Source organism: Spea bombifrons, chromosome 7 (genome assembly GCF_027358695.1).
Source record: "Spea bombifrons isolate aSpeBom1 chromosome 7, aSpeBom1.2.pri, whole genome shotgun sequence".
Lineage (NCBI taxonomy): Eukaryota > Metazoa > Chordata > Amphibia > Anura > Pelobatidae > Spea > Spea bombifrons.
The window spans coordinates 33640853-33702547 of record NC_071093.1 but is presented as its reverse complement, the minus strand read 5'-3'; the positions used below and the strand labels follow the sequence as shown (position 1 = coordinate 33702547).

The window sequence follows — 61695 nt, the reverse complement described above, 5'->3', positions numbered from 1 at the left end:
ACCTTTTTTTTTGGTTTGCCCCCAAAAGTATTACAGGATCATGTAACAAAGTAGATGAGGGACTGGTGGCCCAGCAGTGAGTAAAGGTGCTTTGTAGATCACACTCTCCCCTTTGACAATGATATTGGAAACTCGTACCTCTCACTTCTCTGCTATTAAGCCTCTGGTACTAAACTAACCCCTTAGTCCTCACATCTATACACCTGCGCCATAACTCACAACTCTCCCGTTCAAAATGACACAAGAGATCAGAAGGTTTGGGTAACAAATTGATACAATGAAAAATGGGCCTGAAAAAATAACTGATAGCTACAAGTATCTATCAATGTGTGCAGTAGAAATTCAAACCATTCCAGTAGTATGGGCCCATTTCAGGCCACTTCATGTTCTAGCAGCAGCAGACTTGCTCGACGAAGCCTGTCGACTCTACCTGAAATCTTCCTTACATGAAATCAGTTCTACCTGCAACGGGGATCATCACCGGCACCACCGCGGTGAGATCATGATAATCCCCGCCTGCCTCAGATTGGGTTATCAGCTTCCTAACAAGAGACTATGCTTTGCCTGAAATGATAATTGGAGGAAATGAATATACTGAGTTTGCGGCAGAAAGACTGAAATCAGAACCGAACGGCAGCAGGATTTGCGCGTGATATTGGATTTAGATTATCCACACTGTGACGTCATAGCTTTTCTAGTCGTGGGTGCGGGCTGGAAACGATGCAGTACCTTTCCTGAACTATTCTACCACCCTGATCCTTATTATTACTCAATAGAAATATCAAATGATTAGGAACAGCAATGCGGTTCAGCATGTGTTTGTCGAAAGACCATAGACTTCTGCAAGTAGAACAACCTTATCTGAACTGCCTGGCACGCAGTCTGTGCATACATATATGCACAACACATTTTTGGGGCATTTCTCAATAAATAATGCAACCAGATACTGTTGGAAGTGCTGGGGTTGGATAAGGAGAATTAGTAGTTTATATACCTAATAAAAAGCTCATTGAAGATTGCGTTTACACTAGGAGAAAAAAACATTATTCTTATAGTTTGCTTTGATTGATTTAATCTTTAAGTGAATATCTTCCAACCCCACAGGTCCCCCCCAATGATTTTTTGAATGTCATCATCATAAAAACGAGATGAGAGGGAGCCGTTCAAACAACCATAAATATATAGGTACACACAGTTGATTAAAATATTATAATTTTTGTTTAAATAAAATGCTCACTATACAAAGAAAAAGTATAGTTGGGTTAGGGGTAGTAGTCATCCATGGAACTCGAGGGGGGGATACCATGGTTTTAAAATATTTTTAAAAAAATGTTCATTTCTTTAGGGTCAAAATCAAGAAAGAGATGTGTGAGGACCAGCCATATCTGGGGATCGCCAGTGCTGTTTAATTCTGCAATAGAAAAACTAACCATAGCGCATCAACACCAACGTTAAGCGGTAATCTTAGCCCAGGATGAAAATCAAAATGTATGTCATCAGACGGAAGTTGTATTTCTGAATTTGGAGCAACTTCCAACCAATTTCCACCACAAAGTTTAACATCTGTATGCCAGGTGCAAAACCCTAGGAATAATGGTTTGTCTATGACTTTGGGTGATGTGTGAATAGCCATACTTCCAGTGTGATATTACAAGCCTAGCAATACATGTAAACATCAAATTGGCTTCTTCTAAGAGTGGGAGATATATATATATATTTATATATATTTAGGGGTTTGACGCAAACCCCCGAATAAATAAGGGCATTTGAATACTTGTCAAAAATATATATCTATATAGATATATATATCATCAATAGTATGGACACAATATCTATTGGAACTCATTCCCATCTCATCACATGCACACATAACCCAGTCAATAATTGGCAAATTTTGTTGGTTATTTAAAAATGGATACTAATAAAAATGTCAGCAATTTACTGGAAAGGTAGCAGATTCAGCTGCCGTATTTGTATTAATTGATGTATGTCAATGCAATTATAGATATCATTCAAGGAATTAGGATTTCTAATTCACAAACAAATTATTATTACATGATAGGTCATAATTGTTGTGTCCTTTGATCCCTCATGTTGTATGGTTGTTACCTGGCGTTACCTTATTTAGCAGAAATGACAAAAAAAATCTATTATCGTCTCAGAAACCACTCGCAGTGCACTAGTTCTGTGCTACCGTTTTCATGGAAAATAGAAATTTGCAGCCACGCAAATAGGAAATAAATGTCTTTAAAGGTTTTCCATTTTTTTTCAGCATTTATCGGAGGCTGAACAGTTTCTTGCAGATGCGTCAAAAAATTGGGTACATATGTAAATTTTAAAAAATGCATCTTAATGATCTCTTTTTGGAGTACCTAATGTCTGAGAGAAAGTGGGTGAGTAAGTGCAGTATTTCTTCATGTAAAGTCAGCTTTAAAAGAGCTTTCTCCAGTCCTAGGCTATTGGAAGGGGTGCTCACCCCGGACAATGTGCGAAGAAAATTCATATCGGTCCTGGCTCCGGTGGCCACAAATGTTGCATTCCAGTGGGTCGCGGTACCCGTGACAGCCCATGTGTATGGTATACATGACATGGTCTAGGAACAGCACTCGACAGTGCTCACATTTGAAGGCCCTAACCTGCTCCCCTTCACTGTTGAAGACTCTGTAGACCCCCTTGGAAGAGCCTAAGTTGGCCTTTGTGGCATCGAGTGCTTTGCCATCCTCCTTTGGATACACTGGACTCGGCTTTCTCTTGGAGTTTAAGGCATTGTTCCCTTGATAGGACTGACGATCCTCGTGACTGCTCTCCGAGTCGGTGGTGTCCAGGCAGCTGTTGCTGGGAGATGCCTCTCTTTCCTGGGTGTGACTCTTTGGTCTGATTAGGGAGATGGGGCCATCCATGTTGTTATCATTGCTGTCTGAGGTTTCCCTGCTGGTGGGTCTCTCCACCCTGTTTGGATGGTAGACCTGAGAATAAACTGAACTGATGACAGGGGGGACTTCCGACAGCGCAGAAGCGGAGTGATGTATCAGTGGGCGCAATGCATCCGCTCCCAGGTAGGTGATGGCGTTGCTGATAGCCTGGTCCATCATCTGAGACTGTACTAACTCAGCTTCTTTTTCGTACGCCAGACTCATATCAAAGTGCATATCAGGATAGCCAAATCGCATGAGCTTTTCACCTGGAGGCAGTAAAAGGTATTGAAATGTATAAGTCAATGTACTGTCAAAAGACAATCTCAAACACATTCCACTACGCAGGTCTAGCTAACGGCAGGCATCAGATCAGACAATTCCGGGCTATCACCACTGCACAGGCTCATGATTAACCTACGGACATTACCCTCTGATCGATGCCCAGGGGGGCAGTTGGATTTGTAGCTCAGCTGCAGGGAGAGGCAGCATTGCCCTTTTACATAAAATGTATTTTCAAGTTGTACCGATGGGGCGATTTTCAGGAGAGTTACACCAGGTTACCAACAGAGTGATAACCCAGAATGGCTGTCTTTTTAACAATTGCTTCATATTATACTTTTATCCCATATATATCTTTCTGTTGTTCTGCATAGCTCATGGCTTCCTGCTTAATCTCTTCCTATTGCTCCATGCAACCCCACCCTGCAAGTGCCACTTAAACACAGACTCATCTTCCTCCGAAGACATCGTTCCTGTCGCCTGACATATATATTACAGCGTGTTTTATTGGCAGACCTGGAATTAGTGTTGGCTGTCACAGTAACAATCTATATATTCAATTGTGCAGAGTCCTAGCAGCCGTTCTGGAGAATTGTTGTTTCATTGAATGGTAGTATCTGTTTAAGTGAGATTTCTCCTGTGCGAGGCACTGAGACGAATATTTCAAAGAATATATATATATCAAATGTTAAACAATACTTCATGGTGGTCTTATTAAGCGTACCTCTCAATTTCTAGCTCTGATCACAACCTGAAAACCGGTGTAAATAGAGGGACTTTTTGGAAATGTCTGTTTGCCTTTTATAACATGTAAAGGAACTTGAAGTGAAAACTTTGCTTAGACAAACAATATTAACCTGGCATCACCACACAGCAGCCGTTACTGCACATCACCAGTGCCATTTGGGAATGTTGATTTGTTTGTGGAATACGCTAAGATTATATACATCAGTTTAATTAACCTCTTCCATTCTGCTGTAGTACTAGTATTGGGGGGGTCACTTATGTTTTAAGATGAATTTTTACTGGATTTTTCTTACTATAATACAAGCATTTTCTATGATTAGTCTTCCCAATAATATGGGAGAAGGTTATTCTGCTAAACTAATCATCTGTATAGGTTTCATGCCAAGTAAGCCTTCTAGTTTCTATCTTTCCGTCAAAACTCAATTTCAGTTTGCGCTAACGGAGGGATCATGCCAGGCCTTTGATTTTTAGGATGCCTGTGAGCTCCCAACGTGTTCTGGTTTCTTTTGCACATAATGTAGTCTGCACTGCTTTTATGGTAGGATCAGAATGATATGACGATGGGGTGAAAACGTAGGGTTCACATAACCCAAGTCTTCATTATGTTGCGTTTTTTTAAATCTCCCTACCAAAATACTGGCATATGGGAAGTTGTTAGCTAAAGCAAAATATCTAAGCATATTTAGAATAATCTGGCTTGCTATCCTATATATATATAGTGTGTTTGTGAATGCCTATTAACATATCAGCCTTCACATCTACACACTAGTCTTTCTACAAACACTAATTCATATCACCACTTCTGCCAGGGACTTCCCCTTCCCACTGAAATTAAAATCTACATAAAGTTAACCTTTTTGGAACGTGTATACAATGGATGCCATTTCCTTTCATAGGAAACAGTGGTTTCAGCTGCAAAGCCTATATTTATGTATTATATGATTTCTGAAAGAAATGCCAAGGTAAAAGCAAAAAAGTGTGTTTCTGTAGTAAATTAATACATGGAGAGGGTTATTCATTCTATGGTGGGGGGGGGTCGCTTGTTAAATTTGGATGTACGCTATGGTCTTTTTAGATCTATGCCCCCTAATAGGCGACTATGGCACCCTGCACAGAGATATCAGTACTGCACACTGTAGGAAAAGAAAGCCAATGCTTACCCACAAACTTCTGTGGGGTAGAGCTCTTACGCTTCCCCATGGCGTTGGTAAATCTCTCTATGGCAGCCGGTCTCTCAAAGGGCATCAGAGACATGTTGTTTTCCATCAGGGTCTCTGGATTCTTACACTCGTCCATAGGAGATGCTACACAGAACCACAAGGTCATGTCAGAAAGTGTGTCCACTAGCAGGATCCTACGACACACTACTATCATTCTATGTAAAGGCTGTCCATGGCTTCTGTGCCCTCCCAATAGAATGTGTGACATTCCCCAATTCTCCAAAATTTACAGGCTACCAGAACTCTGCAGCGCCTGCAACACCACCAGCAACGCACGTAATGTACGTTTATTAGTATTAGTATCATTCACACCGTAAGCAGGATGTGGCTAATAATGCCTCTCCTGTGCGGATCACGTTGCAACACAGACTTCCTATTCTGGAAGGGAGTGGAGTAGTCTGTGGTTATCTGGAAGGTTGTGCCAATTAATATGTAACCATATGAGTGTTTACATACATAAACAATTGCACGGCCTTGAGAAACACAGACTTTAATATGCATAGTAAATACAGCAAAGTGTCTTATTCAGATAGGTTGCCTCTGAATCAGATGTCGTAAAACATCACATGGCATTTTCTGTTGCTAGGAAATACAATTTATAATATAGGAAGCATAATTGGCTGGCCCATCCATAATAAAGTTCCCCTTGTTCTAAAATGTGTTAGAGGAATGCCGTGGATATAGCAGGCCTTGCCTTGGAGACAACATACTCAACATTAGAATTCAGAGCCCCTGGGGCGTTTTCTCTTTTCTGGGAGGGGAATGTGATCTTCATCCACCACCGTCATTTTCCCATCCATCGTCAACAGCATTTTGGAACATATCTAAATGACTGGACGCAGGTTTCTGGCCCAAGATATGGAATGATCTTCACAGTAGAGGAAAGGGTTTGAGCTAATATCACCAATACTCCACTGTTGCCATACGTGAATATGATTTTATCTCTGTCGTACTGAAAGGTATATTTAAACTAACGGCTGGGTACTCACCATGATGACCTCCGCCTTGTCCGCCCTCCATTCCAACGTTCTGCAAATAATTGTGACATCTTTCCTTATGCTCTTCTAGGGAGCTCCGCTGCTTATAGCTGCGACCACAGTAGTTGCACTTGTGAGGTTTCCCCACTAAAGAAAAAGACAGAACTTCAAGTTACAGCAAGGATATTAACCCTTGTCTTACTGCAAATGCTGCCGAGCTCATTGACATTACTAAATACTTATTAGATTCTGTTTTGTAGTGATTAATGCAGACTGTACTTATATTGTCCATCCTAGAGAAAAGGTTAAAAATAGATAGGACCAAGATTTCCATTGTGTAAATGCACTCTTTTTCACTCTTTGCTGCTCTATACATAAAGTTTTTAGGATTTGAACTGGATAACGTTGGCACTAAAATGGGACATTGTTGCAGTAGAAAGGCAAAGAGGTGCTTCAACTGGATTGCCAACAATTACTGGGCTTAGGTGTATCCATGGCAGGTGGCAGTAGACTTAATCACATTCAGTGTATCTCTGATGGGTATTGTCACCTTGTTAAAAGCCATGGATAGTATAATGTAGCGATACAGACATTTCTCATGACATGAACATGTGTCTACGTCACAAGCACTGGATCTAAGACCTTGGACAATATACTGCAGGACTGAAAATGAGCAGAAAGTCAAAGAAAAATGCATGACAAAAAAGTGAAGTGTCATATAACTTTGCCGTTCAATGTAAGGAAACATGCTACCTGCAAATATTTTGTTAAAAAAAAAAAGATGATTGTTTGCACTGAGCTTATACATTCTGACAGCCTATGAAGGTGGGCAGACATGTCTGGTTTGGGACTGAATATCTTTCACGCCTCATACTCTGCAAGAGCATATATGATGTAGATTCAGTTACCCTATTCAGTTTTATTCAATACCTCCCAGGTAAAATACTGTACTCACTTCCAAGTAGAAGATGCTGGAATTATTAATTTATGAATAATCATAAAGGTTTTATTGGGATGTAAGGGATTTCTATGTAAAGGGGTAATTTATTTTCAACTATTATTGGCTAAAGTTTCTAGTTGAAATCTACCAAACACCAGCCCAATCACTGAACAGTGTCAGTGCCTTCATCTCCTGGCCCTCGCAAAGCTGCATCTCATCTCATCCAAAGGTCCTCTGCTGGAACCCTATCTGGCACACGCTGGATTTGCTAGTCTGTGAGAGAGTACCATGAATGCAACTAGTACAAATAATATATCACTTTGGATTTATAATACAGCTCCAAGCACCCATTCATAGCCGTGTTAGAGTTAAGCTGGCATAAAGAAGTTCAGACATCCTTTGGCATCACAAATGATATCAATGGCGCTTAGTTAGCTAGCATGTATAAAACTTATAAACCACAGTGGCTGGAGTGCCTGATACTGAATTGAGTGTCTTCGGTAATGGATAAAATGTCTAACTGGTTTGTGACATGGTAAATTAATCCACCTATTAACTGGGAGAGTCACCAATTTTATAAAATACTTGAAAATGGATATTTCATTGCAGTGTAATAGCTGAACAGACTGAAACATGACATTGCAGGGGTTCTAGAAGAACTTGGATTGTATTAAGGTTCCTTGTTCCCCGTATACTGTACACGGTGCTAGTCTTGACCAGGTGAACCCACTGGCCGCCCAGCAGCAGGTCACAGGAGTTCTCTGGTGTAGCCCAGCCGGCTGATCGCAGGGTGTGGAATTCTCGCTCACATCAGGAATGCTGCTGAACAAACACTCCCTCACAGGCGCATTTTTTTTCCTCTCTGTTGAGTTTTCATCCCTCAGGGATATTGCTCAAACAAATTTTTTTTCTTTTTTCGTTGGGTGAAAGAACTAAAGAAAAACTACATCCGATACGGTAAATCAATACGCCCTCTAAACTCTCCCTCTAATAGAAGAAGGTGCCAGGGAGCTGCATACGTAAGGGGGGGGGTTGGGGTGCCAGCCATGAGATGTGACCTCCAGTCCTGCCACTGTGTCGCAGACTTGCAGGTCTGTGTGCGTCCGCTGCGGAGCGCTGGGCTCTGTCTGTGTGCGTCCGCTGCGGAGCGGAGTGTGCTGAGCACCCTGGGTATGCAATTGTGTGTCCCCTCGTGAAAACACCCCACTAGATCACCAGGGAACAAGTAAGCAAGTCCAGGGGATGCAGAAAGGGAGGAGAAATGCTGGGATAAAGCAAGGAAATCTGGCCAAAGGAAGAGCTAGGATACAAAATGCATAGATAACAGGAGGGATTCAAAGTCAGCACGGGTCAAAAATCTGGGGTAAAAGGAGAGGAAAAGCTGGGATAAAGCAGGGACAGGCTGGGATAAAGGAAGGAAGATAACAAAAATTAAAAAAATGGGAAATCAGTGCTAACAATATATGTTAAAGGGCCACAAACATTGTAACGGTAAACATACTGAATAAAAAGAAAAAAATGATCTATACATTGTGCAAGTAAAATTACAAGGAAATTACTGATTGGCTACTTCGGACATGTGTTTTTGGTTTTGGTATTACAGAAAACTCTGTTGTCTGTTCAGTACATGTTATTTATTTCAATGTATTTATTTATTAGTTAATTTATTTTTTGTATTTCTTGTTCTTTCCAGTTTACACATTTGTGCAATAAATATTCTTGCAAACGTTACATTTTTGTGGGTGTTTTTACATTTTAAAGTGTGTGTGCGTGGGGGGGGCACACAAATATGGATCCACCTGGGTGCCAAATACTCTAGGTGAGGTCCTGGTGCCAGGTGCATGCTGGTACATACTATGTACCAAATGCAAGAGACGCGCATGCATGTAAAGCATTGCCCATTCTATGCTCTACTCCAGTAACCAAATCATATATATTATCAAACGCCTTTTCAACAGAAAGTGAATGGAAAGAGCAGATGAAGACCCAACAAGGGGAATTATGATGAGATTATGAAATTTAAAGCTACGTGGTTACATAAATGTGATTGTTTTTGACATTACTTTATAATAATAATTCCTCAATACAAACACATCAGACAAATGAGATAACACGGAATATTTGTATACGTTATTATGCTTACTGATATATGTCCTAGAAGAATCTAAATAACGTATGCATATTTACAGAAATACCCAGAGAAAGATGTGAATTTGAGATGTGAAATACCCTGGTGAATTTCCTCAGTACTGTAACACAATTGGCAAGTGGCCAAAGTGGTAGTATTTGGGAAAATCCAGTGAAAAGGCTTGTTTGCTTCCAGTCAGCAGCCACCCCCAATACCACACCTTACATGTCACATAACACGCAGAGGATCCAGCATGGAGGAGGAGCGGCTGGAGGCGAGGAATATGACTTTGCAAAGTTCTCAAGCAGGAACTTAGTAAAACCGTACTCACTCAAAAGTACACTGCTGACTGGGGGAAGTCTGAGTGGGCTGATGTCACCCAAAAAGATGAGAACTAGCTGTATCTTCATCTAATGATACTCCTATCACATTGAAATTTAGAGGTATACTTTTTTATTAAAATAAAACTTCAAAGCCAGTATCTTCCCATGTTAAAGTGTTAAATACTAAAATGCCTAGTATTGACTAAAATTGCTGAAATAATTATATACAACCGGCAAATACTGGCCCTGGGCATTAACAACATAGGTTGGAGCCCATTATAACTGGAATGTGTTGTGGGCGTTGGACTGACACTCTCAGCCAGAGTGCTCTGCCTGGATCTAGACGGGGATAGATTCCTAGAGACACGTTTGGCCAACCGCACTCCAACCTACAACTAACTAGGACTCAGCAGACTGTGAAACAGAGCAACTTATGTAATTTTGTTCTTCAGGAATGCAAACGTTTCTCCTTTACACAACATAACATGAGGGTCTCACCAGAGTGTGTTCGGAGGTGGCCTGTGAGTGCATCTCTCCTCCGACAGGCGTAGCTACAGAACGGACATTTGAAGGGTTTCTCCCCGGAGTGTAGCTTTATGTGCCGTAGAAGGTTCCCCTTCTGGGTGAACGATGCTCCACACTGATTACAGTGAAACGGGCGCTCGCCTGGACAAAGACAAAATCAGAGCCTTTACTCATTAGAGAAGCTGGAACGTGGACTTCGTGCAATCCAAATAACAGTGCAATCCCACCGCCTCATAATCAAAGGTGCTTGCTATCCAGAGATTAGGCCCTGGGTCGCAAAATACGGTCCTTGATTTGGAAATGAGTTTTTTGGGGTCACTTCACTGCATTAACTATTTCACCTCCAGAGGTTGAAGCCTTCGCATAATGTGAACTATGAAGAGACTGCTTAATGTTTCATGACCCCGGTGGGAGTACACTGTCATTGTTTGCTTCCAAAGCGTACATTCACAAAAGCCACTGCAGAATTAATACAAGCATATTAAAAAGAGTGTTATTTCAAATATATAAGAAACATAACGAAATCTGTCACTAAAGGTTCACTGGGTGATACAACAACATCAGCCAGGTCGTAAGTGAAGGGGTTAATTATATCAAGGCCCCATAGTCTTCATAATAGAAGTCATCATATGCTGTCATATAAGGGGCAGAAATTCCACATTAACCCCCTGAATCCCAAAAAGGTGAGCAGTCATTAGTCAAAAGTTACCAGGCAGGTGCTCGTTTAGGAATTTGATGTACCATTTACTGCAGGCTTCGGAATTTGGGCAACGCTGGTGTATATTAACTTTTTTGGTGAGTTGAAAGCATCAATTTCATTGAAAATTATATATTTAAAATTAGTTTATTGATTCTGCGAAACAGCCCAACATGTAAGGGGTCACTGAGAATGAATGGAAAGAAAGTGAGGTTACAGAAGTAATGTTTGCTCTCATTGCTAGAGATTTAGTAAATTTGCAGTCCTTTAACACTGTTGTCCTTGATGTGCCCCAGAGAAGAAGAAGAAAACCTTGTAAAAATCATAAAATGGTCCAATAAAAGGTATCATACTGCTTCAGTCACCCAGCATTTATATTAAAGAATATTCCATGGTCGTTTCGCGTTCCCACTGGTAGAGCGGAAGCGTGAAAGGCCGTGGTCATCTTTCTATGTGAGAGAGATGTCCTTTTTATTAGATGACTGCCCCATTGAAGAATGCCTGAAGGATCCAAATGTAATATTACCTGAGCTATTGCAAACATACCCAATGAATTCACATGGAATACAGGTCACAGTCCAATATCACCACAATTTAAATTGGCTTCTTAAAGATTTAAGCATTTTTCCCATTCACAATATCAACTTCTACTACTCAATGGCGTTTTCATGAATAGGAAGTGGTGTACATCTACGAATAGCGGCAGGGAGGATTTTTGGAATTTACACATTTTACAGTTTTCTTGTGAACGTTGCAAATTCACTTTGCCTGGTCATAGTGTCATAACTTTTTCTCACTTTTTCATAAATTCGGATACTTCAATCCTTATCATATGATATGGATATATGGCTAAAGGATAGCACTTCCAAGGCCTTCTGTACAATTATATAGCAGCCTTGTCTTGTTCATATATTATTTTCTAACCGTAACGTTTCAGTCGAGCAGAAAATCATTGTGGTGATATGTGCCGATTTATTGCCACATGCATCATCCTTCTTCCAAAAGCTTACAACTATCTCATTTGCATGCACAACAGAACCAAGCAACCATCTTATACGTGGAATCTCCCATCTAAAGGCAAACTTGCTACTCTACCGAGCTTTAACGGCAGCCATAAAGTGGAATAGGACTGTCACAAAACAAAGTAGCCTCCATTACAGAGGTTTAGTGGAAAGAAGAAGGGCTGGTTTCAACAAGAAAAATGGCCTGATAGATGGGAGTTGGTCTAAGAAATTTTCTAAATTTTATTAGGAAATCTATGTGTGGTTAAAGAGGAAGTCCCACTGAAAAAATATTTTCTCCTTGAGCTTTAAATACAATAATGCACAAAGTAATGTAGCTTAGCATTCAAGAAAGTTCTTTTTTTGTTTTTGTTTCAATCAACTTCTTTATCTACAGACGTGGACATTCAGTCATGATATTTTAGGTGAGTCTCCCTGCTCAAACACCACATGGAGCTGATCAATTTTAATAAAGTCCATTCTACACATAGACTTTCATTAGTGTCTGGCTAGGTGATTAACACTGAGCCATTCTATTGCTTACTACAGGAAGTATGATAAGGAGTGGGGGGTAATCGTCTAGTAGACTGGACTAAGATAACATAACTAGAACACAACATAAATGGCATATAAAGAAGTTTGACAATTATTTTAGTTGTCATGGGCAGTAGTAACATGGGGTTCTCTAAATTCATATACTTTGTAAGAAGTACATTGTCAGCAGTGTACTAGCTGCAGAATGCTTCACAATTAGTGCACACACTAATGTCTGTGAAGCCACATCTTTCTTCACCACACTGAAGTATGTGCATTTTCACAAAGAGTTGAAATCTGGGGTTTAATTGCGACTCAAGGAAATCTCTTACTAACATAAATCATATGGCAGATTCCTGTACCCAAAAGTATGCGTTTTGAACCATATGGTACTCGGGACACAATCTGCCTTTAAAGGGAGTGAAAACAGGCAATAGTATCAGGTAATATTAACATCAGATGCTACAGGCAGTTCGGCTTCTGGCTGCTTACCCGTGTGACTCCTCTTATGGACCATTAGCACATTGGGGCCAATGCAAACCATGCCACAGACGTCACATTTCAGTTTACCATTCGGAAGCCGTATGCCTCCATCAAGGGACAGCTCCTGGTTGATACGTGTGTCGGAGATCCCATTGGTTTCGGCCAGGGACTCGTCTAAGCCACTCTCGTCCTCTTGCACCCTTATTGGGGTGTCTCTTCGAAGGGGCTTCCTATCACTCTCCTCGTCACTCTGCATCTCCATCTTCACTGAGTTTGCTGAAAGATCAAAAGACAATCCCACATTAACAATAATTCATTGTAACGCCTTCTGTAATAATATATATATATTATAAGGACCCAGTGGGAAATTGTATGCTACACTTAAGCACTCTACACAATGCCTACCCCATACTACCCAGAAAATGTCTTATTGGCTTCACTTTTCAGCATTTCATACTTTGTTTAGTCTGGTTTAGGTATTCGATACAACAAGTAGACAAAAAGACTATTCAGATTTCACATGCAGCATTAAGAAGTCAAGTACTGTAGACACATGAAGATGTTACAATGAAGTTGTACCAATACAGTTAAGTAAATCATACTGATTTTATAAGTCCATAAAATTGTATATGAATATAGTGATGTGTGTGTGTGGCACAATGGCCGAGTCGAGCAAATTATAACAATACAATACACAATACTACAGCCTTGTAAGTAGGTGCAACAGCACAGAAAGAAACTATTTCATGAGAAGAGTAACTAAGGATACCATTGTAAGAGAATTTTAAAAGGAACACTATCTAATAATCATAATAAGTAATAAAACATGGCCAGTCGTGACTATATACATGTTCCTGTTGTTGGAACTTCAACTCCAATGACCACCCAGCAAGAGATTCTCAGTATCAGCTGCAGTACAAGATCAGAATTACTTTACATATTAAACACACAACATTATATATATTCTATTCTAGAAGAATGGTGTTTTAGAACAGCCACTTTCTTGTGTTTTAGGAGGTTCTTCAAGGCATCATCCTTCCCACAGACAAGGAAGCCAACATGTGGGTCTTAGAAGAAAATAAGCATGTTATTTCAGCTGAAAGTGGCAGAATTGCCAAAGTTTGTCTGTATTAAAAATAGGGAATTAGGAAGTTGATGATGGAAATATAAGTCAAATACGGTGTGGGGATTTCAGTAACTACTGGGAGGAAAACCCCTACAACTATAAGCATTTCATGCATTCTAACCAAAACACAGAAATCAGGTGACAAGCGTGGGAAGCCGTAATTCTAGATTTATATAAAAGCTCTAGAAAAGATCAAGATTTAAAAGTGGAGTTGACGGCAGAGTGTGTTAGCAGCAAAGGCTGGCAGAATCTACCTTTTAACTTGTCACCCCACGGTTTCATTGTTCTGGATTTCCTCCTGGAAGAGATAGCAGCTGAACACAAACGGGTTACCCTGTTCTTTGAGGGTACGTCTGCCAAAGCCCACGAATAAAGCAGTAGAGTCTCGGCAAGCCCAGCAAGAGTGTGACCTCACACAGCCCTGATCTCCCGATGAGCACATCTCCATCCTTCCACTTTTAGATCCTGCTGTCAGTGCTTGTTGTGCGCCTGTATCCTCTCCCGCAGGGATTGGACGGCGAACAGCACGTCTCCATTGAGGATACCTGGTGCAAGAGGGATCTCCTCTCTCATATACATAATCCGCTTGTATTCGGTATTCACTCCAGGCAGCTACGCTGGATGTCCTAACCAAACACACTCAAGGAAGGGGATTTGAGGTGCTACTGGGAATGGGTGACTCTTAAAAGCTTTTAGCAGTTTGGCTACTTTATAAACAGTTATAGCTTTTAATGGATTAATGGATTAATGGATTAAAAGTAAATAAGCAGTACTAATAAGTAATAATAAGTACTGTAGCAGTCTAGAATGAGTATACACTATATTACTGTTACTTTCCCTAACCTTTATTTATGAAGCATTAACATATCCTGTAGCGATGTATTATTCAAATACGTGTGGCTAAGGAGTACACATACGAGTCAACATTTAACGTACAAATACCCTGTGCAAGAATTTACAATCCAGCTTTATGATATTTTTATACAAACGTCCTAGCAAGGATGATGTGCTTTTGAGAACTTGCTTGCAGGCTTTGAAGGGCCACCTGGGACCACTTTACAAATGCGTTGGACGACAGGTGTCATATTCCTTCTCTAGCTTTATGCAAACGTAAAAACCAAACAAAACAATATAAGGACAAAGTGATTTAGTTCACACCTGTCAGTAACCCGGGGGTTGTATGGTATAAATAATGGTGTTGTGAAACCATAACAGCCATACCTGACCAAATCATGATTCCAGACTAATCACAATTCCCAGATGGTAAAACACTGGAGTGCTTCCCAGGTGCAAAACATCTAGTGTGCGTGAAACATCTCATTTCATTTGGATATTGATAAGATATGATCTATGTTTATTAGGTGGAGTATCCTTCTTAGACCACAGAAACAGAACGCATTAAAGTTAAACTAAAAGGACTACATGGTTGGGCCCACTGCCTTTTAGCATATTCTTGTAGGTGTTTTTCCAGGCTTTCTTCTACTAAGTAGATATAGCCATCACGGTTGCTATTGTGTTTGCTCTTGATTGGTATCAGAGAGGGAAGCAACATTTCTGCTACTTCTAAGACCACTTCTACATTTTTTTGTTTCACAACATCTTGCACTCATCTGCTGATAAGAAACATCAGAGCCATCTCATTACTATCTGCCTCTCCTGCTGCTCTTTGAGCAATGTCTTAGCAAATGTCTCTTCCTGCGTCCATGAGACTTATTGCCACCTTTAAAGGAACAGCTTAACATTCTTTAACAGCTTAAAAAGTAATTCTGGTGCAAGGTCTGGAAAGTGGTCTTTGGTCATAACCAAATGTCTGATATCTAAAGTCACGTTTGACTGTGTTTTCCCAACTGTTGTTAAACTTCCCCAGTCTATTCTGGATACAAGCAACTACTCTACCATGTTTTAACAAGCAAATGATATATAGCTATTCGGCTGCATCTGAGGTAGGCAATGTATGGATTTGTGCGAGCTATTTCTCTTCCAAAAAAGCATGCCATGGTAATACAGTATTTAAATGTAGGTAAGGTATGTTTATATTAAGGTGAAATGGACAGAACCGAAGACCACAGTGAAGAGCAGAGCACTGAGGCCAGATCTAGCAATGCTTGAGCTCTAAAGGTTTAAATAAATAAACACTTAGGAACCGGGCTGCCAAGACTGTAAGCTGGGAGTCGGATTCCAATTAGCATGCGTTACTGTATAGACACGAACATAGATTTAATCAAATGGGTTCCAAGCAGAGGGGTTAGAGGCTAATAGTCAGAAAAATACAATCTTCTTGAGAATAAAAATATTGACAGGCAAGGATTAAGCAGTGACAGAGTTTTATCGGCAGAAGGTGTGGATCTGGAGGAAACTGTTCAGGAGCACCAGAGGTTTTCCCTGCTATGGAATCCTAGGTAGGGCTATATCCATTCAAACTCCTTTGCTAAATAAAGTTTGCTCCAGTTTTTGTTTCCCCTGCATCTGTGTCAGTAGCACTTCCAAGCCTGTCATCATTGGTGTGGACGGTCATTGAGAAGATAATATGTATCTACATTGTCAATGTATATGTTCCCACTGGAATCATAATGCTAGCAAATGTACATTTGGGGAAAAAAAACACAGTAGGCTTTAATGAGAATCTGTCATAGACATAGATTATAAGACTGTAGCTGTTTTTTTTTTACATATTTTGTTTAAAGGTGAATTCAGTTCAGGGGCTGCTAGGACATCTATGAGCTCTCTGGGAATCACAGCTGATTAAAGTCCTATAGGGCAGCTTATCCATCCGAGGGTGGCGGTATGGTGCTTGGGTCCATCGACTACCCGCCTCTTTCTTTTTATTAGCACCAACCCTTCCTCTCCCATCTGGCGCCTAACACCTTCATAAGATGAAAAGTCTTCTTCTCTGCCCTGAACTTGCCTCCATTCTCCTCATTGCCTCTAAGACTGCCAGAACCATATCTTCAAAACAGTAAGTTAAGGTAATTACTTCTATACACATTTGCAGGCCATCTTACGCATATGTACTGTTTTCTTCAATCTGTATACACATATACAGGTTTATTAAGTGATATTAACTAATTCACAGTTCATTCAAAGGTACGGTTAGGATTATGATGGCACAGGGGAGGTGACTTTAAACATAATATTATTCTGGGAGTCACTATTCTCATTGCATCACAGTATGCTTGTTCTTGTAGAGCATTGTACCGCTTACACATGAGAAGCCTATGATTAACAATTAAGGCACTGGTGGATTGACAAGTTAAGCTGATCCATGGTGCTAATTGTGCAGATATAATTGCTGCTATAAAAATGAACACTGAAGTCTGTCTGGGATCAACCTTAGAATATGAAGAGCCTATATCACCATCACAATATGTTTGTACTATTGCGTATGAGTTTGTGTAAGTGTGTAGTGATGCATGTGTACACATGGGAGAATATGGATAAAAATCAATTTTCCTACACCTTTCACTACCCTCCAGGTGTAACAAGAATAAAATAAATATTTGAGCCTTCTAAAGAAGCTATTGAGTATTGTAGGTAACTACTCATGAAAGAAGACAAATAGAAAGCAAAGCAAATACACATTTTTCTAGCAACATCAAATTCCTATGTAGGACAGGCTATAAATTAAACTTGTGAAAACAACTTGTAGGTAGGAGAGCGCCCAAGGTGACATAAGCAGGAACAACACCAGCATGGTATCCCAACTTATCCCAATAGTAATGTCAAGGGGGTCCCTGGGGTCTCATTAGTAATTATTATCCCAGAGGGAACAAAAAACTTGATTTAAAGAGAGGTGACAGCAGATACATATATAAGGATCAGAAGTATTTATGATAGTTTAGAGCTAGGAATTGTGTGAGAGTAAAACATGGACATTAAGATAATTATGATGCTACACAACCATACTCCATGGAAGTCTAACCTAATGGACTTAGTGTGCAAGAGGGACACTAGGGGACAACCCCAAGATATTCCCAAGGGAAAACATGCATGCACAAAAAGGTGAGACTGGCTGGACTGGTGAGTCCAGATGTGGACCTCCTTGCTCATTGTACATACTACTTACATTGGTTTATGACTCTGTAAATACCATTTTTTTTAGAAGGGATTTTAACTCATATTCCATCAACATCAAAGATCACACAGGTTAACTCACAAAGCTATCACTAACTTTAGATCACTGGTTATTGCTGGTTAAAATCCATTCAACAAATAAATATTTCTTTAAACTAACTTTGCATTTCTGCGTATCAGTGTAAAACCGCTGCACACTTTTCTCTAACTAAATTGGCGTGATGTTCATGAAATCTAAGTCTGACAGAGCCACTGTCAAAAAGAAATCTCTCACAAGAACTATATGATTGGAAAGATGAGTTATTAGCAGTACATGATGGTGGTGATACCCAACATTCTCCTTTACTTTCAGGTGTCCAATAGGGATACCTGTGTCTAGGTGTATAACTAACAGGTGGTTGGGGTGGGGTCAAAGGCACCAGATAGGGCAAAATATGTGGCCACCTGTCCTCTTCTACACCTTACTGAACAGCACAGATCTCTCCAACTGGATCATGACCGGTACTGCCCACAGCTACCCAGGACAAAGTGATGGAAACTGGGGCTGTCCTGAAAAAGCCTTGACACTTGGGTATGCATGGTTATACAAACGGTCAGATGCTGGTGGATCGTGAAAGCTGTGCTATTAAATCTCAACATATTCCAATAACATAAAGGGAAAGTGAGAAATATATTATTCTAAAAAGGAGCTTTTAGTAGCAGAGTCAACCCACATGACTTTAAATTTGAAATGGACTTATTTTACCCACCTTACTACCTCGTCTGATTTTTACATCAGTTATGAAATAAGTTACGAGCAATTAGAAATAAGAGTTGATATACAAACTTGTGAATCAGGTCTGCATATGCTAATGTCAGAAGTCCTTCTAGGGAAAGGAAACTGGAACACTGTGGAATACTGTGGAATACTGCCCTTTTCCTTTGTGATTCAACAATTCTTGCCACTAATTGACTGTGTGAAGTAAAGGGATAGGGGCAAATACACATGGGGGGGTTCTCGAGAATCCCTTCATGCACCATGTAAATGGCATGCCATGTAAGTTTAAAGGGACCACACACAGCTATCATACACATTAAGCTGCATGTGATGGCTGGAGTGTGCCTTTAATGCCAATAAAAAGGTCTAAATCAGACACAGCTGGCAAATTCAAAATAAGGTAACTAAACAAAAAGCAACCTGGCACTAGAGATAAGTCCAATGTTGACTGTGACATGGCTCTTTCATATTGCCTGATTTTGTCACGTGTTTTCATACTGTAACAGCAGCGCAAGCATAAATATTACATAAATCAAGTAATGTGACCACCCCCATTTTTGCTTACGAGGACAATGTTCTTCTAGGAAATAATTATATGGAGATGATTATAGGCCATCTAATATAGGATCCCCCAAACTGACACACCCAGCCATGCTCTGGCAGCACCAGGAGTAGCTCAGAGGCACGAAACCGGTTCTGTGTCGGCTTCCTTAGAAAGTAGGTGCGTTTAATGAATTCACCCCTTGGCTGACCCACCTGTACCTTGCTCAACACAGGAATCACCTTCACTGTAAAGCTAAGGATAGGGTTTCTCGGCAGCAGAAGTAACCCACTACCCCACCTCCTTTACCTGATCCATCACAAATGTGCAAACCTAAACAATTTGACAACCCCTCGATGGAACGCTTTGTTGGGCAGCACGAGTTACAAATATTTGAAAATGATGATAAATTATAAAATACCTGTTAATTTGTGAAGTGGGGTGCCCTCAGCTGAGTGTCAAAAAAAAGAAAAGTACACATTCCAGGACAGACATTATAAACAAGAGCTTTCAGCTTAAAGAGGATCTATTACTTTTTCCAGATCCTACATTTTATGGTTCCATACACTAAATAAATTGTAATGTCTAAAAAACCCTACATATTTATTAGAAATCTCAGGATCAGTATATTCAACCCTCCCCATTATCTATAACTATTCTTTCAGCGGATTATTGTTGTTCGTTTAATGCAGCCTGTGTAGGGCAGGAGAGAGAACTTGGGACAGAAGATAAAGCTGACTCGTGTATATCGTGTATGCTCCCTAACAATTTTACAAACCATCTCCAAAACAAATCAAATTGCGCTAACATAGGCAGGTAGGTTGATCAAAAATGTCCTTTAAAATCTCCTGGGGGTTATACAAATGCTTTGGATAAGCCTACACGGCTCAATGAAAATAGGAGTAGTAAATGAGCTCCTTGGAATGATCTCGAAAGCTATAGTTTATCCATTAATGGATGTAATCATAAACTCTACAACAATATGGGATACTGTTTTCAAGCACCCGATTGCTGTGAGTACAGGTACTATCTGAGGAATGGTGCTGGGCTATGATATGATGCAACTTTTACAGCCAAAAAATTAACAAATTTAGGCATTGTCCCTGTAAGGTGTGAAATATGCTGCTAAAATGCAAAGAAAAACATATACCACGAGGACTCCAAATAAATAGGTGTCCATTTCAAAGAGTCATCACTTAATGGCATCACACCTTAGAGAAGCGGTTCTCAACCTGTGGGTCGCGACCCCTTTGGGGGTCGCCTAAGACCATCAGAAAACACATATTTCACAACATATAATTACATAATTTTATGGTTAGGGGTCACCACAACATGAGGAACTGTAAAGGGTCTCGGCATTGAGAACCACTGCCTTATAGGGAACACTGAATACATAATATGTCAGCGCTATTAAAGACTACAATGGCACACAAATCAATGTCACAATCTCAAAGGGTTACTGCGTGTGTTACAAGCTGCTTTGGCCTTAAAAGGTTAAAATATTTTTTGCCTGTGTAATGGTGACAGTGGAGCTCGTGGAGGAGCGCGAGTCTGGATGCTCAGCTGCAGCATGGTAAACAATCACACACACACACATGCTACTTTTCTGAACCTGTCCTCTGGGTGCGGGCACCTCAGGGACACTTCAAACTCCAAGGAAGAGCTGCTTGTGGATGAGAAAAGGCAGAGGCGACAGTCAGCGGGTCACATCAAGGAGAGCAATCCTTAGCCTGGTGACGGGCAACTATATTGAGCTAAATAACATATTCTAAACAACTGGATTGAAGGGTTTGCCAACAAGAAATCCTTAGTTGAAAAAGAACATTTGTTTTTGTCGGGCTGAGGGTATTAGGAGTTTCCATTGTCCTGCTAGAGGACCCTCTTCAGTGGAAACAGACATTTATGAACATTTAGCATTGGGCAAAGAATGCTTGTGTCCACTGTGGCTGGGAAACGTCTACATGTCATTATTTGAAGGGGAATTCTCCTGGAAATACTTCCCTTTACACATTAAATATTTATAGTGTTGTGTACAGCGATGTAGCGTATCCATGAACATACACTTTTATTTTGTCCCGATAAACTTTATCCACAGACCTGTAGGCTGTCATCAATGTCGGTCATGTGACATTTTTGGTGACATTCCCACTTCCATTAAACACACTGAGCTCGCTGTTTATGCTTTTTGTGATTATGCGATTAAGACAAAGCCATTCTATTCATTCTAGAACAGGACGTGGTTTGCAAAGAATACAATCATTTGTAGTGTAGGTGTGTGTAATTGTATAGCAAGGTGTTCTTATTGTAACACCAAACAACTGCAACTACCAGTAGCAATATATATATATATATATATATATATACTCTTCAATATCAGCTTTAATTCATTAGGCTCACAAAGAACACTTATAAATTATGAGAAAAGCATTTGATTTACACATTTCTTACTGTTTCTAAACTCATAGTAAACATTGCAAGCTGCTAGAAAAGACAGTCACTGGGTAATGAGTGATTGGGGTCTGAGCTTGAGACTGTCTCTGCTATCAGTATATAAATAAAAAAGATTAATAATAATTGACAGTTTTGTTATTGCAAACATTTAAATATGTGACTGTTAACCCTATGATTATATGTAAACTCCCCCACCCATGCATTCAGTGGGCCGCACTTAAGATATTCAGAGTTGTAAAAAATATTTGTCTCTGGGAAAATATGGCCAATGTGACAACCCTAGGTTAGATTAAATATTTCATGTGACCACCGCTGCTTCATCAATAAAAGGCATACATAGGAGTGCATGAAATTGATGGCAAGAAACCTTTAGTAGGGCCAACTTACTACAGCGTACAGAAAGTAATGTTTAGTAAGACCAGCTTACTATAACTATACCCTATCGCCAGCAATGTTTAGTAGGGCAAACGTACTACACGTTACAGCCAGAACCCTTTAGTAGAACCTGCTTACTACATCCTACAGCTAGTAATGTTTGGTAGTGCAATCTTACTACAGCCTACAACCAGAACTCTTTAGTAGAACCAGCTTACTACACCTTACAGCCAGAACCCTTTAGTAGGGCTGGCCTATTATACCTTCCAACCAGAACTTTTTAGTAGGACCAGTGCAGTGGTTTGGACTTTGCACTAATATTTTTTTTCATGCTCTCTTAAAAGAGAAAACACCCAGAAACAATTCAATCCACCCGGATATGACCTTGGAATTGTTTTCAAGATTATGTGGATAGACCAGAAACCTGTTTAGTTGGAAGAAACTGCAAGTGGGAGGGAATTTGTTAAAGAGAGAGAAAGAAATAGAAATTAAGAAGAGAAAAGAAAAAAAAAAAAAAAAAAAAAAAGCTTTTGACAGGTTTTGGCCAGAGGCCAGAATAACCCAGAGGAGCTGGGAAGGTGCGGAGGGGACTGGCGAAAGGTTTGTTAAGGAATGGGTTTGGATGGGATGGGTTGTGTGATCTCAGCTAAAGTGCAAACAGTAGCTCCAGGAGTTAACCCTATAGTTTCTTGCAGGTGCAAACATTATGTTTTGACCCCTGCCATGGCATTAAAGTTAAATTTAACACGGTTTTCCAATCACTGAAAGGGTTAAAGCCACAAGCAAAATGCTGAATTATAGTGCTGGACTGAGCATGCTTATGGAATCTAGTCTAGGATATAAAAGTCAAATAAATCACTCAATGCGAAGTATGACAGGCAGAATGTGTTTATCCCAAACCCTTCTAAATTGCGATCCTATCACAAGTAATATCTAGTGAGAAGATTGCGATTCTAAGGCTAGTTTGCCCTAAAGCTATTTATTAGATATGGAGAACAACACTATCAACATACACTGCTTTTTTCTATGGGAGTTAGTGAGCCTAAAAACAATACTAGCGATATTTAATATATACATGATTCCAAACCCAAAAGGTATTTAAAGGGCTAGTAAATGGGTAAAGCAGCAGTTATTAGCCAGTTGATTGCAAATACATACCTGCTACTCAATGTTACAAATATAAACACACTGAAAGAGTTACATGCCTGGCTCATTAGGTTTTTTAGCTACCTCAATGCCACTTTGACCATTATGATGGGTTCCCAGATCACAACTGCTTGTATGCCACTTCAGACTACCATTAGACCAAGAAACTTTAGTCATTTTTTTTAATATCCACATTTTTTAATTCATTACTACACTAGCTGTGTGCCAGTAAAGAGCTTAAGATATTTTGTGGTATAGGGATCACACTTAAGTGATGTGTAGCCTGAAACCTTGGGTGCTCATCACCAAATCTATCCAAGCAAAAGTACTGAGAAAGTTAAGGTTTATTATTAAAGCTTTGGAGAAATAAAAATAAATGTATTGTGAAAAAAAGTGGGATACAGTATTTTAAGAGAAATAATTTAAATTAAATAGTTTCTTTGTTCTTGCTTCTTCTCTTATTTCAAGGTGTTATTTAAGCATTAAAAAAATCAGAACTGTTTTATACTTTGCCTGGGTAACATCCGACAACGTATACAGTGCCGGGTTTGCAGGCACATTATACATACATAAATGTTTTAAGACAGCCAGAAGAATCGTAGTTCCCAAACTCCCAGAAAGAGTCAGCTTTCATCTGTTGAGAGACTCGGTTTCTCCCTTCGGCTGCTGTCCCACCAAACCCTACCTGCCCCACCCAACGACAATTAGATATCCTGGAAACTAGCAATACGGTGATAGGGAGAGCAGATGATACATGATAGCGCTGTCTGCTAATTATATATATATATATATATATATATATATATATATATATTCCAAACCAGATGACAGACTAAGGCATTTTGCATTACACAGTGGTGGTACTGGTCCCTAAAATCCTGAAAAGCAGGTTCTAAAGTTGAGATGTCAACCAATATGGCAGTTTGGTATTACAGTAACAGTCCCAAGACAACAAAACAAATAATGGTTTAAGGCTATCCCATGGAGCTGAAGAATCCGTTAAATTACAGAGGCGTGTATTTTATTTTAAGACTAATGTGAAACCTAAACTTAAATATAATGTAATGATCCACCCCAGTATCACATAACATGTCCCTACAAGTTTGCATGGTCAATGCATCTTGGCCCCGGGAGAGAACTTGGCTCAGGGGTATTCCACTGACGGACATTACATTTTCAGAATGAATGACATCAACAGAAAAGACTGTGGAACAAGAGGGGTTACAGAGAAAAAGAAAAAAAAAACCTGAAATTTGATATCTGTAGTTTGAATCTATAAATTAGAACTGGATCAACTTGTTCTGCCTTCCTGCCCTAAAACCAGACACCAAGAGCATTTTCCAAGACCTTTCAACGATGTGCCTGACATGACTGTGCTCAAAATGTAATATACCAGTCAACTTACAGAACCGTCCTGTATAGCAATGTGATCTTCATGCTATAGCTCAGAAAAAGTTAATGAATACTCCCTTAGAAAACATCTAATACTATATTACTGATGATCACAACTAGAACACGCCATACATATCTAAATACATAAACATATCTATATACGCAGATAGTACAGCCTCATAGACTGGATCTCAATGTGCGCATCCTCAGCTTGGGTTATCTGGGCAAGCACTCCATCTGTGCTGTCTGTCATTTTAATGTGTTTTAAGACACAGGTTTTAGCAAGATTATTGATGCTTTGAAGCAGGGATAACGTAAGTCCTTAAATACATGTACACTAAAAGCTATTTGTCAGTGTGATAGTCAGGATATACAAACCTATCTTAATAAGCAGCTAACGGGAGTGACAAAATATGGTTAATATGGACCTTATTTTAGTTACAGACTACAGGAAGCTTGAGAGCAATACAGACAATGACATATCTTGATTTGTTTTGTTTTTATTCTTTACCCACAGACGGTTACATGGGGTCCCTCTTCTGCATAGACCATTAGCAAAGAAACGGGTAGCAATTACATAGACTGTATGTAGACATGCCATATTGTGTATCAATCTATTTACACATTTTGCAAGCAATGGTCTCCTATGACACCCTCACTTAAGTTTGGAGGGTTGTCCTACTTCTTAATTTCTATCAATTATCTCCAGGGCTAAGTCAAGTCAATATAATGTTAAGTTGTACTTGATTTCAGATATCATTTTGTATTACAAAAAAAAAGTGTGTAAAAAAGATTCTTATTCTACTAAAAAGTTTGAAAATGGTAATGTACAAGATTTTGATTTTACTCCACAAATTCCACTGTTCAAATTAACTGTTATTAGAACGGTCTCAAATCCTGATCCCATCGCCTAGCTGTTGAATGTCCTGGCTCGTGTCCTGTAAAGTGGGACTACCATCAGTTTAGCATTAAAGGCTACTGTCATGATACTTAACTAGCACAAAGGAAATAATACGAGCGAAACCTCCACAAGCTGCTAGGCATAGAAAACGGCATAGGAAGCATTGTGGGAGCTGCATTCTCAAGTACTAAAGGTTGTCTAGCACTGAATAACACAGAAAGCTGACCGAGCATCATGGAAGTGGTATTCCACAGAAGCTTGGTTTTGCATGTAGGTCATCCGTAACCGTACAGGGAGTGGTAAGAGAACTCGACTTGAGACATAACTGCCTGGTAAGACATTGCTGTCAGCAGCTGAAAACATACAGCCCACCATGAAGTGCATTCAGTTCCCTAATAAATAGAACATGTTAACAGTTGATTGGCATTCTACAGCACGGCAATATCTCTAGCATGTATATAGTCCAAACCTTTGCCTTAGTTTGTGTAGGGACTAACTCCTTTTACGCACTATTTGCCTTTGTCTTATGGACATGTATATAAAAATATGCAGCGTGACGACACCCCTCCTGTTGTCCCATTTAATCGCTTACAAGCTTGTTCTTCAACTTATGTCACTGGTTGACATTGAAACAATCCTGTTAGGTGGGTTCTTTCTACAGCGTTCTGTAGCGATCCAGGCTAATCTGCTATTGTGTATGGATTTGTCACTGAACGGTGTCTGCGTGGAAGAGAAAGGGACCTGGAGACCATAAACAGACACAAAAAGGTAGCTGGAACCAGGGAAGATACTATCTTTCTCTGGAATAATTGGATAGGTGAACTTTGGAACATGAGACTCCTGAAGCGCAAAGCCCAAGGTCACCTCTGGCTGAAAGGTTCATCAATCAGTATCCCTGGTGATAAGATAACAGAAGTACTAATCATGGAAAACAATATGAATTGTTCTAAGGAAAATGGGTCAATATTGCTAATCCTTCCAGTATAAAAGGCATCAACCTTAAAGCGACAGACCGTACGTTCAATATTTCACTGGGTGCCCGACAGACATCATCAGGCCTTGCTTTGTTTTCATTGTAGAGTGTTATTACCTTTTAAAAGTTGGTATTACATGGTATATAAAAAATAAAAAAGGTTATTTTGTCTTCTTTAAACAATACTATTTTAAAATAAAACCATGCTGAATAATTATTATTATAATTATTCAACTTTATTTATTGCAGGTTAAATGCATTCTGGATTTCTGGTTCGACAAGAAACTTATGGAAAGTTTCTGTGTAGAGGTCAGTGTAACGTCTGCACGAACGGTACGGTACCCGTCCTTTTTGTTAGATAGTAAGCCAGTATTGTTATTAGTAACAATAATAATATATAGAATGTGTTTTCAATTTGAGATTATGCCGGTAAAATCAAGGACATGCTTTCAACACTCTGCAGAAACCTAACATCGCTTTAAAATGTTTACCATTATACTGAACACCAAGTGAAAGTTTATACCGGGTCTCGTAAATGAACAAATCCTTCCATAAAACAGTCTGTCGGAGGAGAAGGTCTATGAGTATGATGTTTGAAGCTACGAACGTGCCGGCAGCTTGCAGCGCTGCGGTGTCGGAATCGCCTGACTGTTATCTAATGCTATGATCCTCAGAGAACCCAACACCGCTTTTTCAACAGAGAAGGCAAGGTGTATAGTTCTCTAGAGACAGACATATAATTGGACATGTTTGTTTAAGCGCAGCTACATCTCACATTCTATCTGCATTAACACCAGAGCTTATTCCATTAAAATGCCTTTAAAGTAATATTCCTGCAAAAAGCGGCTCTTTAGATTCACGCAAACGATGGTGATCTTCCTATGGAGCGCTAAACACAAGTTTACCCGTGCAAATGACACCATAAGGGTAGTAACGGACTACTGAAAAACTACTATTCCCATTATTACAAGCAAACACTAGAAGTGTAAGTCTGCAAGCAGTTAGAAAGCTTCCAATTTTCCTCCCCGATCACTCATCTTACTCTTAACATTCTGCAGGGCTTCATTATAATTCTGAAACCTAAAACAATGTAAAATGTAATTTTCGAGCAAAGTGCTTCCATCAATTGAGCGATTTTGCTGCGGTAAAAATGATTACCCAATATGCTCACAATCTATGTATTTTAGGAACATGGAAATAATTACTTGACCAAATGGAGCGATGAATATTTAAATTACACTTAACACGGAATATGTAGCCATGATTATTTAATGAAATGATAAGATAAATGCATGTGTCAGAGGCAGAAATGATGTCCAAAAAATTAAAAAATAAAATATTGGCAAATTAATAAAACAATAGTAAAAACAGCGACACAAAGACACAAAACATCACTGTAAATAAATGCAATGCTGAAATCAACAGGATTTTTTATGTGCCTGATCATTGTCTGAGATCGTCGCTCGCTCACACTCGGCTTGCTCAGACACTACTTCATGGGTCTTGAGGAGGCCAATTAATCCCCAGACCCCACTCACCTGCTTTACGCAGCACTTGGACTTTTCTCATATGCCATACCCGTTTCCATCACCCCCTCCCCCATACACAGGTATCTGCCGTGATATATTCTGTGTTATTTACCATTTCAGGTATACTCTTTGTATTATTGATCACTGTACCTGCTTATGCAGCTGCCGATGCCCTGTGTTCAGCGCTGCATGGCAGTTTACCGCTATATAACGCAAGCTCTGTTATAAATTAAACTCAATCAAGTGCTTCATGCTTTACCCTCCGCGAACAGAAAAGTTTACTTTACTGTAAAAAACATGGATTTGGCCTTTATGCAGGTGAATAATGATACGGTGCGTTCCTCGCACACAAGCCAGGTAAGACATTAACTCCTGGGATAAATCCCTTATTACACACATACTTGGCCTGCTCTAAACCCTGGTTATATCCCACCAGTTCTAGTGGTGATCTATATATCCACGCGTTTGGGTTTTTGTGTTATAAACTCAGAAAACATGTTTAACGGTCACTTTGATAATTAGCATTGGTAATATTATAACAACAGTCAGGTATTGGTTGATAAAATTACACTTAAAACCATGATCCATACTAACTTATTAAATTAAATTCTAACATATGCAATGGTGCCCAAGATCCGTACCACGGACACAAGCCCAATGAAATTGTTTGAACGGGGCTTTCAAAATATCTCTGAACTGACCTTGTTATACGAACGATGCATTTAAACACATTTTTTAATCGATTCTAATTTGTGCGCATTCTGCTTTTAAAAAAAAAACAAAAAAAACGAGCAAGTAGAAACGTTACAAGTATCATTTTTGTTAAATAAATTCTACTTATTTCATCATCTCTACGCGATTTAAAGATGTTTGGTTTCCACGTACATTAAAAGATAGAGCTGATGACTGCGTAGACATTGGCAGAGAAAAAGAAATCATTAATGAGACTTACTGCTTGCCATGTGCGTAGGGGAGGAATGCTGGCCATTGGGGGTGCAGGAGGTCAGGTCTATGGCCATGTTGGAGTGTTCCCTCTCGGCCACAAGCGGATTATCACCTGCTTGCAAGAAACAGAGCAATTAGGTTTCTCGTGCCTGTGGGCAAGAAGACTAACAAACGCCAGGAATGCAGAACTGAAGAGGCCAGGCGTGTGCCTCCCGGAGCTTTTCAACGTCAGCGCATGAGGAAAAGGCACCGGGTATTTAAGAAAAAGAATAGAGTAGTTAACCCCACGACTGCTGGAGCAGCTGGATTACCGATTATAAGAGTTCATTCAATGACAAACACAAGAATGTCTGATCAAACCATCCTCGCCAGATTTCCAGGGGGCAACCTAGAGATATATATATATAAAGAGCTGTATCCGTCCATTTGTCACAATCGTATATGAATGTGTTTTTTTTTTTTTTTTCATTTTAAAAGTTATAATTTGGCAACCGATCGGCTTTTATAAAAAGAGCCGAGCGAGGGGTACAGCCATAGACTATTACAGGATATATTCCCTGCAAGGACTTTAAGACTATCATTCGGTGTTATAAGCCCTGACCACTGACCCAAGTTAAGCTCTCCATCAGAGAGAAGAAATGCTTCACTCCGTGCAAAAGGATGCTAAGGACACCGAGTGATCAATTTGATTTCGTCTGGGAAACAAAAGAAAACGAACTGGTTGTTATAGAAACTCCAGTCCTTACCCGGAGAAACCAAAGGCATTTAAATACAATGTATTAATTGTACGAGAAGGTGTTATGTTGGAACAAACGCTTACCTCGTTTACTATATTAAAACAAACCTTCCTTCATAGGGGATTTTTTCTTTTTTTAAGTTAAAATGTAATTAAAAGATAACGTCATCACTCTAATAGTCGCCTGTCCATCTATCACTTCCAAAAACCCCTGGTTAGGAATATCATTTCTGTAACTGGATCCCTCTCCTTTTAAGACGTTTCTCCCATGGTCTTAACATGTTTCTTCCTGCGATTCCCAGCTAGAAGGGGATTCCTTTGCGTAGGGATTTTTACGAGTTCTCCGAGCGAAGAATGGTTATCCAAGGAGGCCATTTAAAGGAACAGGCTCCCTCTACATAAAAAACAACGCCTCCGATATCTTTCCTCGCCAAGCGTACATCTATTACAGTCGTTTGTGGTAGATACACAAGAGTTATTAACTAAGAAAATATGGCAGGTCTTAAAGAAAAAGGATTAAATGGGAATGCAAGCGAAAGGTCCTTTCACTAAAACACAGAAATATCCTGGCATTTACGTCAATAGTAGCCGGCCCAACGCTCTTGAAGGCATTCTGAAAGCTTCTATAGCTTCGGTTACTTTAAGAAGCTAGTAGACGGCAGCCGATGATCATCCTCTTCGGCTATCCTTCTATAATTATGTTATTAGTTATTATTAGTATGTAAGCCAAGTGCATTTGGTTTATAGTCCATAACGTATGACCCCATTAAATGCAAAATGTAAATAGAATGGACTACCCCTTTGTCTTAGGCTTTCATCATATATTTACTGCATATTATATTATTATTACACAAGCATCAATTGGAGAACTACCCTAATAACCATAAATTACCAAAACACCAGCTGGGGGGGGTTAGCCGCAGGGAATTGTGTTCTTGATAAAGCGTTACTCCAATGTGATATTTTAAAAAGCAAAAATAATGAAATTATTCTTAACCATTCAAATAGATGTTTTTGTTTTTTTTAATGTTACGTCAGAAAGTAATTAGTCCTTTCCACGGTGCACTAAACAAAGTTAGTTGTAACAAAACAATGAGAAGAAAGAAGGATAAACAAGACGCCCGTTCACATGTAAGTTGTTAAATGTGAAGTTTAGCAAGCGAGGATCCCCACGGGTAAATTCCTAAGTATGATTCACCGTCAGAATATCCAACGGAATAAAATGTAAAAATAAAGGGGACAACATAGAAGTGGCGCAGTACAAAGACAGCCTCACAAACGGCTCATAACGCCCTTAGATCTAAAATATTCCAAATAACACAAAACACATTTATTTAAAGCTATCAGTAGCAGTTAGGTATACGGGGTGTATACAATATTTTATATCATTGGATGCATCTACCGGTAACAGGTGTAAACCTTCATTTTATAATTTTATTTCAAATTTTATGTTTCTATGACGGCAGATGAAGAGCAATTTGGCCCCATCCAGTCTGCCCGGTTTTCCTGTTCTTCAAACCTTATTTAGCACTTATATTCAGGACAGCCACATGTTTAATTTCATCCACTGGAAGGCTGTTCCACTTATCTACCACCCTCTCAATGTTACATCTGACAACGAGCCCTTACCCTAACATTTCTCCCTCTTGTAATTTTTGGGATCCCTTTATGCTCTCATATCACCTCATCTCTAATAAAAGATCTTACAACGCTGAAAAACAAAATACAAATTATACATTTTGAAGGAGGAAGTAAACTTTCTTTGTGAACTTTACTGTTCTTTCCCCATAAACTCGCCGTTATAAATGGAACATTGGGCGACCTTGCCTTGGTTAGTAGACATACTATATAAAAAGTATCGAACTGTATAGTAACACCAATATGTTTCAATTACAAATAATAACAAGACAAAACAAACATCAACATTAACCCTTACCGGTTACGTATCCATCGGGCCTCTCTGTTTCCATAGTCAAAGCGCAGCGCTGAAATATAAAACGGGACATCTTCAAAAACCCAAACATTCCCACGAAGGAGAAAACGTTGGAAATGAGTAACACGCTATTTACATTTTTGGGTTTCTTGGTCTGTTCTGTACATGTCCCTGTGCCGCCCGCAGAGATCCATCCCTTTAGATGATGAACTCCAGGGGCGTCTGTCTGTATAAATCTTTTTGAAAACTGACGGTCCCTTTCACAAGGACTGCTTTTGCTCATCTCCATCAAATGAATACCGTGTAATATTAAGGCAGAAACTGAAATTTAAAGAGTACACGGTCTTACAAGTGTGCTGTATATCAAGATAATAGCGAAGATAAAAATTAACAACATTGCTTTAATACTTCTAAAAAGATAAAATAAAAAAAGTTCACTTTGACGTGAAAAACGGCCTTCTGTCTTTGCAAAAACATATAAAAATGATGTAGATTGCTCTTTGAATTTTCTCATTGTACGCATTAAAGTGAAAGCGCTGGAAGTTCTCTCTCTCCTGGCGGACCCGAGCAGAGAGGACTAAAACTAAATGTAAGAATTGAAGAAAAGTAGTAAAATAATCTTTAAAATAAAAAAAAAAAATGTAATAAAATTCACCGATACTTGTAGAATAAAAGCCAGAGAAAGCACATGTATCTACCTATAATCCCACTGACAGCCGACTGCTTGTCACAACCTTACGTCTTCCTGTGTCAATGTGACTTAACCCCTTTGGCAACAGAAGAAACAGGCAACACTCTTTACCATAGGATATTTAGTCACCAAAGGGGTTATGACATCACTTTCTTAACTTTTTTTTTTTTCCTTTCACTGATAATATTCGCTGGCACATACTAAAAAAAAAACAAAAAAAAAACCCACCACATTACTATCCTAAAAAAAGAATCAAATTAAAAATACATTTGCCTTTTTCTGCTGTTAGCTTATCAGCAAAATCTGAAATTCTGAATCTGATTACAAAACTGGGCCAAAAGTATTGTGAATTCACTTAAATAACAACTTCTCTTGGCACGCAGAGGTAAATCTTTCCTTACGTCATAGACGTGGCCCTCGCCAGCTCTCAGAATCCGCAGGCAGCTTGGCCCTGGCTGAATAACATGGAAACTCCATTCGAATAAATCCCGAGAGGGTTTGGGTTAATTAAACCTGCAGTTGTTTGATTTTAATTATATGATGAGACGTCTAATCTGTCTTCTTAAAACGCAACAGCGTCAAAAAAAAAAAGAATCAACAAAGTCATCTCAACAATGAATGAAGTTGATAAATAGCATTAAATAATGAACAGGTTATTTGGTATCCTTCCTAACACAGGCTTTGTCCAGGAATGGATGTGTGATCAGTCAATGACCATCTATACAATGCATAGTACATTCAATAGGAGGCTTATTAATCTATTAACCCTCTAAAAGCCAAAGTGACGTAAGATGTCATAATCAATTCTAAGGAACACGTCTTTACTTGGAAGCATCAGAGATTTCCCTGTATCTCTCCCCAACCTACCAACACGATTAATAACGATAAAACAAAGATATACATCTTCAAGACGGCTACGCAGGCGCAAAATAATACAGAATTTAAAAGGCCACTTTGACTATTAGGATCCGTGCTGAATTTTGGAAGCGGTACATTAAAACGGATCAATTACGTGTAAAATAAAAAAAAATAAAAACAACAAAAATCTCAAATTTTAAGATCAAATATACAGAAAATAACAGTTTCTCTACATAAAACCCTAGACTGGGAGCCTTTACCTACAGGGACCAGAGGGCAGACATGTAATTAAGTGATACGGGATTGCTCTTGTCAAATAAACCTGCCGGACGAAATGTCATGTGCTTACCAAGAAGCGGAGAAATTAAGACAAAAATGGAACAAAACCGAAACGACAAAGAAAATTATTTGACTTTTTTTTTTTTTTTTTTTGCCACCTCTTCCTCGTTTGCTTTTAGCTTCCAAAAGCGTTCCTGCGCTGCCAGTTAAATTATTCACAACCAGCCATTTCTGTATTGATCCACCAAGTATATTTAGCTCTCTCTCCTGGAATTTCTACATTACTTACTGGAAAGTAAGCTGCTTCGAGTCTCGTCTCCAAATCGCTTCCCAAAAAAAGTATTAAGAGAGATAGAAAAAAAAAGAAAAGAAAAAGGGCTTACGATTCTTGCCGGTGAATGTATTAAATAAGTATGTTATTGCTCCCGTGTTCTCGTTTTTCCTTTTTCCAGACAGATCAAGTTGCCTTGGCGAGCAGCGATCACGTCGGTTTCGACATGCTACAGACCAGCTTTCTATCTATCAGCCTAGAAAACGTGCCGCGCTCGACAAGTTTTCACGGTTGGGTTTATCGTGACATGTCTGTCAAAGAGACACTTAAGAAAGTTCGCTGATAGCATCAGGCACCTACTTCAACTGAAGAAGGGTAACCGATAAGAAGTGGGTAGGGTCATGGCAGCAGTGACCAGCGGGGCTGGTTTATCCAACTGCCCCCAAAGAGAGACGACCACAAACGGTTAACGAGAGCTGTCTTCGTGAGCCTTAAGGCTGAGCAACCAGCCAAAAAAAGCTGTGACACGGCACGATGACAGGTGGCACTGTGTCCCCAAACTTTGCCAATACAATGTTTCTAAACAGTAAGAGTACAACATATGTGTTATATTAACACAGCCAACACACACACACACATATATATATATATATATATATATATATATATAAAGAAAATAAGTCTGCGTAGGGATATACATAATAATATATATATAGATCAATGAGGACAACGCGGTGCACGTGCAGCTACCTCAGGTGTGAAGGTGTCCCATTGACATCTGATGGCACAATGATGGTGAGGTGGTGCAGGACACTCCAGGGATGAGTAGAGCGTGAATGTGAAGGGAAGTCCCAGGGTGAGTGGAGGGCGCGGGTTCTCAGAGCGGTCCCCGGGACGGGGTGATGGGAGCAAAGCAGGAGAGCGGCCGGCAAGGTGTGACACGGCACAGACAGAGCCGGGGGAACACTGCCGGGGAAAGTTAGGAATGTCACGTACTTTCAGGAAAGCAAGAGGGAGGTCATCGCTCCAGCAAAGGAGATTAACAAGAAAGAAAACTGGATCCACCGGTTATTTCTGAAGCAGCTGAGAAAGAAACCAGGAGAAGGCGAAAAAAAAAAAGAAAGGGGGAGGAGGAGGAAGGGGTGAGATGAAAAGCAAAAGGAGGGAGACAGGTAGAAGAAAAAGAAAAGTAGGGGGGCAAAATCTGGCTGCTGAGTAACTGGGGGCAGCGCCCCAAAAGTGAACTTCACACAGGTAGAAGTTTCCTAAACTCTACTGAGTGCAGATGGGGCGGGGGGGGGTGGGGGGTATCTGTTACCCCATATTAAGGGCTCGGGTGACAGACTGGTATATAGGGCCAGTGATGTCATCTAACAGGTACTGGAGCGTACCATTAACCCTAAGCATGCCAGGCACAGTGCACCTGACACCAGCTCGGCTCATTGATTCCTTTTGTGCCATCATCATATAATACGATTACCTGACTTCCTGAATCCCAGACTCCTAAGCAATGACTCCCGGGCAACCGGTTCTGCTGGCCACTAACGCCACACAACTGCCCCCGCACTATATCCCCTGACGCATGTCGCGATATTTTTCTGCCGCTTGCCCAAACAGTATCAGGCCGTTGGTAGCCTGGCACAGTCACCCCACAGCACCAGAGGAAGCCCCACTTGTCACATGCCCCTGCAGAGCTGCCACTAGCCCTGTCTCACACACACACGGCTTCATTGTCCTCCCCACACATGTCTCCCTGTCAGGGAGGATGACAGCCCCCTCCCCACACCTCCCACTCACCTCCCCACCCTCATCCCGACAGCAACAAGTCCCCGACACCGGGATGCCAAATAACAAGTTTGTCACCCACGGTAACCCACGCAAGGCTGCCTTTACCTCAGCGGTGCCACACTTCTCCCATCCCTTTGTGTGGCTGCCCCTGCCCGCCTTGTGCACTGCAGCTGGCTATGGAAACTAAAGCAGTTGTGCTGTAGCTAAGGGTAATCCTCTTCCTCCAATACTTCCTCCATCTTCAGCAGAGCCAAGCAGGGGTTAGCCCGGGACAGCTGGTCAAACCCAGAGAAACGGATCAAGCAGCCAGTCTGCCTTCCCCAGACACACGGCCAATAAATAAAGGCTCGCAGCTCCCGGCGCTCGGCAATCGATTACAGGACAGTGCACTTGATCCGCTGCTTTCAATGTCTCCAGTGATCTCAGCAGCCAGGGGTGGATCCAGGACACAGTATCCCCAGGATCTGCTGCCCAGCTCCCACACAGCATCACGGGCAGCCCCCTCCTCCGTTCCGGGGTGGGCTGTGTATTCGTTAAGTTTGTGCCCTGCTGTAACCGGCACGTCTCGGTATTCGCTCAGGGAGATAAAGTTATCCGGCCCTTGGGTTCTAGAGGCTGCTTTTTTCTTATTGTGGAAAGCGAACAAAAGACACCTGCCGGGTGTCCATGAACACCTTTAAGGGGTCCGTGCTAGGGAAAGGGGGCACTGTTTTCGGTGCCGAAAAGGTTAAATGCTTACACCGTACCTGGGGGCACTCAGGGCTTTTGCCCCCATTTCAGGGTGAGGGGCAGATTCTCAGGGTCACACAGTCTAGAACTATTCCTCACTGCTGTGATCATATATAAGACTCCTAGTATGTCATGATATCCCTGCTCGAATACAGGTGACTCAAGTGTATCTTTCAATAATGACAGGTCAGAAGTTTCCACGAGCCATTGAGTGAGTCACTACATAGAATCTTCTCGAGAGGCTATTTCAGGGTTAATATTTCCGGATTCTCAGGGTTGGCTCATTTACAAAGTTCCCAGGAATGCCTAACACCAGCAGGGATCAGTAGTTCATGGGTTGTGCATCCAAAGGGTTAAATATATATATTAAAAAATCCTTCAAGCAGGTGGCTTTTAAAAACTGGATTATAATTATAAAAAATATTACTGCCCAAACCCCAGACTCTGTATCTATAAGCCGTGTCAGCTGATGCAGAACCTCTTGCTTGATTGAGTAGATACAAACCATATCTGCAATTTGGAGCTGGGCATGTGTCGCTAAATAGAGATTTGCATCTCAGGAGGTGTCACTATCACCCACAGGTTTGGACCCCCAAATAACCATTTTTTTGCATTAATAAAATAGAATACAATACAGACCGTGTACACATATAAGTACCATACCTATGCATGCGCATCATAATATGCCCAAAGAAGAGCCCTAGATAGTCTCCAAAGCTTGCAATCATTATACGTCAGCCAATAAAGGTATCATCTTTACCAAAATTGTGTTGACTTTTCACATTATAACCTTTCATTCATTCATTAACTCGTGCCCCCTTTGAGGACGTGGAATAGGGGATGTTTAGAATATCCATACATATTGTGTTCCTAAATGTCTAATACCTGTTCTCATGCCCTGTATCTGAGAGAGGGGTCCCCTATTTTTTGCTTTTTTTGTTAGGACCCCTAAAAAACTAGAACCCCCCCTAAATGTACGGACACTTACACATTGTTTATTATATATTGATTTTTATAACTCCATTATATTCTAAAGTGCTGTACAATGAGCAAGTCCCAGACCGTGCATGCGCAGGATCCATATGTCCTTGCATAGGGGCCGAACACGAACACACTGCCGGTTTACGCACTGAGAAACCTTTCAAGGAAGCTATCGTATTCACGACACAAAATGATAGCATATACTTACAAGTGCGCTTGGCGAGCTCCAGAGATACAGCATTTCATTTCAGCAATGTCATTATGTTTAACCCCTTCAGGGCTCCCCCTCCTCCTCCTGATCAGCACTGTGATCAGCAAGCAGGGCTCCATAGCCCTGCATTGCTGATTGCAATAAATGCGATCAGCCAGCAGGGTCGAACAATGAGAGAGCACCCTGCAGAGGCTTTCCTGCCCTCAAGTGAACTCCCAGTGAGTGTCAGCATTGACACCTACCAGAAGGGAATGCCCAATCTCGTGATCGGGCATTCCTTGAATGACGGTGTATCGGCACTCGCCACACACAATCAGTGGTCAGGAAGCCAGCATCAATAGCCTGATCGCCCCCTGCAAAAAAATCAGGACATTTCTGTACTTCCTAATGGGCTTCTAAGGGGGCTGAAAGGGTTAACTGAAGAATTGAGACATTTTCAGATATTTAACTATGCATTATAGATGGCAAACTTAGCTCATTTTACAGGAGAAATCCCCCACATTGACCCATCATAGATGAGCTCTATGTCCCTTTATCCTTACCCCGCTGATTACACGATTGGAGTGCGAGTTACCAAAAGTGGGCTCTATGGTCCCTAGCTGGGAACTTATCGGCACACTTAGGGACACCATTAATTTACAGCCTAAGTTCCCAAGTTCCTGAAGATTTCCAGCTCACATTAATTTAATTGCCACAGTCGAGTTGGTGCAAGTCAAGTATACGTTGGTGTGAGGTGGAATGTGACTTGGTCAGTAGTGAATTACACCAGTCAGACGTTTTTCCCAACTTGTGCAGGGTTTGCCGCTCTAAACTTGCTTTGACTTCCAACCCACATTCAGTTGACCTAGTTTATTTGTAGAACATAGGCCTCATAATTAAGGCCCTCTGCTATAACTTCATTAGCGCCCCTAACAAAAATGGCAGCCTAGATATGTAGCTCGTCTGCCCAAGGGTGCTCTCTGCATAAAGTAAGACTATGAGGTCATGCAAAGAGCGAGGTTGTGGCCCATGAACGATATTCCACCTAGCTCTCGGAATAAATAGCCTGTGTATGTATCGTTCTATAAATGATGTATCATCTTAAAAAGGCATAATGATAAAAATCAATCTCCCTGGGAAAAAGAAACCATGAGCCATTTCACATCTACATCTTCTTAGAAAGCTAATACTTGAGAATACACGTTCCAAGGAAAGAGATTTCAAACGACCAATGTGTGCAAACCGAAGCCCTGATTAATGAGCTCTCTCGGATATTTCTAATCTGTTTTTAAGGTAAACATGTCCTTTAAGCAATGACTGTTATGGGGTTTGAGTGTTGTATGTGAAAGTAACAAAACAGACAGATGAATGATAAGTTGGTAATTTGACTATCCTTGTGTCATTTTAAATGAAACCACTTCCTTTTGGTTGGGGGAGACGGTGGGGTCCATGCAGATAGGTTGTTGAGAAGTCACACAAGGACCAAAACTAGGACATTTTCAATGATACTAAACCATGATAAAGAAATTTTCCATTTTAAGTTTTCTGTCTCAACCAGTAGAAGAGGAGCGAAGAGGAAGAAAAGGAGCTGACTGCTGTAAGAAGAAAAGAGGAAAGGTGGGAAAGCATTCAGTGAGAGTGGATTGGTATGTGTGGAATCTGTGGATTTGGTATGTGTGGATTGGTATGTGTGGAATCTGTGGATTGGTATGTGTGGATTGGTATGTGTGGAATCTGTGGAATGGTATGTGCGGATTGGTATGTGTGGAATCTGTGGATTGGTATGTGTGGATTGGTATGTGTGGAATCTGTGGATTGGTATGTGTGGATTGGTATGTGTGGAATCTGTGGAATGGTAAGTGTGGATTGGTAAGTGTGTGAGAGTGATGGGTGTTATGCTGTACCATTTCCAATGTCTTTTTCATTATATAATTATGCTCTAAAGTACATCATAACTCCCATCACTCTATGCTGTTCCATACAGTGCCAGAGCTGGGAGACAGAGGCCTTGCACCCCCACCGCAGGACTCCTGAAAGGTAAGTGAACTTCAAAGGGGGGAGAGGGTAGATAGTTAGGAGGGGGTAGATAGGGAGAAGGGAGTGAGGGGGGGATGGGGTAGATAGGGAGAAGGGAGTGAGAAGGGGTAGATAGGCAGAAGGGGGTGAGAATGGGTAGATAGGGAGAAAGGAGGGTAGCAAGAATATTGAAATAAAGAGTCAGAATGAGAGAGCGAAAATGAATGGATTAATGTGTGGATGAATTGTGTGAATGAGTGAGAGAATTAATGAATTTGTGAGAATGCATCAATGAATATGTGTAAATAATTTGTGTGAGAATAAATGATTGTGTGAATGAAAGTGAATTAGTGAGTGACTGTAAAAGTGTTTGTGTTAATCATAGGTGTATAGTTGATTTGTCAAAAAGGCAAAGATGGTATAAGCAGGGTGTTTATGGGACAAAAATGGCACAGGCAGGGTGTTTATGGGACAAAGATAGCACAGGTAGCGTGTTTATGGGACAAAGATGGCGTACACTCAGCTATTTGGGAACAATGCTGACTCATGCTGGGCTGTTTGGGGGCAAAGATGGCACGTCCTATGTGTGTGTAATTTGGGTGCTGATCAGGTTCTATGTGGGCAATGTGGACGCTGTTTTTTTTGGAGGGTTATTGAAGAAAGCACTATTATATGTTCAGTAAATGTTATTTATACGTGTTTATTTTACTTATAAGTTATTAATTTATTTTTTTTCAGATTTCTTGTTGTTTACAGTTGACATACAGTTTACAAATTGGTGCAATAAATATTCTTGCCAACATCATTTTGTAGATGTCTTTAGATTTGGGGGGGGGGGGTGTTTGGTTTCCCTTGTTCAGGGGAAATTTGCTTCCTTTCCAGTTCTGGACTGTCCTTGTCACAAGATTTGTCCTCTGTAATGGCACAGGAGAGCTAAAACTCAAGGTCCGTAATGGTGATGCACCATAGGAAATGCTATTAAGCAACTGTCTCTCCTCTGTGAGTTAATCTTAAACCTGTTTTGTATGCTATTTTGAGGGTAAACAGTAAAATAAACATAGATATACAGTATATATAAACAGGAGGACTGACTGGTTTCACACAAGCTGATGGAAACATATAATTGCTACCAAGTGGAATCATGCCTCGGGCATCCGGTTCACCAGGTGGTACCTCATTTAGCCCTAACACATTTTCTCTTCTGAATCCTTTGCTCCATTTTTGTGTCTGTTCATCATTTGGTTATCAGTTATTCTGCTTGACATTTTGTACCCTTCCATTTCCTTAACAGTGGTATGTATTGTAATACACTTTCATTAAACACAGAAACATAGAATTAGCATCAGACAGAGTCAGTCCATCCAGTCTTTCATTTTTCTTGCTGTAAAAACCATAAACCTTACTTTGCCCTTGGTCTTGTCTTAGATTCAGGATAGTCTCATGCCTAGCCTGTAGATTTCTAAAGTTCTTCACTGTATTGGTATCTACCACTTCTACTAGAAAGCTCTTCCACCTATCTACCCCCTTGTCAGTGAAGTAAAACTTCCTTGCATTACATTTTCTTACCCTCCTTGTTGTGCAGCTCTGAGGATTGTGATGGCAGTCTATAAATCAATAAATAATAGTTTTGGACTATGATCCTATCATTTCCTTCCCCCTTGAAATAAATGTTCCTTTTGCACTTTGTAGAATCCCTTTATGTTTTTAAATGTTTCTATCATATCCCCCATCCCTCTTTACCCTTCGTGTGAAAATATACTTGTCAAAATACTTAAGTGTATTTTGTTTCCAGCAAACCATTCACCCTCTGAACTCTTTCCAGAATATCTATATCCTTCTGGAGATGTGGTTTCCAGAACTACACACAATACTCTAGGTGAATTCCTGTACAGTGCTATAACTACTTCTTTCTTCGTGTTTCTTATGCCTCTAGCTATATAACTCAATACCCTGTTTTACCACTGCTTTGTTACCACTGCCTACCTTACTCCCAAGTATCTTTCCTCTATTGTCATTAACAACTCAGTACTATGGAAGCATAGCTTTGTTCAAGATGTCCTGGTGTGTCCCCTTCAGCATACCAAGACATTTTGGGCAATGCTATGCTTCCAACTTTGTACAAACAGTTTAGGGAAGGGCCCTTTTCTATTCCAGCATGACTGTGCTCCAGCGCACAAAGTGAGGTCCATAAGACATGGTTGGATGAGTTTGGTGTGGAAAAACTTGACCAGCAGCACAGAGCCCTGACCTTAAGCCCATGGAACACCTTTGGGATAAACTGGAACGGAGATTGCAAATCAGGCCTTCTCGTCCAACATCAGTGTCTGACCTCACAAATGCTCTACTGGATGAACAGGCAAAAATTCCCACAGAAACACTGCAAAATTTTATGGAAAGCCTTCCCAGAAGAGTGGAAGCTGTTATAGCTGCAAAGGGGAGGACAACTACATATTACCAGTAATGTTTATGTATTAAGAATGTAATGTCATCAAAGTACCTGTTGATGTAATGGTCTGGTGTCCCAATACTTTTGAAATACTAAATAAGGAGGCGCACACAATAAAATAAAATACAAGAATGTATTCAAAAAAGCAAAGAATATACCCAAAAAATACTCACAGAAGTACAAATTTAAACAAGCTCAAAAAAGTTTAGAAAAAGTAAACAAAGCTTAAAACACTGAAAATATTTAAATAAAGAAAAGCAAGTTACAGGAGAACCGGCTCATAGTGCCAAATCTTCGAGTCATGGTGCCAAATCTCCAGGTGGTGAGAGCCCACTCTCCACCCTATTGATAGCCCCACCCTCTGCATAGTGTTACAGGGTCACCGTACCCAAGGCTGGGTGCCCCTGTTTGAGGGCTGAGGAATCACCAGTCAGTACCCTCATACGGATAGCTCCTGCTCCCCACGGATCAGTCAGACCACCATTTGTGCAGTAAAACAAGAACAACTTTCATTAGAAACACATAGAACTTATATAGAGCCGTAATTCTATTAACATTCCTTTAACAGACGCGCTCCATGACCCGGCTAATCTTCAATAACGATTCCAAAACATAACACGAAATATTTAGCGTAAACTGCCCTCAGACAACTCGACTTAGAGTCCCACGAAAATGTCTGCCCGGGGACAGGAGGTCCGGGGCAATTCCTGTTAACCTGGCCCTGTGACACATAGCTAATCCCTCCCCTCACAAAGCCACGCCCCTGAGGAGGGAGGGGTTCGGGTAGCTGTTTGGTGGTGGTGTATTGGAAATGTTCAGAGATATGCGTTTCGGTTGATGCCACATGTCCTGAACCCTGCTGCTAGGGCACAATGCTGTACACCCAGGGCATGCAGCAGCCGCTAGCAAACATAAACCAGGTGAACCTGGTGAAAAACAAAATACTCCTTGTGATGAAACACCGTGATTAGTGAAGCAAACATTGTTTACTTCATTGATCCCTGCGATTCAGGGCATTGGTATCTTTATTACACCCTAGTGGCATTTGACCATTAATGGAACTGGAAAAAAATGCTTTGATTGTTCCCCCCGAATACTAAAGAATATAAAAAAATTAAAAAAAAACTTTCCACTGTGTGTTCCACACTTTTCATTCCACTTCACATACAATACAGAGGTCAGACTTCTGTAGGCTAAAATATAAGTTACTCCAGTTTGTTTCAATCCAGAGTGTTTGCCAGCTATACATGCTGATAGATGCATCACATTTTAACCCCTTAAGGACAATGGGCGGTCCCTAAAACCATTGTAAACGATCCATTTTGAGCCCGTACATGTACGGGCTTTGTCATTAAGGGGTTAAAAGCTGCTTTTATGTATGACACGGAAACCTTTCGTGCACATTAATGATAAAATGTAATACTATAGTCTTTCTGCTGTTATAGAAAGCAGCCTGCTAACACATTAGTCTTTGAGTTAGCTTGGGAGGAAATTAACTCTGTGTTAACGTGATGGTATTGTGGTCGGAGATTTAGTAGTAAAGTAACCAGAAGCCAGCTGTTGGTAGGCTTGTGTTTGAAGGTGTAAGTGTTGAGTTCTGGAAGTATTTTCATTTACCTTGCAGGTTGTAGAATGAGAGATGTGTGTGGTTAGTATGCCACTAACCTCCAGTAGCTGCCTACGAGGTGGTTGTATCAATGACACCTGCCATGCTTGTGATATAGTAGCTCCCCCGCATGAACTTGACAAGCTGGTCAAATTTGTATCGTTAGAAAATGGGATCCAAATTTCACAGGCTCTGTAGTGCAAATCAACAAAATCAGCCAGTGGTGAGAGCGAGCTTACACAGGAAGTTCTGCATTTTTAAGCAAACCTCTCAGTTCTGGAGGAAAGAGTTTAAGAACGGAGTGGAAAGTACCCGACATATTCAGTCTGCACAACAGTAAAGTTCAAGGAGGAAGAGGTATTCTGTAATGATAGCATAACCCAAGTAGTAGCTATTGGAAGGGGACTGGGTAAAAAAAAAATGGTACTTACTAGAAGCAGAAGCTTCAGCTGGAGATCTGCGGCTTTCCATCTACTCTTGAGACAGGCCATCTACAGTAATTATTGGTGTGGCCATGGCCAGGGCCACCAATGAAGCTGCAGGAGCAAAATACACATACCATATACACATATATACAGTACACATCCACTCTCTCTGATAATCTATGTGGTTTACACGTGTCCCCCTCCCTCAGCCTCCCTCTTACATGTTTAGCTCTTTTTTCAGCTGAGCTACAAGTTTATTTACAATGTTTATTACCTACTGTGAAAGTAATTTCCCTGTTTTAAATAACTTAATAAGTTTTTAGTAATTTATTTAAATAAACTTGAAAATGGTTAATTTCATACTTAAAGATGTTTTTTTCCACATCATAGGAACTATACTGTTGCTTTGTCAGTTGGTCCCAGTCCATTGCATGATGCCATGGGCTACAGTAATATAAGGAACAATGTGTTTTCTTATGTACCAAGAATAAGCCGACCAATCAGATCTGCTAGTAATAGGCAGTTCCTGGCTAATGAGTTTATAACTAAGGACATTATAAATGAGTCTCATAGAATATATTTTACAGTCTTTGGATCCCCACATGTTGGCCTTTATACAGAGTAGAAGTGGCTTTACCATATAAGCAGATTAAAGAGGACACTTTGGGCCTTAATTAGTCTTAAATGAAGAGGAGGCAGTTATACAAGTGTGACACAGATCCTTCATACCATTATATCATTATAATTTTTTTTCCATTGAAATCAGCGATCAGACATTTTACATTCCATAGTTTATACATGTTATTCTTTTTATTAAAAGATGGGGCCTCAATAACTATTTTCGCTTAAGGTTGTCATAAATCTAAAAGTTACCCTTGGAGTTGGGAAACAAATATGTCCAGATCTCCAATTCATTCTCTTGTTGACAGATCCTGATTGGGAAACTCTTTTGATGCACTGTGAAGAAGAAGGATACAATGACTTCCTCAAAGCCATCTTTCCCAATCACCAACATGATCTTTAATTCTCTTTTTCCCATTGCATTTCTATGTAGTCTTATCTCCATACATAGGAACTTGCCAGGTGTCACTTGGAGCCTCAGAGTGAAGCGCTATTTCCCCGAGGCTCCGGGTGAGTCACCCCCACTCAGGTCAGGTTCTGCCGACTTCCCACCCCTTTAGTGTCTACGTCTAATTATCCACGCCCCCTTCTCATAGCCACACCTCCAAGGGAGGAGGTCCTTTAGGCAGCCAACTCTGAGAAGTTCCCAGCTATGCAGATCTCCCAACAACGAGTCCATGATATAAAGTGACACATAGAGGGAAGTATTGTGAATAAGATGTGCCTTTACAATAATTTTATTATGTTTATGTACAAAAGTGATTCTTGTGCAAAGTTTAAGAAGTGGTCTTATCACCATAACAACCCATGGAATATTCCAATAACTGCATTGGTTGACATGGTCTTCAGACCAGTTTTGTTTGGAGAATCACCAGAATCACTTTTAATGTTGAACTGCCATAGTGTTCTGGGAAAAAAAAAACTTGCTTCATTTATGCAGAATATCATTTTCAGTGGAGATAGTGATCAATTATCTCTTTCCTGAGGAAATGACCTTGATACTTTTCCTATGCATGTTTTGTATACGTAAATACTGCTAGTGCTGTGCAAGTTCCCTACCACAGGAAGACACACAAACGTTTCCTCTCAAGATCTTCTAGGAGTCACAGATGAACGTCAATGAGCCATGTGTATCAGTTATCCCAACACCACACCTTGTCAGTGTGACTGCATGAGTAAGAACCGAGACACACACCTTATCTGAAAGGTACACGTAAAGGTGTGCCCCCTGCTTCACTGCCTTTGAAATGTAAATGAATAAAGGCAGATGAGGCTTGATCATTGAGACTGCAGTAGTGAATGAAACCTGTGAGTTGACTAATCTGTCAGGAACATCACTGTTCATTCAAACCGTAATCCTGCAGGTACGCAACAAAAAGTATGAATACAGGGAAGCTCCGCTGGTAGGGAAATATGCAACCGACGTGAGGTCACCAACGTTATTGTGATTTTAACCTTCAGTTGGCTTCTTGTTGAAGGTGTTGGCCATATCGTTAACATTGGCTGCTTAATAATAGATACTCATTCTTAAAGGTCCTGTTCCACTTACTCTGCTGAATGTAACATGTCTGTAACTTAATTCAGTATCAGAATCATCTTTACTACTTACTTGAATAGGAAATCAGAAATGAATCTTTAATTTAAAATTTTGTCACATTCATCATACTTGACAGGAACACTTGTCATGGGTCAAGGCAGATACTGACAGGTTGTTGCCATATACCGGTAATAAAATTGTAAGTAGTTAATTATGTTGTTTTTATGTGATTACACTTTCATTAAAATTGTGTTTAAGTAAAATGACCTAAATACATAAGTACCATGTTCCTCAGTCTACTAATGGTTTAACGCCACATGTCCCACCTCGGTACCGGATGTAATCTATTCACCACTTAAGTGGCTTTCAGGCCACAATTGTATACACGATCTGGATTGAAAACATACTCTGCATGTCTCAAAGTACAATCCTGTTTGCTGTGTAGACTTTCTATATATCTATAATCAGCCCAGTGCTCAGTTTCGTACGTCAGGTACACAGAGGTGCAGTACTCATAATAGCTCAGTTGGAAAAATTCACAAAAGCATCCGGTGCCTGTTGGTGTTCCTTTCCAGGCGCTCCTCAACCAGTCATGCAACATAACCCAAAAAACACATCAGCTCGAGAGGACTACTTCATAAGTGAACCCTACCACCAACATATGTTTTATATAGAGCGCATTCACAACTGTTTTGGTCCAACAGGACCTCTTCCTCTGTCTTGATACATTTATGAATGTTTATGTTGGTTGCGGTGTTCCCCAGTTATATTGTTCTGTAGGTCATGTATCAAAGTCGGTACTTTAGAGTAGCTAACTAGACTGTTAAGCCTTGTTCCATATCTTCTTATTACTGAGAGCAGCCCAATTCTGGTTAGACTCTTATCGACTGGCAAAATAGAATGGGGTCACCATGGGCAGATACTTGCATACACAAATTTCTATGATTTGCTGTCTTGTGCCCTTGCAATGCGTCAAAGAAGCTCATATCCCTGCTACCGACACAAAAACATGAAAGAGAATATTTCCTTGGCAAACTGAGGTGCAGTTTTGGCAATTATTTCATGGATCAGCAAAGCCAACTTTGTTCTGCTTTCTTGACTGCTCTTTTTTCAGCAAATTGAGGAACATTACCTTTTTATGTATAATTTATGTCCGTGGTTTCTGGTTTTCCTCAGTTTTGTCCCCCTGAAACCCTCTTACATTTCATGTATTTTATGCATTTGTTCCATTAAATCTCATTAAAAGAACTAACCAAACCCAGTTGTATCATAAAAAGCCAGCCAACTTAGTTTATTAAATACTACTCTTAGAAATAGCATACGTGATATTGAACATGCTAAAAATAGTTATGCTTACATGAAGGTTTGCATCTGATGATAAACAGTTTTTCTTCATTTCACATGATATATGGTATCATATTCAGTTTAATACAAGATAAAGTTCTTCAATTATCATCAGTGACTTAGTGATGACATAAAAAATGACATAATGAATGACATGGAACTTACATCAGAAGTGTGTTTTCAATAATATACAGTATTGTGCAACAGTTTTAGGCAATTGTAAAGTAAGAATGTTTTAAAAATAGACATGTTCATAGTACATGTTTTAGCATTTAACAAAATGCAAAGCGAGTGAACAGAATAAAAATCTAAATCAAATCAATATTTTGTGTGACCACCATTTGCCTTCAAATCAGCATCAATTCTTCTAGGTACATTTGCACATAGTTTATTTAGGAACTCGGCAGGTAGGTTGTTCCAAACATCTTAGAGAACTATGCGCAGTTCTGAGGATTTAGGCAGCCTCAGTTGCTATTCTCTTTTCATATAATCCCAGACAGACTTGATGATGTTGAGATCAGGACTCTGTAGGAGCCACGCCATTTATTCCAGCACTTCTTACTCTTCTTTACACTAAATATACTTCTTTGACTGTATGTTTGGGGTCGCTGCAGAATTAATTTAGGGCTAATCAGACACCTTCCTGATCAGTATCTGCTTGTACTTCTCAGCATTGAGAAGACCATTAATTTTGAACCAAATCCCAAACTCCATTTGCAGAAATGCAGCCCCAAATGTTCAAAGATCCTCCACAATGCTTCACTGTTGCCTGCAAACACTCATTCTTGTATCGCTCTCCAGCCTTTCGGCAAACAAACTGCCTTCTGCTGCAGCCAAATATTTCAAATTTTGACTCATCGTCGGAGGCATGGCATTTTGGCTGCAAGACAACTTTTGACCAGACATCTTTGGAAAGCAGATGGATGTACCAGGGTCCCACTGTTTTTTTTTTAGTTACAGAAAGAAGGGTCAAACTAAACAAAGACCTAACACAATTCTAAACGGTAATCAAACCCTATTAGTAACCAGTGAAAACAAAGTAGCTAGAATCCTGTCTATAAAGCTTAACTTTTATTAGTATCTATTAATATAAAAGCTGATAAAATGTAACAAAGTAGAGCAGTCCTTGACTGCATATAGCTTCCTGATGACAGATTTATACATTTCTCTAACAATGTTCCTACTCTATAGACCCAATTCAAGGATTCCCTCACAGTGCCCTCACAAATTCGTGGCAGGGAATACACAGGAATCAAAACGGTGTCTGTCTCGCCTAAGAGTAATTGTGGAGCTGTCCTATCAAAAGAACAAAAAATCTAAAAATAAATAAATAAAATCTAACGCATGTCAAAGAAGCAAAAGCTACATACTCGGGTAGCTCAATACAGCTTAAATTGCCTGCGCAAAATATCCATTGGACAGCATCCTTAGATCCACACGATTTCATTGGTTCCCTCCCAGAGCATGGATTGGACAACTGTCATAGAGGGTTCTCTGCTCATTGGTTCATTCAGCCTCGCTGAGGTCTGAGAATGGCGGGACGACCCGGAGACCGTGAGGCGTTCTATTGCATCGGACACATAGCTCTATGCGGAAGTCGGCTACACTTCCTGTTCTTCACTCAGAGGGAAGAAGGACATACATCCTGCCCCTGGTTATACGCTAGCTGGACACCAATCGTTGACTGACGGCGATACTTCTAATAAAGGCTCTGCCCAGGATCATATCCCTTAGCTTTATCGCATTGTTATTATCTGCCTGCGTCTTCGTCCTTTCTTTTTAAGGCATTATGTACCCTGCGACACTTGGATCCTCTAATGTGAATATTAATACCGCTAATTGGACAGTGTGTAAGCTTTCTTACTTACAGCATTTTACAGCATGTTAACGTGTAGTATACCATTCTGGATATTGCTCTGGATTAAAGATAACTCTACCCACTACACGTAAACTTAAACATTCTGAAAATCAACAGTACTTGATGTTATTGCAAAATATACGCAAATACATTATGTTGGTCTTGTGAATAAAGTGGGCCACAAAAGTGAATTTATGGTTGTGATATGTTTAATTGTAGCAACCAATTTTTATTATATTATTTAGAAACTCAAACCTTTTTATGGGTTTTAATCTCATTTCTTGAGTTTCAAACCCTCAGGCAGACTTCAATCATTAATTCTGTTATTTTGCTGAAGCAGTTATTGTTAAGAAAAAAAGTATAGTCTGCATATAGTCTGCAATGTTTCAAATAATCTGTATAGATACTTTGTACAGCAAATAAAATGTTTACTTGGAAGGTGTGAGTATGTTCTACGGTATATAACCATCTTTTTTATATATATAATAATAGTTTTATTGATTCTTAATACTGTATAAACAAAGTAAGTTACATATTTGATATCCTGGACTCCTGATTTCAGTTGCTCATAAAAATGCATGCATTGAGAAGAATCGACATCCTCAGATGGTTCAAGTGCTGCCAAACTTCTTTTAAAGAATACATTATTTTTACAATGTACTTGGACGCTTGAGAAACCAGATTGTACTTTCCTAATTTTAAACTCCTTTCTCATTCAGATTCGTCCGAATTTCAAATTTAACTAAATTTGACGATTTTATCAATCTGTACCTCAATTCTCTGAAAATGAGGCCAGCTCATCCACGAAACAAGATGAAAACAAAGCAAAAAAAGCTTTTTGTCCAAAATTTGCGGGCGTTTTCACTCCCACTCAATCTCTGAATATCTCCCTACCGACCACTTTCGCTTCTATGTCATGCGTCTTCTTGTTGGGGTAGGAAAGGGTAGAGCATTTTTTTTTTTAAATCAAGTTAACAAATATAGTTTTTGGTATTTTTTATACTGGCTGTGGATAATTTATATACCTGTATATTTGTAAGTGTGTTGTTTTAAAATATAATTTGTGCAGGTACGCTAAATGAGAGAGAAAGAAATAATGGTTGACAAAAGACGTAGGAAAAACATGAAAATTGTGCTGCTTCTATAGGGTAAAAAGCCCTGGCCTTTAGTCCCTAACAAACTCCACTAGATATTAATGCATATTAAAGTATTCTGTGAACACTTACTTGATCCAGAAGCTGTAGACCTGCTGCAGAAGCTGCCCTTCATGATCGGACATTTCTTGCCACAGCAAGCGCTGTACAATGAGTAAACAGGACATAACAAGCAGTGCATAACATAACGATTTGACTTACAAAAACAAGATGTAAGGAGGGCCCTTTTCAAAGGAGCTTTCAATCTAGAGTTGTTTTATTTGTTTTTTTGTGAGGTGGACTTTTGCCTACTTCATGCGGATTTGCTATTGTAATGTTTACAGCTCGCATGCACTCGCACTTTAATGAACATACCTGGTATCTCAAGCAAAGCTGGGCATTTCTTCAATATATGTATAAATGTAACATTTGCACTGTGCTGCTGATTATGACTTTAGATCAGTCACCTGTTTATGACAAATTAGTTTATCTTTTGCTTCTGCATTGATATTGCATGGAACTTACAGTACCGGATTTCTGGATATGTTGTATGTGATGTGTAAATCATGATAACACATTTCCCACACGTTAAGCAATGGCTCATGCTGCTGTTCTGTAATGATCTTATCGCAAATGAGTACATGGTTTTTATCAGTTCAAACCATTCAAATGTATCAGTTATGAAGATGCCATTCAGTGCGAATACGTTTGAGATTGAATTATAACACATGCGGTATTATACTGCGGGGTAGGATTCTCAATCTAATTCTGTGAAAGGCTACAGGCTTTGATGACATCCCTGTTTTCAGTTAGAACATTACAGCATCTCACAAATGTATTCTTAAATGCAAGTTACAGCGCAATATATGACTAATCTTGGCTAAATACATTTTCTTTTTATTGCTTTATAAAAGAACTGCTATGCTTCTCTTATGGCTGGAGATCGGGCATTTTATATTATATATTATATATATATTATATAGGAGGACCAAGCTTTTTAAGGGGACACTCCAGTCACTATCTATCTACACTGCCGTTCAAAAGTTTGGGGTCACTTAGCAATATCCTTGTTTTAAAAGAAACGCAAAATGTTGTTAATGGTTATAATAATAGTTACCATTACTTTTCAGAATCTATTCTGAATTAAGAAAAGAACCAATTGGGGTGGTTAGATATAACATATCCATCGTCCTGTTGTACCCGAGACATTGAGGGATCCCAGCAGTGGTCATGCTGCTGCCCACATATTGTGGACAGATTAATTTGCGATGAAGTCTTCTTCTTTCAAAGGGGAAGGCCCAGCTGCATGAAACTATTATTTATTATATTATATATTATTTTATTACAAAATCAGTATTATTTTTAGCAATATTTTTGAAAACTGGATTTTAATGTGATACTGATAAGAAAAATAAAAAATATGCCAGGAGTATCCTTTTAAAGAGTCAGAAAACTTTGAACTATAATATCTTAAATGCTCTAGTATGGAAAGTGCCTTTCTTTCTGAAACTAATTCGGGTTGGTTGTTTCTTTAAATTGTATGTTGCATCTTCCTCAGATTATACCGTGTATTTTTAACAAAAATAACTGAAGTGACTGCAGAATTATTATTGAAATATTTCCCAACAGAGGTTATAGAAGAAGATAGAGGTAGTGTGCGCTGTGGTTAAAGTTAATAAAGTGTAATCTTAAAATAGGTATTCAAAATATAAAAGGCAGGAAATTGATTCAATCTTAGATTTTTTTTTAAATTACATTTTTTCCTTTGTATTAGCAGGACAATCTAGACAACTAGCATAGGACTGCAAAATGAATTTTTAAAATAATATATTTTCATGCCAGATGAAAAACTATGACTATCATGGTCTGCTTATTTTTTCCTGGATCTGAAATTCATTCCTGGGATAATCAGGATCTTAGTACAAACTGGGTGAGGTGAGAGGGTGAGGGAGCGAGTCAGTGAGAGGATAAGGAAGGGCGTGAGTATGTATGTATGTATGTTAGCATGAGAGTATATGTGTGTTAGCATGAATGTGTAAGTTTGAGCATGAATATGTATGTGTGAGAGAGTGTATGTTAGAATGAGTGTGTGTGTGTTAGAATGTGTGTTAGTGAGTATGTGTAAGTTCCTGTTAGTGTATTTGTGTGAGCGAGGGAGTGTGTTAGCATGAGTGTGTTAGTGAGTATGTGTATGCATGTTAGTGTATGTGTGTGTAAACATCAAAATTTATGTATTAGCGTGAGTGTGTAAGTGTGTGTAACTAAGTGTGCCAGTGTGTATGTGAGTTATCAAGGGGGGGAGCTGATGGGGCCACTTGGCTTTACCTGCTCCCCGATCAGAAGTTGCCAGCCTTCCCCTGTAACTAGGTTAACTATGTGTACTAAAATGTAAAATGTATGACATGAAGGGGTCTAGTTCCTCTTTAAGAAAATCTTCCCATTCTGAGTGCCAGTTGAATATCTAAGTTTCTGTTCTGATTACTCTGAATTTAATATTCCAAGAAAGATTTTAATCAGCCTTGCATTGCTGAAAATGTCTCTTAAGTAATAACTTTACTTCTGCCTTCTGATAGAAAATAATCTTTTCCAATGCGTGAGTAAAGAATTATCAATCCGTAAAGCAGTTTTTCTGCAGCCACACAAGTTTCCTGTTCTTTGTCTTCTTTGTCTTGTAGTTGCCCTGTTAATTGGTGACATTCATACTGTCAAGAATTTCCAGGAATAGCCCTTACGCTATTTTTTTAGCTTTAGAAAACTGTCACAAAAATGCATATATATATATATATATATATATATATATATATACACATATATGTAAATCTTGATGTGACTAATGCTCAATCTTTTCTTTTAATATTTTATCTATTATTATTATTATTATTATTTTTATACTCTCACTGCCAAAATAACTTTTCATTACCATCGCTTGCCATATTTTTGCATTTGTTTCATTTAAGACTATATTCTCTGGGCACTATATATTTAATATACCATATACTATTTTTAATGGGCACTTTGTCGTCTACCTGTTATTTTTTTCCTTTTAAATATTTATAAATGTGTTTTTTTTACGTCTAATTTTGTTTTAGGTTTGCTTATAGAGATAAAAACAAGTACTGGACTAACACCTTCATCCCAGCCGTTACATCACGCTGGTATTTACGGTGTGTATATTCACTGTATTAGCAAAATAAACTTCTGATCTAATATGTAGCTCCTTTAACTTGTATAACATAAAAGCTTTAGAGAATGGGTTCTCCAAGGTGTGTTTTGTGGATCTTGCGTTTATTTATATCAAAATCCTGTTCACCCCCCTCCCCCGCGTCACACCTGTTATTAGGCTACTGTTAATATACAACACAAAATTGTTAGGACAAATCATGTTGAGTCTCACAATTATAATTGCCAGGATGTATTACCAGGATGTAGTAAAACGTTTTTTTTTTATCAGTTCAAGAAAACATTGAGTGATTTTGTTTTTTTTTAACTACATAAGATTTTTTTTTAAAAACATATCATTTGACCAGGATAATGGGACTAGCGGTACAAAAACCGCTGTGTGTCGCTTGTCTACACAAGCACAGTAAAGATCGACATGGCTGTCCTCATCTGGCAAATGGAAACAAACTATGATCATAGATTTTGCACATGCAGCATCTACAAAAACCGATGTAGACTTCACTCTGTCACATATTAAAGCAGCAGGGGCAATAAATGGATTGCCATAAAGCATTTTAAACCTATACTGGGCAGCCGCTTCAGAAAGGAGACTAACAGAGCAGCTCATACTGGAGGCAGATATTTCCAGCCTTGTGTGGGTAGCAGGTGATCACACCACAGAAGCTTTCGGTCTGAGTAGGTGTTCTCTGTGATGGGTTGGGGCTTACATGATATGTGGCTCCAGCTGCTATTTTAGACTAACGGATGAGGATGATGACTTTCCACTGGACTGTGTGTGTGGGAGGGTAGGTAGATGTATTTTAAAGTGGTGTCTAATACGATTCATTATGACCTGGGGGTGGGCTTGCCTTTAGGAAGCTTAACACCTGCATCCTGGAGCTTGCTGTGCAGAATATGGAGTAGGACGTTCATGTATTGTTATAGTTCTGTGCCGGGGATCTGCATGTGAACTCTTCCTGCTGCAATACTGCAAGAACCATTATTATTATATTTAGAATATTCTAATAATTATTATATTGTATTTGAAAGTTGGGTGCTGTACCCTATTGCGGCTGAAGGTCAAGAAGTTCCTTTACTCTGATGACTACTCCTTGATGTATTTATTGAGTATCTGTGCTCTTAATAATTTCAAATGTCCAAATAGACAGTGAAGAAACAAAATGTGTACAACAGCTGGCTTCATCCTGGTGCGCATTTTGTTTCTTGGGAATGGCTTGGGGGTCTCCCAAAATGTGAAGGTGACTTTTGCTCACTGTGCCTAGAGAGATAGCAGCTGCACCTCTCTGATAAGGCCCATGAAAACCAAAGTGTATGTTCCCTTTTACAAAAATGAGTCTCATTAGACCAGTGGTTCTCAACCTTCCTAATGCCGCGACCCTTTAATACAGTTCCTCATGTTGTGGTGACCCCCAACCATAAAATTATGTAATTATATATTGTGAAATATGTGTTTTCCGATGGTCTTAGGCGACCCCTGTGAAAGGGTCGTTCGACACCCAAAGGGTTCGCGACCCACAGGTTGAGAACCGCTGCATTAGACCCTCATCCAGAATGCTAGTTGAGCCAGCGCTGGAGCTTACTGGTAATAAGCACACAACATGGCAGGGAAATAGCTGGGGGTACAAAAACCCCTATGCATTTGCAAGCGGAACACGGTAAACATAGAAAGGGACCGGTATCTACTTGTTACATATGATGGCAGAGGTGCCCCCTAAATTTGCATGCGCACAAAAATAGAATCACACCATAGTATGAAATTTGAAGTTTTTATATCTAGGTTAGATGGAAGGCTTGAAATTAGAATTAAAAACTGAGTTTATATTAGCAGGAAAGAAAATTTGGTTAACACGGAACAAGAGGGGATTGCATCATATGTTTTTCTCATTGTGGAACAAAAATGGGCTGCCTTCAAAATAAACAAATACTGAGACTGTGTATCTATGCGATTGAAGACTTTTAAGGCTTAATGCAGTAGACCCCACTTGTGAATGAAACATCCGTATGACGAATCTGATATCTTGTGTCCAATATCCTGAAAGTACATTGGAAACTTTACAGATTTTGGATTCAGAATAAAGTTTGCTTTTATACATACCAATATTCACATAAGTAAGTTTTATTCTTCTTGCGAAATATTCTGAAAAATAGGAATACAAATGTTTGTAAGGGATTAGGTAGGGTAGATGGAACAGCAAACAAAAACGGTAAAAGCACTTGTAATCACTCAAATGAAAACTAGGTTATGGTGACAGATAAGCATTGATGGGAACTTCCCAGAGGTAACTGCCTGGGGCTCCCTCTCTCCGCGAGGTGTATCCACCCAACGTATTTATATTGGGTGCTACCCTAAGTCTGAACTGGGGTAACGGCCCCAGCCACTTTCCCTTCAGCGGCTGTCCTTCCTGCTGAGCACCGCGTTATGACATCATATTCTGATGCTTTGCCTCTTAAGCACGCCCGGGGCCAGTGTGCTATGGAGGCTGCATAACATATTAGGTAGTTAACTTGTTATCGTTTACCTTCTGCCACACTTTGCAAAATTCCGAAAGCACTCAGAAAAAATGTAATTTGCTTTTGCTCGATGAAGCTAAAAAATTAAAACCAGAAATGAATGGCCAGCAATATCCAACTACAAGACATCTTCCCTGGTTAGGAGATTACCTGTCTCTAGATTATGACATTTGTCAAGGGCCGGTGAAACGCTGGGACTATATGGATTAGCTCAAGGGTGGCTGACTTTGTTCACCAGTTTATATCTTGGACTGATATTGGCAAGGTAAGGTTCTTTTATAGATGTAATATTCATTTCTTGTCTAACGTTTGACTAGCTAATAATTCTGCTTATGGGCATAAGTTTAACTATTTTTTATTTGTTTTTTTTATTATATATTCATTTTCAAAATTTAAAATTAGAATGTTTATCATGATAATAATTGGTGCAGCCAAGCAAAGTCCATTGAAGATCAGCAAGAATAAGGTTTGGTATAAATAGGATTTAAAGCTGCATCATTGGCACATCATTAAGCACAGCCAACGGATTATTACTGTTGTGGCACAAACACAACGCCAGACAATATGGTCAATGTGGCCTAGTCCAGGACCACACACAGTCACAAAAACAGACTTTTAAGAAAACCCTTGAATGGAGAACAGAGATGATCCAGTAAATGTGTAAAAAAAAGGCATAAAGTAGTTTTTATTCATCCCATGACAATATATGAAACCATAAGTAAAAAAAAATAAATGTTTTTGGGCCAGGGGCTTGCTTGGAGGTGGCCATGGCAAGGTCAGGGTCTGGTCCACAGGCTTAGCCACATTGATGTCACGGACTGGGTCCAAGCTGATGGCTGGAAGGACCCAGCGCGCCCGATGGTTGTTTGCAGGAGTCTCGATGCAGTAGCGGAGTCTGGGGCAGGGCCTGGTGCAGGGTGACCACACTCGCCCAGGCGTTGAGCACCTAGGGTAGTGCAGCCAAACACCAGCGCCCTGATATGGCAGCAGATGAAGTCCAGAACAAAACGAATCCTGCAGGCACCCTGGAGCAGGCATGAAGCATATCACACGGATCACGAGCAGGATGCTGCAGGCTGGGAGAATGAAGGCTAAGCAAAGGGTTAATGTAGCAGACACATAAACACAGCAAAGGAAAGGGAGACCAGGCAAGGAACATGATACAAGATATACACGAGAAGTGGCTAGAAGCATGACATGAATAGCGAAAGATATAAACAGGCACAAGACAAGGAATAAACATAACCAGATAAGACATACTTGTTACAGGGCACAACAAAGGACAGGGAAGAAGGCAAGGAACACAGGGGAAGGAGTGAGGAGCCGGAACCCTCGGACGCTTCTCCTATAAGCAAGGATAGGACATATTAACAGGGACATGGGGAGAGGAGAGAGGAACCGGAATCCTCAGATGATTCAAGGAAGAAGGGCAAAGGTACATAGAAGACAGACAAACATGAATACAGAAACTAGCCTAGGACTACAAGATAACTATTGGAGATTCAGTCACATGATATGGCCATAGTATGCTTAGCCCACCACTACGCCAAAGTACTCCAATGACGGTGGGTCCTAACGCTAATCCCTGCAAGACATAGATACGGAACAAACCAGACATGTAATCAAAACACAGCACAGAGACATACCTTAGACTGCAGACTGCAGACTGAGACAAACAGAACACAGGTGGGGCACACCTAATAAAGGAAGCAAAGCTGAAGCAAAGAGCCGGAGCAGAAGCAAGGAATGGAAAATAGAACAAAGCAAAAGGAAATCCAGGAATGGATCAAAGCAAAGCAGAGAAACTACAGCAGGACAGATATGCAGCTCCACAGCCTGGGCAGACCGTGACAATTGAGGTGGATATGATGTCATATCCCAGTGCTTAGCTTTAATGGGAAGGCAATGTGGGAGCCCTGATGAAGCCTTTTCTGCAAAAATACAGACTTTAATCAATTTCAAAGCTTCTGGGCTGGTCAACTGTTTGTAAAGGTGTTGTTATTTATGATGTTTTTAATACAATATTAATCCAAATGTGCTTTCTGTATGGTCTTAAAATTCAATAATAAATTATGTTATATATATATATATATATATATATATATATATATATATATAACACTGTCTGAATGATTGTGTTGTTCACTCCATATGTTGCCTGCAAATTAGTTTGTAATAAAAGTTATTTAAAGCTTATTAAAACAATTTAATATATCATTAGATCTCAATTAATTAATAAATATATACATATTTATCATTATTGCTCAATTACAATATTTGTTATGCAAAAGTTACACATTAGTGACATTACTTATATATCAAAAATCTAAAGTCTAAATGATACGAAACAAATAGCCGCTCACTGTACTTGTGTAATCACACAGTAGTTGGTTGGTAATTATAATGTAATCGCATACAGATGGTTATATCTTCCAGAGTAAGCAGATTAATTTCCAATTATAGAGCAGTTAGAGGTGGGACACATTTAAACAAAAATGAAAAATATTTGAAAGGGACAATCTCGTCATTGTATGCACTTAAATGCATGTGGTGGCTGAGAGGACCCTTTAAATTTACATTGTGCCCCCTTTGCAATTACATTGGGGGATTCTGCAGAGTATAATTAATGCTTCAACTGAAAACAACTCAAGAAAAGTATGTAAATGCTACTGCCTTAAGTCCTTGTTACCCTAGGCACCCTGGTTGGTTTACCCAATTGTTCTTTTACCCCCTGTTCCTCTTGCCAGCCCTCCCGTGCTCCCATACTACCTACCGCCGTGCCATGGGGCAAGTCTCTAAGTGCAGAGCCGTAGAGATACCATTAATATCCACACGCACATAGCCAATTTACCAGCCTGTATAAAGACATTCACCAAAAACTTTACAAAGCTAGAAAATTAACCTTTTTCACTTATCTGATGACTTTTCTTGCTACGACCAGTGGAAATTTCCAGCTCTGTATACATGTGCATGTGTGTGCGTGCGTGTTCTCTTCTCATCTAACATGGGTTGCGATAATGCTCATGTTTAACCTTTCTCTAATTGTAAGGCTAGAGTAAGACTAGTAATATATATATATATATATATATATATATATATATATATATATATATTATATATAAAAAATACATATTTATGTTTTTTTTTATTTTATGTTTTTTCTGAGCTTAGCTTAAGGTTTGTTAACCAAAAAACATGCATTCTTTGACACACCCCACATCAATAATGTACAGTATGTCTGCTTTTATAATAACTTAGAAGCATACATTGGTTTTAATTGCTTAAGTTATGCTTAATAATAGCATCAAAACTGCAGTATGTATTCACAAAGGTTCTCAAATTCTCATTTACATTTCACAGGGGCACTGAAATCCAACAAAGCATTTCAAAAACATACAATACTGGTAAGTAATTTCTGCCTTTCTATATATGTGCCATTATTATCTATAAGACACCATTGTACCGTACTGTTGGAAATGGTTGGCGCTTTATAAAAAACGATAATTAAAATGCGATGATGTGACTGCAGATAACTCATTAAAGGGTGTTATTATTTAAGCAGACTACACGTGTATATGTGAGACTTTAAGCAAAAAGTTAGTTTTGGGCTTGGAACTTACAAGTAACATGATTTCTAAACAAAATTCGAATAACTAATTATTATTTAAAAACTATTAATTGATAACTCTATGCTAGTTTTCTGCAAAACAAAAAAAAAATTAAAAGAAAATGTGCTTCTGGATTTGGAAAAGTTTGTATTAGAAGAAAAAAGTGCATCCTCCATGACTTCAAACCCTGGTTATTGGGCAGTCTCCCAAGCTTAATGTTGGGAAGCTTAATGAAGAACCTTAGCAAACTCTCAGCTGTCAAATTACCAAGTCTATTGAAGCACTTGAGGTTTGTTGAACAACGTTGAGATCAACGATATCCCTGTTTATACACCATGGCAAAACAATAATTCTCAAATTAGACGGATTGTAAAAATGTATATTTTGCCCATTTTACTTACTTATATTAGAAAATCCAAATCTGTACATATCCTGGCAGCAAAAATATATTGAAGATTTTATGAGGGATTTAACGCAGACCTTGCGTTTGTTCAATGGGCCATCTAAACATCAATTGACCTTAACCAAGGTGAATAATGCATGGTTTGCAATTCAATGACCTGTCTAAACCCAAGTTAGGGAGCTATAGAGAAAAACAGAAACATCTCGCCTACGCTATTCCATGTGGAATGCAATATAATACCTTTTAGATTTTGTAGATTGCCAATGTTTAGATAAATCTAGACTAATTTAATGCAAACATACTGCACACGCACAGAGAAATAAAAAGAAAGTTTTGAAATAGACACTTTCCTTCTAGATTAAATTATATATATAATTATATATATTTGTTTAAAAACTACTTTCTAACAGTGCCAACATTGTATCGGTTACTTTGAAAACATATTTTTACGGTGACTTTTTTCTTTAATAATGTTCTCCCTGACATGCTTATCACAGATTATTGGTATATTCCAAGAGTTTATGCCAGAAGCAGCTAAATTTACACACTTTGCCTCCCAAGTGTCCTGAAGTGGGCTGGCCTGGGGGGCAGGGGGACAATTGCCCATGTGCAAATCCAAAATTCTTAAAAACTTTGGACTGGACCACTCTTGAAGGCAGGAATGCAGTAGTGTGATTGACAGAGTGGGGTATGATGGGGTAGGTGTGTTTCAGCGTAAGTGTGTATGTGAAGAGGAGTGTCCATGTGTAAGTGTGTGTGCTGGCGTGTAAGGTAATAACTGGTGAGGGTCAAGGGCCTGGGGGCCACTCAATTGTGCGCAAGCCTGAAGGTGCCAGCTGTCCTTCATTAGGAAGAAGATTCCCTCTTGGAGATGTCAATTTATCTGCCCCTGGCAACTCTTATGATGGCCATCTTTGTTTCACTAGAAAGTGTCCCACAGCCCTAAAAGTCATAATATTGCATACATTATCCTTCTACTAAATGTGTTAGTTAAAGTAATATAAATAGCTATCAATAGGCCACATAAATGTCTAATGAAAGCCATGCCCGCTAGCCATCCCTCTAACTGTACCTCCTGAAAAAAGGGCCCCTTTTGGGCTGTTTGAGAAGGTGACCAAAGCATGTTCCATGGGAAGGGTCTACTGATCTTGGTAACATCACTATGTGTAAAATCCAAAGGCAGATCCTGACACCTTGTCCTAAATGTATTGGGAGTGTGTGCAATACAGCTGTTTATTTGATTTATGCTCTTGAAGTGGAAGTTTTTAGGGGCATCACAGGAGGCAAATCGAGGAGGTGCACTGCTCCATTAACTACTCAGCTGGAGTCATCAGGTTTCCCCTTTCAATATCTCACCCTGTTTCCAATTGAGATGCATCTCATCTTATTGTTCATTAACAGGCAAGTTCCATACCAAGACAAAGTTTCTCGAAGGAACATCTCTCGCTGCCTGTCCTATCGATTGCTTTTGTGTCTTGTTAAATCTTAATTGCCCCAGTGACCCCCCCCCACACTTTTATACCAAATGTATAAAATGCCACAAATCTGTGCTGCTATCTCACCAGGATTAGATTA

At 39.7% G+C, this 61695-nt stretch overlaps 1 protein-coding gene across 14 annotated transcripts; it reads right to left on the bottom strand.

Moving 5' to 3' along the window:
* Positions 1–2008: 2008 nt before the first annotated feature.
* On the bottom strand, positions 2009–35995 carry IKZF2 (IKAROS family zinc finger 2). Of its 14 annotated transcripts, none has more exons than XM_053470976.1 (9): positions 35638–35995; positions 31782–31966; positions 31649–31697; positions 28984–29091; positions 12779–13045; positions 10028–10195; positions 6151–6285; positions 5102–5245; positions 2009–3181 (listed from the first exon to the last, which is right to left on the bottom strand). In XM_053470976.1, the coding sequence occupies exons 2-9, from the start codon at positions 31932–31934 to the stop codon at positions 2457–2459; spliced, it is 1749 nt and encodes a 582-aa protein (XP_053326951.1). In that variant the 5' UTR covers positions 31935–31966; positions 35638–35995; the 3' UTR covers positions 2009–2456. The 14 variants fall into 14 exon arrangements, with proteins under 14 accessions (XP_053326951.1, XP_053326955.1, XP_053326954.1 ...); XM_053470980.1 differs by having other exon boundaries at positions 12857–13045; XM_053470979.1 differs by having other exon boundaries at positions 28984–29088.
* Positions 35996–61695: the final 25700 nt, after the last annotated feature.

Bases quoted from the DNA above. Each gene is read 5' to 3' on its own strand.
- IKZF2 (XM_053470976.1), bottom strand. From the start codon at position 31,934: ATGGAGATGAGCAAAAGCAGTCCTTGTGAAAGGGACCGTCAGTTTTCA. The intron at 13,046-28,983 runs GTAAGTCTCATT...TTGATCTTTCAG, and splicing joins CCCTACGCACATGGCAAGCA to CAAACTCAGTGAAGATGGAG. The intron at 6,286-10,027 runs GTGAGACCCTCA...CTTTTTCTTTAG, and splicing joins CCACCTCCGAACACACTCTG to TGGGGAAACCTCACAAGTGC.